General features: G+C 37.6%; 2 protein-coding genes and 2 long non-coding RNA genes across 55 annotated transcripts; 2 read left to right on the top strand and 2 right to left on the bottom strand.

Annotated features, from left to right (window-relative positions):
• Positions 1-11,989: 11,989 nt before the first annotated feature.
• LOC110930650 lies at positions 11,990-19,869 on the bottom strand. 50 transcript variants are annotated; one of them, XR_004888905.1, is made up of 10 exons: positions 17,806-19,866; positions 17,658-17,709; positions 17,460-17,555; positions 16,044-17,367; positions 15,892-15,950; positions 15,400-15,446; positions 15,244-15,294; positions 14,789-15,157; positions 14,269-14,703; positions 11,990-14,020 (listed from the first exon to the last, which is right to left on the bottom strand). It is a non-coding gene; the product is annotated as an uncharacterized LOC110930650 (long non-coding RNA). The 50 variants fall into 50 exon arrangements; XR_004888891.1 differs by adding an exon at positions 15,655-15,692 and having other exon boundaries at positions 14,789-15,567; positions 17,806-19,868; XR_004888901.1 differs by having other exon boundaries at positions 15,892-17,367.
• A 6,142-nt stretch (positions 19,870-26,011) lies between these two features.
• Positions 26,012-27,529, top strand: LOC110930649. Its single transcript, XR_002587953.2, has 2 exons — positions 26,012-27,111; positions 27,266-27,529. It is a non-coding gene; the product is annotated as an uncharacterized LOC110930649 (long non-coding RNA).
• Positions 27,530-31,300: 3,771 nt separating this feature from the next.
• LOC110930648 (probable aquaporin TIP-type) lies at positions 31,301-33,152 on the bottom strand. Its single transcript, XM_022173997.2, has 3 exons — positions 32,990-33,152; positions 32,055-32,305; positions 31,301-31,931 (listed from the first exon to the last, which is right to left on the bottom strand). Exons 1-3 carry the CDS (start codon positions 33,114-33,116, stop codon positions 31,557-31,559), a joined length of 753 nt encoding a protein of 250 aa, XP_022029689.1. The 5' UTR covers positions 33,117-33,152; the 3' UTR covers positions 31,301-31,556.
• Positions 33,153-53,086: 19,934 nt separating this feature from the next.
• On the top strand, positions 53,087-65,437 carry LOC110930646. 3 transcript variants are annotated; one of them, XM_022173996.2, is made up of 5 exons: positions 53,087-53,420; positions 63,426-63,503; positions 63,596-63,680; positions 64,512-64,600; positions 65,101-65,437. In XM_022173996.2, the coding sequence occupies exons 1-5, from the start codon at positions 53,166-53,168 to the stop codon at positions 65,242-65,244; spliced, it is 651 nt and encodes a 216-aa protein (XP_022029688.1). In that variant the 5' UTR covers positions 53,087-53,165; the 3' UTR covers positions 65,245-65,437. The 3 variants fall into 3 exon arrangements, with proteins under 3 accessions (XP_022029688.1, XP_022029687.1, XP_022029686.1); XM_022173995.2 differs by lacking the exon at positions 63,426-63,503 and adding an exon at positions 55,697-55,774 and having other exon boundaries at positions 53,096-53,420; XM_022173994.2 differs by lacking the exons at positions 63,426-63,503; positions 63,596-63,680; positions 64,512-64,600; positions 65,101-65,437 and adding exons at positions 55,697-55,774; positions 55,867-55,951; positions 56,477-56,565; positions 57,067-57,418 and having other exon boundaries at positions 53,109-53,420.
• The last annotated feature ends 284 nt before the right edge of the window (positions 65,438-65,721 follow it).

Here is a 65,721-nt window from a genome sequence, read left to right as displayed (position 1 = left end):
CTGGGCCGATTGTATGTTCTATTGGTGGTGGTGTTCCACGTTACTGGTGGTGGTGTTCCACGTTACTGTGTGGTGGTGTTCCACGTTACTGTGTGGTGGTGTTCCACGTTACTGTGTGGTGGTGTTCCACGTTACTGTGTGGTGGTGTTCCACGTTACTGTGTGGTGGTGTTCCACGTTACTGTGTGGTGGTGTTCCACGTTACTGTGTGGTGGTGTTCCACGTTACTGTGTGGTGGTGTTCCACGTTACATAACCACTAGACTACTCGTAACTATAGGTATCCTTCACAACCGAGGATAGTAAAGTGGTAGTCTAGGCATAGTGTCAATAAAGTATCTAATCAACCTTTCAATCCCATTCCCAACACCCCGGGAATCCCATGCCTTGGTAAGAGTGTGAACTCACCTTGGTTTGCTCGGTATGCTAGATTATGCACTCACAAGTAATTAGTCACGTCCTATTGTATGCACGTATAACAAATCAGTTCATGTTCGCAATGATACGCATGCAATTTAATGTTCACATAACAGTCAGTTTGCATAACGGCACAACACGTATTATTTCACGTATACAAATGTTAACGTTCATCAAGCATGGCATGCCAAATAAATCAAACATATAATTCCATCTTTCAAAGTACATTCATAACCAAGCATCTTTCGATCCACCCTTATCTTTCGACACATTAGTTATCTCAGTTATCTTTCGGACCGAAGGTTATGTTTCGAACCTATTGTCATCTTTCGATCACACACATATCTTTCGGTCAACAGGTATCTTTCGGTCAACAGATATCTTTCGGTCACAACTATGTTTCGACTACAAGCATCTTTCGACAATAACTATGTTTCGAGTAGACAAGTATCTTTCGACATAAGCAGTTACGTTTTCATAATCAGTTACGTTTATTCAAAGTTTCTAAGTTTTATCCGTGATTATCAATTAACACATTTTCCAGAAATCGGTTATCCAAAATCGATCAAACAGGGACTTTCATAATAAACCTCATGAACCCTAATTTAACCAAAAGAACAAGAATGACACTTTATCCTATACGATCCGATTTCAAGAACAACGAACAATAACAAATCCGAATTGCATAATATCACAACCAATCCATAAAACCTTATCATCATACAACATCACAACGGATCCGATTTGCTAGCCGATTAATCAACAGAATCTTAACAATCATGGCAGTTCACTTTAATTATCCTTGCTAAACCATTATAACATTCATACCGTACGTATCCGATCATATAAACACATATTGCAAGACAATTAGACAATTATAACATTCATACCGTACATTTAGTGACAAATCATATACACTAGACACTAACCGGGATAGAAAGCAACAAGAGTTGATCAGCAAGTAGTCTCCGCAAATTCGTGGTTGCCGTCACACACAATGGAGCTAGGGTTTGAACAATAACCGCCAACATACATGTTTTCACGTTTTTAAATCGTATCACAGGAATGGGCCAAGCCCATCTGGAAGACTGGGCCGAAGGATCTGGATTCCAGTCGAAGGATATGTTTCGTGGCCGAAGGATGTCGAAGGATATGTTTCGTGATCCTTCGAACCGGCAGTTGGTCCTTCGAATCGAAGGATATCTTTCGTGATCCTTCGATCTGCATGTCATGTTTCTAGACTAAGTGTTTTTAAATAATAAAAATTCTAATATTATATTCTACCACAGCAAGTAATCACATATAGGCAAAATGACAATACGTTTCATTAAAACACCACGTGTACAATTCAAGTTCACAATCCAAGCAACTAAGCAGTCAAAGTCAACGCGCATTTAATGCGAAAGTGAAAGTCAGAAACTCGAGTTGTCACATTATCCCCAACTAATTGGAAATTTCGTCCCGAAATTTGGCATGCACTCACTGAGGAAGCTAGGTAAGCTGTATCGTTTACTGGTTTCCCTGGGGTGTCACATCATCCCCCCGTTGATTTGGAATTTCGTCCCGAAATTCAGTAGTAGTAGCTTCAGCCTCAGTAGTGGTTGCATTGGTTCCGAATAACTGGGGGTACTTTTCTGTCATCCTATCTTCGCGTTCCCAGGTGTACTCTGGGCCACGTTTGGGGTTCCAACGAACTCGAACAAGAGGGATTCTCTTGTTTTTTTGAGGACCTTCACATCCCGGTCCGGGATTTCTACTGGTTCCTTGACGAACTGCAACCGCTCGTCGATAGTGGGTTCCTTACAAGGAATGATAAGGTTTTCATCTGATAGGCACTTCTTTAAGTTCGATACATGAAAGACATTGTGAACTGCCCCGAGTTCAGTTGGTAGATTCAATCTATAGGCTACCCTGCCTATTCGTTCTATGATCTAGAATGGTCCGACATACCGTGAATTTAGTTTGCCCCGTTTGCCAAAACGTACTACACCCTTCCAGGGTGAAACTTTTAGTAAAACCCGGTCCCCGACCCGAAATTCCAATGGCTTTCTACGCTTGTCCGCGTAGGCTTTCTGACGGTCGCGTGCTGCCGCCATGCGTTGTCGTATCTGTGCTATCTTTTCTGTGGCTTCCACAACAATATCTGGACCCGTAATCTGACTATCCCCCACCTCTGCCCAACAGAGAGGTGACCGGCATTTACGTCCGTACAATGCCTCGAATGGAGCGGCTTGAATGCTGGTATGGTAACTGTTATTGTATGAAAACTCCACTAAAGGGAGGTGCTTTTCCCAGACGTTGCCGAAATTGATAACACACGCTCGAAGCATGTCTTCTAGAGTTTGAATCGTGCGCTCAGACTGCCCATCCGTCTGAGGGTGATATGCTGTGCTCATTTCTAATCGTGAGCCGAAAGATTTGTGCATCGCTTGCCAAAGCTCTGACGTGAATCGTGCATCGCGATCCGAAATAATAGAGATGGGCACCCCGTGCCTCGAAACAACTTCTTTCAAGTAAATGTCTGCTAAAGTAGAAAACTTATCCGTTTCTTTGATAGCCAAGAAGTGAGCAGACTTTGTGAGTCGATCAACGATCACCCAAATAGTGTCATTCCCACGCTGGGATCTAGATAAGCCCGTAACGAAATCCATGGAAATTTCTTCCCATTTCCACTGCGGTATCTTGGGCTGCTGAAGTAGACCAGCTGGTTTCTGATATTCAACCTTGACTCTCGCACAGGTTAAGCATTTGCCAACATAGGTGGCGATGTGGGCCTTCATACTAGGCCACCAATAAGTAGTACTGATGTCGTGGTACATTTTATCCGACCCTGGATGTACCGAGTAGCGAGACTTGTGTGCTTCATCCATCACAAGTTCGCGTAGATCGCCATAGGGTAGGACCCAATACATCCTGTTACATAGTAGGCGCCGTCTTCCTTTGTTCCATGCGTTGCCTTGAGCCGCGTAAGGCTTCAGCTTTGACGTTTTCGGGTTTCAGTGCTTCTAACTGAGCAGCTCGTATCTGTGCAGGAAGGCTAGACTGAATCGTAAGCTGTAGCGCTCGCACGCGCTTAGGTAGAGTGTCTTTCCGACTGAGGGCATCAGCCACAACATTGGCCTTGCCTGGATGATACTTGATGGCGCATTCATAGTCGTTTAGAAGTTCAACCCATCTCCGTTGACGCATATTCAAATCCTTTTGCTTAAGAATATGCTCGAGACTCCTGTGATCGGTGTAAATCGTGCACCTGGTACCGTACAGGTAGTGTCGCCATACCTTAAGCGTGAAAACAACGGCTCCCAGCTCTAAATCGTGCGTCGTGCAGTTCCGTTCATGAACCTTGAGTTGCCGCGAAGCGTAGGCAATAACTTTATCCCGCTGCATCAATACACAACCAAGCCTCTGTATCGATGCGTCACAATAAACCACGAAGTCATCCGTGCCCTCTGGCAATGAGAGAATAGGTGCGTTGCAAAGCCTATCCTTTAAGTACTGAAAAGCGGTCTCTTGGGAATCTCCCCAACGGTGGGTGACACCTTTCTGTGTCAGTAGTGTAAGTGGTTGCGCGATCTTGGAGAAGTCTTTGGTGAATCGTCTGTAGTAACCTGCCAAACCCAAGAATTGGCGTATTTCCGTCGGTGTACGCGGTGCTGGCCAGTTTCTGATCGAATCAACCTTGGATGGATCGACATGAATCCCATCCTTGTTCACCACATGGCCTAAGAAGTGGACTTCACGAAGCCAGAAGTCGCATTTTGAAAACTTTGCGTACAGTTGCTCCTTTCGAAGAAGTTCCAAGATAAGGCGTAAGTGCTGCTCGTGCTCCTCCTGACTCTTGGAGTAAATCAGGATGTCGTCGATGAAGACAATGACGAACTTGTCTAGATAGGGTTTGCACACCCTGTTCATAAGATCCATGAAGACTGCTGGCGCGTTCGTAAGCCCGAATGGCATGACAAGAAACTCGTAATGACCGTAGCGAGTTCTGAAAGCGGTTTTGGAGACGTCCTCATCCCGGACTCTCAGCTGATGATAATCAACCTGTAGATCAACCTTGGAGTAGTAACTCGACCCTTACAACTGGGCGAATAAGTCGTCAATGCGTGGAAGAGGATAACGGTTCTTCACTGTGATCTTGTTCAGTTCACGGTAATCAATTTCACATCCTGAAGGTGCCATCCTTCTTTTTCACAGATAATTGGTATCCAAGAGTTCTTGTAGTTGCGTCAATAGTTCTTCCGATTCTGATGGAGCTAAGCGATACAGTGCTCGAGCTATGGGTGCTGCTTCTGGAGCGAGCTCGATTTGAAATTCGACCTGACGATGAGGCGGTAGACCAGGTAAATCTTTAGGAAACACCTGAGGAAAGTTGCGTACAGCTGGATGGTCTTCCAACTTCTTTGCTTTGCATGGGATTTCTGCTTGCTGTTGCTGCTGGCGATTCCGATTTGCAGGCCGTGGACTCCTGAATCCTTAGCTTCATGGCCCATCTTGAGACACCTCTGGAAACGTCCCTTGTTGCACTAACCACCGTGGTGTCTGTTGCATTAGTTACACATTGGGTGAATTCCCCGATATCCACCCTGCCCCTGACCACCAGAAGTTGGCTGACTCGGCTCTGGTGATCACTATTCTTGCGCTGCTGCTGTGCTTGAGACTGAACGGTAGCTGAACCCTTGCTGGAATACCCATCCCATTTCCGCTTGCTGTCACTAGGAGTAGCGGGAGTAGCAGGAGTGGTAGCGGTAGTAATAGCGCTGATACAACTAGGCAGCCTGTTCTGTTCCACTGCCTGATCCGTGAGGCGATAAGCAAGACACTGAATGTCTTGAATGTTGTCGAGGTTAGCCGATGTAACATAGCTCTGAATTTCTGAGGCTAGACCCTTGTGATACAATTCGATATGCTTGCTTGGAGGGTCCACCATGGTTGGACACAAGATGGCCAGTTCGTTCTATCGTTTCGTATGAGCTTCAATTTCTGACCCCGTCATTTTCAAATGGTAAGGCTCCACTTCCAACTTGTGGATGTCATCACGAGTGTAGTATTCCCTTTTAATGTGTTCTTTGAATTCGTTCCAGGGGGTGGCGTTAGCAGCTGCCAACCCTAGTATCCGTACTTGCGCGTTCCACCAGATTAACGTGATTTCTTCCAAAGTGCCTGTGGCGTACTTGAACCTGCGAGCCTCAGGGCATTCACACATCTCGAATACCGACTCGAGCTTCCCAAACCAATGGAGTAGTCCCACTGCTCCTTCTGTGCCACTGAATGTGCTTGGACGACTGTCCATGAAATTCTTGAATGTGCAGACAGGTTGCTATGCGTCCTGACCCGTTGCGCGAGAAAGATAGATCAAGGTTAAGCGCGAGAGTTGGGTCACGGGAGTAGGATCTAACATCCTAGGATAGGTCTGGAATAGCAGGTTATACCTCCTGCTTGTGCGACTGCAAGCGCCGCAGCAACTTGTTCGTTAATGAGAGCCGTCAACTGGGCTTGAGTCATGTTAACACGTCCAGACATGATCGGACAGTAAAGGTAGCATAAGTATGAATGGTTCGCGAGTAGTGCGATGACAGAAAAGCGTAGGCATATAGGTGTTCTTAGTCAATAACAGGTAGTGAGCAAAAGTAAGGTAAGCATACTACGAGCAAAGTTCTAAGCAGTTCTAGCAAGCAGGTAATAAACATAAACCTTATTACCTAGGATGTCGAGTCTTGCACGTGGAGCGAAGCGTCGTTGTGGATCGTTGAGAGCACTGTTCTGGTTATAGTCTGGTTTTAATAAAAACGTTTTTCCCATATTAAAACCAAGTTCTCTATAACCAATGGCTCTGATACCAATCTGTCACACCCCCAAAATCCACCTGCGGAGTATCACCGCTTGAGAGCGTGACTGACCAGGATCAAGCCACCAATCATATTGAACATGCATTTAATATTAATGAAAACCATCCATTCAATACAAAAGGTGATCAAACAAATCATCGTTTCAAAATGTAGCGGAAGCATAGTAAATAAACCAGTAGTAGTTAACAGTTTTAAGTGTCATAATAGTTTAACGGAAAAGTCACGATCCTTGTCCACAACGACCCGCTTCACCAGTGCAAGCTCCAAGTACCTAACGATCTGCAAGGCATGTAACAGAATGATCAACAAACTAGTTGAGCGAGTTCACAGAAAGTAAATGCGTAATAGTAAGTTCGTTTGTAACAGGTGGCTCTACTGGGCCGATTGTATGTTCTATTGGTGGTGGTGTTCCACGTTACTGGTGGTGGTGTTCCACGTTACTGTGTGGTGGTGTTCCACGTTACTGTGTGGTGGTGTTCCACGTTACTGTGTGGTGGTGTTCCACGTTACTGTGTGGTGGTGTTCCACGTTACTGTGTGGTGGTGTTCCACGTTACTGTGTGGTGGTGTTCCACGTTACTGTGTGGTGGTGTTCCACGTTACTGTGTGGTGGTGTTCCACGTTACATAACCACTAGACTACTCGTAACTATAGGTATCCTTCACAACCGAGGATAGTAAAGTGGTAGTCTAGGCATAGTGTCAATAAAGTATCTAATCAACCTTTCAATCCCATTCCCAACACCCCGGGAATCCCATGCCTTGGTAAGAGTGTGAACTCACCTTGGTTTGCTCGGTATGCTAGATTATGCACTCACAAGTAATTAGTCACGTCCTATTGTATGCACGTATAACAAATCAGTTCATGTTCGCAATGATACGCATGCAATTTAATGTTCACATAACAGTCAGTTTGCATAACGGCACAACACGTATTATTTCACGTATACAAATGTTAACGTTCATCAAGCATGGCATGCCAAATAAATCAAACATATAATTCCATCTTTCAAAGTACATTCATAACCAAGCATCTTTCGATCCACCCTTATCTTTCGACACATTAGTTATCTCAGTTATCTTTCGGACCGAAGGTTATGTTTCGAACCTATTGTCATCTTTCGATCACACACATATCTTTCGGTCAACAGGTATCTTTCGGTCAACAGATATCTTTCGGTCACAACTATGTTTCGACTACAAGCATCTTTCGACAATAACTATGTTTCGAGTAGACAAGTATCTTTCGACATAAGCAGTTACGTTTTCATAATCAGTTACGTTTATTCAAAGTTTCTAAGTTTTATCCGTGATTATCAATTAACACATTTTCCAGAAATCGGTTATCCAAAATCGATCAAACAGGGACTTTCATAATAAACCTCATGAACCCTAATTTAACCAAAAGAACAAGAATGACACTTTATCCTATACGATCCGATTTCAAGAACAACGAACAATAACAAATCCGAATTGCATAATATCACAACCAATCCATAAAACCTTATCATCATACAACATCACAACGGATCCGATTTGCTAGCCGATTAATCAACAGAATCTTAACAATCATGGCAGTTCACTTTAATTATCCTTGCTAAACCATTATAACATTCATACCGTACGTATCCGATCATATAAACACATATTGCAAGACAATTAGACAATTATAACATTCATACCGTACATTTAGTGACAAATCATATACACTAGACACTAACCGGGATAGAAAGCAACAAGAGTTGATCAGCAAGTAGTCTCCGCAAATTCGTGGTTGCCGTCACACACAATGGAGCTAGGGTTTGAACAATAACCGCCAACATACATGTTTTCACGTTTTTAAATCGTATCACAGGAATGGGCCAAGCCCATCTGGAAGACTGGGCCGAAGGATCTGGATTCCAGTCGAAGGATATGTTTCGTGGCCGAAGGATGTCGAAGGATATGTTTCGTGATCCTTCGAACCGGCAGTTGGTCCTTCGAATCGAAGGATATCTTTCGTGATCCTTCGATCTGCATGTCATGTTTCTAGACTAAGTGTTTTTAAATAATAAAAATTCTAATATTATATTCTACCACAGCAAGTAATCACATATAGGCAAAATGACAATACGTTTCATTAAAACACCACGTGTACAATTCAAGTTCACAATCCAAGCAACTAAGCAGTCAAAGTCAACGCGCATTTAATGCGAAAGTGAAAGTCAGAAACTCGAGTTGTCACAATAATGCATTCCCGTAATCAAGTTTTCAAGCTCAAGAATGTCTTCTTAAGAATTTACATCTTTTAAATCACTTGGTTGGATTAGTCGAACGAATTTAATTTTTATCAAATTGTTTCTTATAAAACTTTAAATGTTATGAAGAAGTTTTATAAATACATCTAGTTTGTAATAAAAAGATTTTCAAAACAAAAAAAAAATCATTAATAAAGTAAATCTAGTTGTGGCTAGCTCACTTGGTAGATGTTTTTGTCATATTGAGCTCAATCCCAAGCAAGAAGCAGATTAAGATTTATTTAGTGTAATTTAGTAGTATGTAAGATTTGCCACTTAAAAAATGTAACTCTAATATTTAATAAAAGAATTAATAAACAAGATAAAAAAAATAAGAAAAACATATAATGTTTAGGGTAAATCACATTTTTCGTCCTTTATGTTTGTAGCGGTTGCAACAGATAACCTTTAACTTTAATAATTACAGTCACAATCATTTATTTGCAAAACATGTTACACTCTATGTCCTTTAGTACTAATCAGGTTTAAATTTTCAGTTAAGTTTATTCAATTAAGGGTATTTTCGTCAATTCATATTTTTATTTAAATGTTTAATAAATAAAATCAAAAAACATTACATATACATTTCTTCTTCCTCAATTTCTTAACCCTAAAACCCTAACCAACATCTACCAAAACCCACCGCGTCTCCTCCCCACCATTTTCCCTCTATATCACTCCCAAACCCTATCGATTCTCCCTTTCTATCACTACCGAATCCTATCTGTCGCGGCAGCCGTCACCTTGTCTATATCAGCCACCACCATAGAATGCAACTCATTCTGAAGATACAGATCAAACCACCACCACCGCTTTCTGTTATGATGATTTTCTGGTTCAAGGATATGGATATGGGCCAGTTGGTATGCTTTCATCACTCATGATGGCTGCTATGTATGGATACTTTTTATAACTTTATCAAGTTTATAATTTGTAGTATGTGTTAAAGTAATAATTTTTTGTTATTTGAATTTAGTATTAAACTGTTTGGATCTTGATTTTTACCACATCTATTACACAGGTCGTATAAAGCATTTGCTGGTAATTGAATTGTTAATGTTTAAATTGAACAAGAACCTGTCCATTGAATTCTAAAGGCACTTTCTTTTATCAAAACAAAATACATTACTATTTGGTGATTTATTATATCAACGGCCAAATGGATAGAAAGGTAGAAATATAGGAGATAAAAGGTTTGGGACACCAGATTTTTGTTTGGTGGCGTATTAATAAGATTCACTGATTCAGTCACCAAATACAGTTGGTGGCGACAAGATGTGGTGGTGGTGGTGATGGCAGGATGAGGCGGTGGTGGCAAGATGTGGTGGTTAGGATTTTAGGGTTAAGAAATTGGGAAAGATGAGGTGTATATGCAATGTTTTTGGTTTTATTTATTAAACATTTAAACAAAAATATGAATTGACCAAAATATCCTTAATTGAGTAAATTTAACTGGAAATTTCAACCTGATTAATATTAAAGTACGTAGAGTGTAACGGGTTTTGCAAATAAAGAATTGTGACTGTAATTATTGAACTTAAAGGTTGTCCGTTGCAGTCCGGTACAAACATAAATGACGAAAAGTGTAATATACCCTAATGTTTAAATATAATAGATGACTAAATATTATTTAATGCAAATAGTTAAATTTTATTTTAAACGACAGTAAATGGTTGGTTAAAAGACTTGGGTTCTCCTTGGAGACCCAAGTTCAATCACCACTAGTGTCATATTTGGTGGATAAAGGCAATGAAGGCTAGTTATTCTAGACCCTAGGTCAAGCGTTCGAGCCAGAGCCACCCTGGGTTTTAGTCCACTGTGGGTTACGTCAAAGAGATTCTCTCCCGTGTCGGCGCAATCCTCTGCCACTGGCAGTGGATGGTATGGTTTCTCGAGGAATGCCGTTAACCAAACTCTGACGCCAGCGTGGAGTTGGTTAAGACAACATAGTTTAGCCAGAGTAGGGCTATGGCCCTCTGTTTAGGGGGTGTGAAATCTCTCTCATAACAAGTTAAAGATTCTCACCGTAAAAAAAAAATACTTCAGCAAATCAAATAAAGTTTGAATATTGACTCCCAATGTAACTTCTGACATTTCCAGACCAACTTTGCTTTCCATTGATGTTGACTATTATAATATATTATACTTCATCTTCTCCATACGATTTCTCTGCAACTTTCAATGACCAGAGATTTTCTTTTTTGTCAGCCGAAAATTTTTGTTTAATCTCATCTTCACTAACATTTAGGGGTATCCCAATATTTCCCCAGGGCCTGATACATAAAAAGGAGATTAAAAAAAATTGCACTTCGCCAAAATAGTTGAGGGGTATCCCGGGATAGCCCTGGCCTCGAAATAGCTCCACCTATGCACCCTAGGTGGGCATTTATATTATTTCTGTTTTTAGTGAATTAATACAGTCCGGATGACAAAACATAACATTATTTCTGATATTCTTTTAGTTTCTTCAAAGAAACGTCTGGAAAGACCGATAGCTGGTTCGCAAGTACATTTCTTCCCAGCACTAAAAAAGTGCTTGATTCTTGGTCACATGTCGAACCACAAATTTTTAGAGTACGAAGGAAAAATTATTTCAGGTAAATTAAATTACACTTGGATTATGTATGCACATTTTAGAGAGTGTTCAGGATTTTGTTGAAAACTGTTTTTTTGCTTGAATGCGCTAAAGTTGGTAAATAAGCAGTTTTTGATAAGGCTGTTTGCACTCGGAGAACCAGGTGGTGACCGAAATAAGATCTCTGGGAGAGAGATACCAATGCTCAATGTTGGCCCGCTGGTGGGTTTCCTACTTTTGAAAACTTATATAAAATTGATTTTTAGCGAAAATGAGTGTGTCGTAACACCTTTAATTGGCCCAATTTTTCTTGTGACTGCCCATCTACTACGTGAAGTATGCGTAACGTACCAGACGGTGACCTAAACGAGGCCCCATGAAGAAACACCAATACTTAAAGTAGGCCTACCAGTGGATTTCCAACTTTTGAGAACTTATATAAAATTGAGCAAAAATAAGTGTGTCCTAATACCTTTAATCGCCTCTCTTTTTTTGTGACTGCCAATCTACTACATGAGGCTTGTGTAGCGAACAAACAGTGACCGAAACAAGGCCCCTAGGAGAGAGATACCCAAGCTCAAAGTAGGGCCCGCTAATGGTTTTCCAACTTTTGAAAACTTGTATAAAAATATTTTTGAGCAAAAAAAAGTGACCTAACACCTTTAATCACCCCAGTTTTTTGTGACCACCAATGTACTACGTGAGGCCTGCATAACTGCGTTATAAACCAGGCCTGCATAACTGCATTATAAACCAGGCAGTGACCGAACGAGGCCCCTAAGAGAAAGATACCGATGCTCAAAGTAGGCCCACCGGTGATTTTTCAACTTTTGGAAACTTGTATATAATTGATTTTTAGCGAAAATAAGTGTGTTGTGAGACCTTCAATTGCCTGTGTTTTTATTACCAACAATAGGAGTACAACCATGTGATGTGAAGCTTAATACGGTTTGGTTTAACTAAATATAATACATTAAAACACACATAATAAAATACTACTAATAAAAAAATCTAAAAATAAACATAAACAGATGTTCAAAAGATAATAAACATAAAACAAACAATATCGTATGTAAAATCTTTAATCACTTATTTGCGTAGGGGCAATTTGTTCTCTATGACCATTTTCTTCACATAATCCACATTTATACTTTCTGGGTTCATCCGGATAATGGGCATCCATCTCATTTGCGTAGGGGCAATTCGTCCTCCTACGACCATCTTCTTCTAGAGCACCACCCACAACCGCAACCACCGACCAAAACCTAACACGTCTTCCACTTCCACCTTCAACCACAACTATCATCTCAACTGCTAACCACTGCCCACAACCACAGAATGTCTCTATTTGACAAGAACTCTCATCCAAAACTTTAGATATGAGAGAAAACACGGAAGATTGGTACTTACCGAGGCCCCAAAATCCAGCCGTTGATGTTGTGGTACACAGAGGTAGCCACAAACCGCCGCCTGGCAATGCTCAAGAAGAAGAAGACAGGTTTATCGGAGATTGGTACATACCGAGGCCCCAATATAATGAGCACGATACCTTTCCATCAAAGAGTTCATCTTTGTGATCAACATCAAAGGCTCCAGAAGCTATTACATTAACCGTACTTTTTCCAACAAGCAACCTCAGATTGGAAAAATGGCAGCCTCACCTGAACTACAGGCAAGGACAATCAATAGGACCACATAATGTTCAAAAAACAAAAGAAAAGAACCTCCCATATCATAATGGAACACACACACACAGGGAACTGTTCATGAGAAAATCAGTAAAGCATTAACAAGTTTGAATACAAGTTTTTAGCAAACTTAAACCCTCCTCGTTTTACCCGGGCTTGGGACCGGCTGAGTTTACATGAAACCCAGGCAGAGTTAAAACTTGTATACATATATAAAAAACAGCACACCAATCAAAGTATACGCAACAAAAAAAAACATGCTTCAAGTGTCGTGATAACAGCATCTATTTTCCAGCTTATAAACACAAAAAAAAAACATCTTTTTTATCAAGTAAAACACAACTGTCACAACCCTAAATCAGTCTTGAACTGAATCCGAAAAAAAAAATTTGAAAAATCCAAATCTCGAAAACAAATTTTTTGAACCGCAAAAATGAAAAATACGAAAAAATTGAACATTTACTAGGTAAACTTCAATAAAGATTCCAATCCTGCAAGATGGTGCATACCCTAACTGGAATTCTGGGATAACATTTTTTCTTACAGCAAAAGGCTCACACATTTGACCAAAGAACAAAACAAAAACTAACTTGAAAAATTAAAATCCATATACTAAAACAGGATCAGATTGGCATTTTGTTCAATATTTTAATCACAAGAGGCGTCAAACCACCCAGGTTATCAACTAAATAATATAGCAAAGAAGGAAAGACAGAAAAAAAAAAAAAAAAATCATCTGCAGATCCAGCAAAGGAGGAGCCAAAAAAAACCTCAAATCAGACAAAAAAGGCCACAAGTATGAGAGAACAAAATAACCATAAATTTAAGAAATAAGTTAAATAAAATATAAGAAAATAAAAAGAAAAACAAATTCAATTAGATTTCGTTTCCTATACTAGAAAATCTGGTGAGTTCGTTACCCTACCCAGCAAACTCCCTTGTGTTGCAAGTAGTTTCAAAATTCACCTACAAGTGTTTGGCGGGATTCTAAACCACATAGAAATACAAAAATCCTGGCAAAACTAATAAAACAACAACCAATCAGTAGTACTCATTGTTAAGAGAGGGGAACAAACTGATATGAAACTCCGATTGAGGGGTTTTAAAAACATGCCAACAAACCAGAAAGGACAAAGGCCCAAACAAATCACAAGTTTTCCGGATCTATCAGAAATTAAGCAAGATTATAGATAGTAACACGAGTCCAATCATCTTTACCCTGCAGAAACACATACATTGTAACATTAACCCCGAACTCCTCCAAGTCGGTCATTAAAAGACAGAAAACAATAATGGTAACAAATAAGAACATAAAAACTATAGAAAAATCAGTAGGCAATGATTTGATGAAGTTGTTTGATGCTACCCTAACCTACATACAATAATACATAATCTCATCATACAAAGCATACACGCAAGAGAAAACGGGAAAAAGAGAATTGAGGAAGTGGCAAAGAATTAACAAACATGCGCTGACGATCCACAAGCAAGAACAACGATCCAATCATCTTCAATTTTGCCTGAGCCTGTGGTGGGTCAATAATATATCCTCTTAGCCTTTTAGGCATCCCAGACAAGAGATGGAGAAAAAATGTCTGGTCACCAACCAAACCTACAAACGAAATACAATTCCCATCCTTCGTGAAAGCTAGCTAAAAAAATAGTCAATAAATAAAACCAAGAAAACAGAAAGTAAGTTTTAGAGCACGAAATGATACTGATCAATAACTAGAAGTCCAATCGAGTGTTGCTCTTTCCGCAAAACATATACATAGTATTGTTAACACCATCAAGTCCCCATCATGATGTAAAGAGATGGACAATCGTAGCATAAAATAAACATAAGAATTTAAGATAACCGGCAGGCTGTAACTGGAGAACAACGTTTGAAGCCACGCTAATCTACACGCAAAACATAATATCGTCATGCAAAAAAACACAGAAGACGAATAAGAAATCAGAGAAAGAACATAGTAGTTGGAAGTACTTGAACACGATGATCCACGAGCAGGCACGGCAATCCAACCATCTTCAATATACCGAGCCTAGATCAAAATTATATCGAAGTCAAAGGAAGACAAACGAGGATAGAAAACAGAACTTGTTCACTAAAAGGAATAACACAATCTAATATGATGCTCCTGTTCACTTTCCATCGGGACACCCCCCAAGGTCAGCAACAAACAAAGACAAAGGTCCAAGCAAAGAGAGAGTATTCCAGACCTATTAGCAATTAAGCAAGATTTAAGTGCTTTAACGATATTAAAAAGGGAGACAATAAATATACGAAAGTTTGCAATAAGATTCAAAAAGAGCCCGCATATATGATCATCATGGTCCAGGTCACGCAACAAACCTACAAACAAACAAAATTCTTTTGTTATAGGAACCTAAGAGGAAACTAGTCATTTATAGAGTGAAGAACAAAGAGGATTTTAGGACCCGGAATGATACTAATCAAAATGCGTAGGTCCAATCCCTTGGTGTTTTTTTCTGCAGAACACATGCACAACATCAACACTAAAGTTCCCACGAAGATATAAAGAGAGAAAAATAATAATGGTAAAAACAGAAACATCTCTACAAAACTAGAAGTACAGTAAGTAGGTGCCGACTGGACAACAATGTACGAAGCCGCTCTTAACCTACACGAAAAACACAACCTTGTTATGAAAACTTACAGCTAACACACAGAAAATCTTGAGAAATTAGAGATGAAGGAGAATAGTGAGGCATATGATCACATAATGCGGTCACCCAACAAATCTACAAACAAACACAACTCTGTTACATAAACTTATAAAGAAAACAAGAAGTACAAAAGAAAGATGGTTCTAGGACACGAAATGATACTAATCAAGATGCCCAGGTCCAATCATTTGTTTTTTTTTCTACAAAACACATGCAACAATATTAACACGAAGCTCCTTCTACAAGTTCCCCAAGAAGATAGAAAGATAGAAAAACAATAATGGTAAAATAAAAACATTTCTTCAAAAATAGATGTACAGTAAGTAGGCAGTGTCTGGACAACAATGTACGAGGGCGTCCAACCAACACACAAAACATGACCTTGTTATGCAAACTTACAGCTTACACCGAAGGTTTGCAATAAACTCCATCATAAGGATGCTGGTCACCCAACAAACCTACAAACAAACAACTCTCTTGTTGCAGAAACCTATTTAAAAAACTAGTTAATATGGAATAAAGAAAGAGGATATTAGGACACGAAATGATACTAATCAATATCTAGAAGTCCAATCCAGTGTCGCTCTTTCTGCAAAACATATACATAGTATCGTCAACACCATCAAGTCCCCGTCATGATGTAAAGAGATGAACAATCGTAACATAGAATAAACATAAGAACTTAAGAAAAACCGGCAGACTGTAATTGGAGAACAACGATTGAAGCCACACAAATCTACACACAAAACATAATATCATCATCCAAAGAAACACAGAAGACGGAATAAGAGATCAGAGAAAGAACATAGTAGTGGGAAGTAATTGAACACGATGATCCACGAGCAGGCACGGCAATCCAACCATCTTCAATATACCGAGCCTAGATCAAAATTATATCAAAGTCAAAGGAAGACAAATGTGGATAAAAAACAGAACTTGTTCACTAAAAGGAATAACACAATCTAATACGATGCTCCTGTTCACTTCCCATAGAGACACCCCCCAAAGTCGGCAACAAACAAAGACAAAGGTCCAGCAAAGACAAAGGTCCAAGCAAAGACAGAGTATTCCAGACCTATTAGCAAATAAACAAGATTTATGTAGTTTAACGATATTAAAAAAGGACACGATAAATATACAAAAGTTAGCAATAAGATTCAAAGAGAGCCCGCATATATGATCATCAGGGTCCTGGTCACGCAACAAACCTACACACACACACACAATTCTATTGTTATAGGAACCTATAAGGAAACTAGTCATTTATAAAGTGAAGAACAAAGAAAGAGGATTTTAGGACACGGAACGATACTAATAAAAAATGCATAGGTCCAATCATTTGTTGTTTTCTGCAGAACACATGCACAACATCAACACATTAAAGATAATAATGGTAAAAACAAAAACGTCTCTACAAAACTGGAAGTAGAGTAAGTAGGTGCCGACTGGACAACAATGTACGAAGCCGCTCTAACTTGCACGAAAAACACAACCTTGTTATGAAAACTTACAGCCAACACACAAAAAATCATGAGAAATTAGAGATGAAGGAGAATAGGGAGGCATATGATCACACAATGCGGTCACCCAACAAACCTACAAACAAACACAATTCTGTTGTTACATTAACCTATAAAGAAAACTAAAAGTACAAAAGAAAGATGGTTCTAGGACACGAAATGATACTAATCAAGATGCCCAGGTCCAATCATTTATTATGCCTAGGAAGAAAAGCATAATAAGAATTGATGTAGAAAAGAGCAACCGATTGCCAAGTAACTCTAGAGAAAGCATAATAAGAACCCCAACGCGATCTTTCTGAAATAATAGATGTATGATCCACCAAGTCACAGGTTCGGAAAACAACTTCTGCACCTACGCAATTAAAAATCCTACTATCAGGCCATTATGACTTATTTCCAACTGAAATCTATTATCGAGCTTCAAATATTTTATTTATCCAGCACCTTCTATTCGAGGATGGAAGGGGCTACACGTCTTAAATTAAGCCAAAGTAGTTAGATTTATGACCCCAGATGGTAGCATTGATTATACTCCACAGTCTACCACCAAAACAAAGAACAAACTATTCCTCATACACAATATTGGAAGTTATCGTAGTAAAATAACAGCAGAAAGGATCCACAAAATAGTAGAAAGATTACTCATTGGAGGGAATGTTGTGGTTACAATCCAGCTAGAAGCAAAACCATAAACCTAACAAGCGCCAGCATGCGTAGTGAGGAATAACAAACAAGAACACAGAAGTATAATACCCAGCAATGATAAATCACCCAGCAGAAAAGAAGTTACCATACGGCTGACAGAAAACAAGACATATCCTCTAAGTCTGCTATTAAACATACGTCTCTCAATAACCTACAGATTAAAAAATACATGTTTTTGTTGCACAGGTAACCTCAAGCAAGCAAACAAAGTAAGTGTGAGAAAGATGAACTGGTTATGAGCTGAGCATGATACAAGATCCATAACTCGCGAAAGAAACACGCAAGGGAAAATCATTCGCCAATCAACGGTAGCTGGTCATGCAGTTGTTTATAACGTGGGCCACCAAGCATGTTAGGATAAAAAAGAACGAACATTTGACCATGGTTTAGATAGTGATAAACCTGATGCACAGCATATGAGCCTCAGATAGAAGATCAATGATAGCCCACCCTATGCAAGCATTTTTAAACCTACACGAAGAAAAAAATTAATCGCATTGCCTGACCCATAACTGCTGACCACCGAAGCTCAAAATATAAATAATCAGAACAAATCTCAACCTCGCCACTGCAACAGCAAGAACACACCAAAAATACTACACCTTGGAGCAAGTGGCCACTTAATCATGAAGAGACCATAACCTTGATCAATCATCATCAACTTATCGAAGCATGCATGAGATCAAACTAAAAAACTGATACGACGATCAACCATCAACTTATAGAAAGGTCATTAGGGAGCAAGTCATGTACCAGATAACAATCCATGTCCCAACACAGTCTGATTTTCCGTTATTTTCTGTGGTTCTACAAACAAGAAATAAACATCAAGTATAACAAACGCCTGCTAAGTGAGAGTGTAAACAGAACACAGCAAAAAAACAAAGAAATTGTAAAGACCGGCAGTGATGTGAATGTTCATCCCATTGCCAGTGTAAAGTATAAAAAAAAGTCCTATCCACCCACGACTGGTATATCAATCAAAAGAAACTGCAAGATAAATAGAAGCAACAACAGAAGGTCATAGTTAAGATCACCAAATGAATCAGAACCCTAAAAACAATGTTTTAAAATCCGCCCTAAAAAGCAATGTTTTAAAATCCGCCTTAAAAAGCAATGTTTTAAAATCCGGTTTATACCGTACCGGATTAGGCTCAAGAACGGTTTAACCGGGTGTATCTGGCTGTTCAACCGGGTGTACCGGGCGGTTTAACCGGTTCTACCGGCCCGTTTGAACTGGTTTTTAAAGCATTGCTAAAAAGCATCAAAGACAATCAAAGCTTTCAATAATAAAGTGAAGAATCTGAAGTGAAAATAGAAAAATACCAGGCAGCCTACAGAAGCTTGGCAAAGACGTAAGCATGATCTGCCCAGCAGCCAACCGGCAGAACTTACACACACGGAACAACAAACTTAATAACAGGTCATCAAAGCACGAAGAAAACCGAACAACAAACCTAATAACAGGTCATGATCTGCCCAGCAGCCAACCTCAATCAAACTGAAGTAAGGTCTTGTTATGATCAACCGAACCAATACCGAAGATTATCAATAAAAAACAGACGATAAACGATTATCAAGAACTCACGGATAACAATACAAAAGTCAACCTGAACAAGTTATTTCAAAAAATCCTAGAACCGGTAATCATGAACTGCAGCAAACAATCAGATCGATCGAAACGGATGCTTGTAAAACGATGATCCCAAACCATTGAACCTAAAAACCGATAAAGGATATCATATAGATCTGGTCAAGCAACCAGATTTAAAACCAAAATTATCAATCAATAACACAGCAAACAGATTCAAAAATCAAACGCGGTAGATGACGTCACAAACAGCTTTCGATCCAGATCATCGAAAGCAGATAATACGTTAAAATCGGCCGAAACACCTTTAAAATCAAAACTACCGATCAAGCTTTAAAATCAAATATATTCCAAAATCAAACGCACGAACATCTTTCGAATCTAGATCACCAAACGGAGATGTAGGAGAGAAAGAACCTGGTGTATGAAGATCGGCCGTACCAGCTTTGAAATCAAAACTATCGATCAAATGTAGAGAAGAAGAAGATACCAGAAGGATTGATAAGCGATGTTGAAGATAATGATGATTTAACGATGGTGGGTTGTGTGTATATATACAGACATAGGTAAGTCGGTTTGGTTAACGCGTAGTACAAACGCGGAAAAATAGTCTAATTCATATGGCGGTTGTTTATTATTATTTGAGAAAAATGCCCGGATAGTCCCTGTGGTTTCGCCTTTTTTTACCTATAGTCCCCAACTTTCTAAAACTACCTGAATAGTCCCCAAGTTTTCATTTTTTGTTCCCGGATAGTCCCTGGGTCTAACTTCAGTTACTTTTCTTTGTTAAAATGGTGTGAAATGACAAAAATACCCTTTCCTTAAAAGGCCAAACCATAGGGACTATCCGGGCATCTTCTTCATTTTTATTTATAAAACCCCACCACCGCACTTCATCTTCAACCTCTCTTGTTCAATCCCCTGTTTTCAATTTGCGAAATTTTGATTTTTTTTCATATAAAACGGAAATTTAAACACTAAAACCCTGAATTATTTCGAAATCTGTTCATAAATCACTGCAATTTCATGACCCCGGTTCGATTAAACCCTCAATTTTCTGTTCCATCAAGAGATTGTTCAATTGTTCATTCCCCTGTTTTCAATTTGCGAAAACTTGAAAAAAAAAAATTCAAGTAAAACGGAAATTAAACCCTAAAACCCTAAATTCTTCCAATTTCTGTTCATAAAATCACCCCAATTTCATGAACCCAGTTCAACCAAACCCCCAATTTCTCGTTCGATCAAGATTCCGTTAATTTTGTTCAGCTGTTCAATCCTCTGTTTTCAATTTCAAAAATTTTGAAAATTGAGAATTAAATGACAAATTTGACACCTGGGGTGCTGTTAAAGCTGCTAGATGGAATGAATTCAGGTGTGAAACCCACAAGTGAATACAGGAATTCACTATTACAAGTTGTAGATATCATGCCGGTTGATCTTGATGAGAAAGATCTTTATCCAAAACAGGGGTTTTGCGTTAAAGTTTCGGATTCATCGCATTCGACATACGTAAGTTTACCGCCTGATTTAATCCTCGCTAATGAAATCCAGCTTGGCCAATTTGTTTTCGTCGAAAAACTAGAGGCGGGTTCGCCTGTTCCGATAGCGAAAGGGGTGAAACTGGTCCCTGGCTGCCACCCGTTTGTTGGAATGCCTGAACGAGTTCAGAATCTTGATCGGGCTCCGAATCGGGGTTTAAGGTTGTGTAGTACTAGAAGGGGTTCTTGGGTTACAGGACCGAAAAGAGAACATGGGATTTGCGCCCGGATAGTCCCTATGGTTTGGCCTTTTAAGGAAAGGGTATTTTTGTCATTTCACATCATTTTAACAGAAAAAAGTAACTGAAGTTAGACCCAGGGACTATCCGGGAACAAAAAATGAAAATTTAGGGACTATTCAGGTAGTTTTAGAAAGTTGGGGACTATAGGTGAAAAAAGGCGAAACCACAGGGACTATCCGGGCATTTTTCTCTTATTATTTTTTCTTTATTCTATTCTTATGGCGGTTGTTAGATTATTATTTTTTTCTTTTTTTTTTAATGTTTGTGTTTATGTGGTAGTTGGTTTGTCCAATGACTAGATGAATGGACAGGATTAAAGAAAGGGTGAAAGTAGGTGGGTTTGAGTAATTTTTTTACAGTGAAGTCATTCTATTAATTACAAATTTTGATAGGAAAGACTCCTATAATGATTTTTCTGGGAGCTTTTATTATAAGGGGACCCAGGTGGTCTATTATATCACCCCCATTACTCGTTATAGTAAGTGATACACCGTCGTCACTCAATTCTTATCACTCATTGATTTGATAACGTGTGGCCACCATCATGCGTGATTGTTTGAGTTGTTTGAGGGAAATTATTGGGTTGTGAGAGAAATTGTTGGGTGTGGTGAGTGATGAGCATTTCCACTAAAATCTATCACTAGTGATGGGATAAAGCTCGATGACATAGTGGAACTTGATTGGAAGTTGTGAGTTAGTGATGAGTGATGACCACCCCTACCCCCCTAAATGAGTCATATTTTTTTTTTACTATCAGCACTAGCAAGTATCCAGAAACCAACCAAACTAGTTTAATACATGTCCTGTGTACGGGTTACGCTAACAACGTGATAATGTATATTGATGGTGTTTGAGTTTGCTTCTCTTTTTCTTCTTTACCATCTCCTTTTTGAAAAAGTTACAATCATCTAACTTTGCTTTTTCTTCTTTTCAAACCACAAAAACTCATTCTCAACACATTATTCAAACACTACAAAAATGACCTATTAACTTTTAAGAAGTCAAAAACTTAAAAGGAGCTCAAAATAAGCAATCCCAAACACCCACGTTAAGTGGACACAAGTCTAGACAACATTATAAACAAAAGCACCATTTTAAATTTACAAAAGGAAAACGAACGTGAACAGTGTACAACCACAAAACAATACAAAATAAAAGTGATAGAGCGATAAAACATGAAATAGTGTCATGTTAATGCAAAAGTAAACGGTAGGCAACACTAGGGGAAAGTGTTATAACAATCAAACATGGTTTAATGCGTCAATTTCTTCGGCTTTTGGATCGTTCTCTTTAACCTCAGAGATGGCCTCTTTTCGGCTTGTTGACTTGATGCATGGTGCCCATTTGTCAAACTTGGTGTATTTTTTGCATTGTCTACTAAGGCAACCTCATTGTTCACATCAACAACCACCTGAAAGTTGTTATACAAGTATGAGAGTAAGGAATACAAAGTATAGATATAAAGTTTCTTTACATGTAAAAATAATTACCAATTCTTGCTGACTTGCTGCATTGTGGGCATCTGATGAATTTGGTGTACATCTAGCATCATCTATTGGGGGACATTTCAGTGTCGACCCCATGTTCCACATTATCAACCACCTAGTGTTATTATACAAGTGTGAGCATAAGGATTATAAAGTATACACACAAAGCTTGTCTACATGTAAAAACACCTATGACGTATTTTCTTCTTGCTGACTTGTTGTCTGGTCTGCAGCTAAAGTCATCTCCATCAAGTTTAATACCTGTACAGTGGGTGGGTATTTTAAAGTCATCATGACATAAATATTTTTTCAGTTGAATTGTAAACAAAAGCATTATTTTAATGCAGAGTCGTCCCCGAGAACTCACAAAAAAAATTTGGGCATCGGGCAACAAAAGGAATTGGGCCGAAAATTGTGGTTAAGGGGAAATGAATTAAAAAATAAAACCTTAGGGGGCGTTTGGTTTGTGGAATGATTTGAAATTGGAATTGGAATTTGTATAGGAATTAGAATTTGAAGGAATTGGATTTGGAATTTAAACATTCCAATTGGAATTGCAAATTGTTGGAATTAGAATCCCAATTCCATTTTTGTTGTGTTTGGTTGTCAAATGAATTGGAATCCATCAGCCCGGCACCCACAACCACCAATTCGGGTCAAAACGGTTCGCCTCGAAACGTTTCGCGTCGAAACAGTACGGGTCGAAACGGTTCAGGTCGAAACGGTACGGGTCGAAACGGTTCGGGTCGAAACGGTACGCGTCGAAAGGGTTCGGTTCGAAACGGTACGCGTCGAAACGGTTCGAGTCGAAACGATAAGCGTCGAAACGGTACGCGTCGAAATGTTACGGGTCAAAACCGTTCGCGTCAAAGCGTTACTGGTCGAAACCGTTCGCGTCGAAACGGTACGAGTCGAAACTGTTCGCGTCGAAACGGTACGGGTCGAAACGGTTCGGATCGATACCAGTATGGGTCAAAACGGTTCGGATCGAAACGGTACGCGCTGAGATGGTGCGGGTCGAAACGGATTCCAATAAATTTACTTTAATTCCTTCACATATAGGAAGGACTTTGAATTCTTTTAGTTAAGGGAATTTGAAGCAATTTATGTCTGATTCCAATTCCAATTCCATTGTCAACCAAACACATGAAGATTGGAATCTGGATTCCAATTCCATCAAATTCTATGAACCAAACATCTTAATAGATGGAATTCAAATTCCGATTCCCTTAAATTCCATTGAATTCCTGCGAACCAAACGCCCCCTTAGTGGTGGGGGCAAGATTTGAACTTGAGATCCCTATATTATCTTAGGATGGTTTTTCCACTCCACCACCAATATTTTTTTGTATAACAAATGGATACATATACTAAATATATAATTTAATAAATATATATATATATATATATATATATAGGAAGGTTAACGTACATTACGGCTTAACGTACATCACGTACGACAGGTAATTATGCACGTTCATTTTAAAATCACGCACGTTGTAACTCAAAAATCCAAAATCACGCATGTTGAAACACAATAATCACGCATATTGAAAACATTAATCATGCATGTTATAGAACAAATCACGCACGTTGTTGTACGTGAAGTACGTTAAGTCGTAATGTACGATATACTTTCTCTCTCTATATATATATATAAACTTATAAAACTTTTCGGGCCCTTTGAAAATTTAGGCCTCAGGCGATGGCACGGGTTAGCCGGCCCAAGAGCCGACCCTGTTTTAATGTTTAATACATGCAATATTGCAATGTTCGGGTGTATATGAATATTTGCATACTTTGAATTTGTTTTTGTGTCTTGCAATGCAAAATTAGCCCATTTAATGTTCAAAAATAAAAAAGAACATGTATATATATATATATATATATATTCAAGTTTATGTTCAAATCTCCACTACTCCACACCATAACAATTATGATGTAACCAATAAAAGTAGAAAATCTTGTCATTAACAAACTCAAATTTTATGAATTCAGTTGAGAGAAGATTTGCTTAAAACATAATGAGACATAAATGCAATGAACGATATAATAAGCGTTGTGCTGATGGAAATGATACTATAGTAAGAAAACAATATTCCAATTTTATGTAAGATGATCATAGGAGCACAAGTAAGAAGATAGAAAATGTCATCAATGCTGGTTTGTTATCCCACTTTACTGATGCTCTTTTTACTTTCATCGAATTAACACAACATCAGTCATTGTATGCTAAACTATTAATATCATACAAGGATTTGGGATTGTTTTATCAATATGAAACAATTCATCGTATATATATAGAATTCACCTAAACATCAAGTTTAGCCAAATACCTTAATCATTCATAACACATGATGATCTCAAACATCATTTCACATGAATATAACATTTATTCCTTCGTATCATTCAAAACCCCGGCAAGTATGAACGTATACCCGAATTCATAATTTATTCAAGTATCATCTTATTGCTATCATGTATGATAATTCTAAACATAATTATATCATCAATTTCATCATATTATTAAAACCCACTTATATATGTATAATTTGCACTTAGGGTTTTTGTTTCTAAGCAAGTATACATCTCTAATCCAGCCATAACCTCTACGATTCATGCATAAATCGCAACTTGTGATGTTCATCAAATTTCACAACTTCAACAAACATCAAAATTCTACATACCTTATGATCCCCTAGCTTGGGTGATCGTTAATATATGTTTATACACTAACTTCGGGATCGAATTGATCTTCAATTTGATGATTCTTGAGAAACTAGAGTTTTGGCTCCATTTGTTTCTCCTGATCGTTCCAGAACACACACACACACACACACTTAGTGTGTGTTGTGTTTTGTTTTAATTTTTATAATTAAACTTTCAATTTATCCTACTATGGCCCCTCATGTTTGGTTAGTTATTAAATAGGCCACAACCTACTTAGTTCCAACAATATTTCTTCTTATTAACTAGGTTAAACATTCCTCGTTAACTTAGTGGGTTCGGGGATGTTACAACCCGTTTTATTTTAAGTCCCGTTAACTCAGGCCTCTAGTAAATCTTATTTTCTCCGCAGCATTCGTTCTCATTTTATTTAATATTAGGTTTATTTATTTAAATCATCATATTCATCGGGTTAAATTTTACCACTAACGGTATTTTACCCGTTTGTTAATATTAACGTGATTTGATCACCAAACCCGTTTTTGGGGTGTTACAATTTAATGACTTATAAACTGATCAAACAAACTTAAAGAAACTAGCTTAATTGTATTATCACAATGCCACCACTTATTTCTTCATTCATTAGCATGATTATAAATGTATAAAGGGTGTTTAGAACTTTTTACTAATTAAGTTGGCACCATAAAACATTTCAATATAATGGGTGACCTAAAAAACCCTATTATTTCTAAAACTTACATGATCATTAGGAACGTGTCAAGGAGAGCTCAAGCATAGGAGGATAACGGGTCAAGATAAGGCAAGGTGACAAATACACTTATTGGAATACTCAAGGTAAGTGATTTCTATAATCACTTCTTTAGTTGTTTAAGTAATATAATGTTTTAATTATTAAGTTCATATAAAGTTGAGGTTAAATCAATGGATTATTTTGATAAATGCACGAATGGGTCGAATAATTCATAGATGAATAACAAGCCGAATACGTATAAGTTAAGAAATTCCTTAACTCGGATGTTGGACTTCAAGATCACGTGATAGAATATTATATTACAATCATATAGGAAGAAACGTGACGCAAAACGGACGAAAAATGAGAGAGTTATGTCCGTCTCAGTAAGGATTAATGGCTAGGAAAAGTGCAGAGTTGACACAGCCGGGTGGTGAACTGACACGGCCGGGTGAAGGTTCTGTCAAAAATATTATTTATGTGATTTATGTGCCGTAGGCTTCGGTATATTATCCGTGAACTACGACGGGCCTCCCAAACATGATTTCGAGTGTTTCCTTGACGATTATAAGTTGTAAACCCAAGTCTAAGCCTCATGTAATTTATATAAGAGTGTGATAGATGTATGTAATGAAGTTGGACATGTATTACATGTAAATGTATACAAAAATACGTACGGAACACGTAGGTATGAATACATGATTGTAGGTATGATTAAATGTATATTAGGTATGTAGATGTGTATGATTGTAAGTTTGTATGTGTGCAAGTATGTGCGAATGCATGATTTGGATGCATTTGAGAATTAGCGTTACTAATAATGCCCTTGGGTTTGGAATATAAGTTGATTGGATGCATTTAAATGGTTAACGTCCTTTTTATGAAGATGTAGTAAATGAATATGTTGAGATTACGGGTTTGGCTAACCAAGTTATTATTGAGTATGTTTGAAAGTGCAGGTTATGAATGTCGGACTTTCGAAGTGTTGATATAATAATGAAACAGTTGAATGTTGAAAGGATAATCGGATTGAAGTAACTTATGCGGTTAGAATATGCTATGGACGTTTTAGTTTATACAATATTATATGTTTGGTCGTCACCATCTACTAACAGGTTAGTTGTATGAGAGTATATGTCATACCCATTTAATTGGATAATCGAATGCCTAAGAGAAATGAAAGTACGCACACGAATGGAACTAAAATGACGGTTTTATAAGCAAACAAGTATAATGACTAACTTTTTAAAGCTTTGTTGTTGAATGTAGGTAATTCCTCAATTTTGGCGACTTGGAGAATCGGAGCGAGCGCGTGTTCGTGTTATGCGATATCAAACGCTTCCGCTAGCTTGTTCAAATGTTTTTGATCCAAAATTTGTTGTATTGGTATTTAGTAGTATCTTGTTGAACGAATTGTAGAATTGTATCTAGTTTGTTTATGTTTAAAACAGGGGTATGCTCGTTTTATGGACGGGTCATGCCCGATTTTTTGTTAAATTATAGTTTGATAATATCACATTTAGGAAGGTGAAATTTTGGGCGTAACAATATAAAGCCAACTAGTTGTTTACTTTAATCATGAATGAGGAAATGAATTAATCACTTCCAAAAGTCTTGTTTTCTCTCAAGTTCTTATTTATTTTCTTTGGATCATTTGATTACGATCCGGTTCGTATCATATTTTTGTTTGTCGCCCCTCCCCCTTGCAAGACTTTCTTTAGTTCTTTCATTGGGTTTAAAATTTTGGTTTAAATGGGCTAATGGGTATAGTTAGATACTTGGTAAATAGCCGAATGGTTTTAAATGTTTTGCGGGCCTAAACTAAAATGTTAGGGGCTGTTTGTTTAGCTCTTAATGGTTTAGCACTCTTACTGGTTCAAACTGTTTATTTTCGCGAGCAGATGTCTGAATGGTTCAGACATTTGACTCTTAATGGTTAAGCATTATACCGAGTCTGAATGGTTAAGACTTCTAATCTGAATTGGTCAGCCATTTGTCTCTAAACGGTTAAGCATTATATTGGCTCTTAAGGTTCAGACCTCTTACTGGTTCAACATTTAACCATCCTGTTGGGTGTCGAATCCATCAAATAAATAATAAAGAAAACTATTAGTATGAGTGGAAGTAGCGTTCGTGTCCTCAGGGATACAGATTAACTAGATATGCCAAAAGGTTTTAGGCACATGTACGGTTTTTTTGAAAGGGGGGTTTTTTAGTTAAAACTAGAATTTAAAGAAAACAATTTTTATTTTTAGATGTTGTAGGATTAAAAAGAAGCGCTAATTAAAGTGATTAGAAAATTCAGATGTTAAAAACTAATTTCAACATCAGGGAAATTTCTTGATTATGTTCCACTTACGATCATTAACAGTTACGGTGCAATGATCCTTTTTAAATAATAGTTTGTATCAATACTATATGTCACGCAGTTCGGACATCCACTCCATCTAATGTCTAACCAAACGCCGTTCGTTGATTAGAGTCAACCCGCTACTCTAAGCTCACGCCATTCGGATCTTAGTGTGCAGGTTGAGTAATAGAAGTGTCGATTATAATCAAACACTCACGCTGTTTGGAATGTTTAATTATATTATATGATTCTATAATAAATCCAAATTCATAGACAAACTTGAACCATTATTTGTTTCTTTTATCAAAAATTAAAATCTGGTTAGAGTTTTAAATCTTGATGAACTTTATTCGAAATATTAATAAGTTGATCAGGTTTATTAACAATCTTATATTTTCCGGATCGAATCCGTATAAAAACAAGAATCACACAAACAAACTACTAAAATAATCGAATTAAACGTGCTCGTTTCACATAAGTTACGAACAAAAAAATAAATAAATAAATCCCGATGTCGAAACTATAAAAGTCTAACCTGACATGATGGCTAGTTCAATCAATTCTAAAACAAAACAAAACATTAAAAGCTAACAAACCAAAAATATTTGTCTTCAAAAACTCCAATGCTTGTTGCTTCCAAAAAAGTGCAACCGTCCAAGATGATGCTCCCTTGGCGTCAGTCTGTTGATGATGATCCCTTGGTCCCCTTTTTTCGTTCAAGTTGATGATGATTGTTATATTATATCTCATATTTTTAGTAACCATTGAGGCTTGTGAGCCCAAATCACATTCAACACATTCTCTTTAGATTCAGCCCAATGTAATGGAGGTTAGGCCCAAACAAATAGTTATCCTTCAGATCGCTGGTCCACAATTGTTTTCATCAAACTTGTTGACAATATTGCTGAACTCAAGTCCCCACAAGGCCACAATTGAAGTTGTAAACTCCATACCACAAACTATGAATTAATAAATTCATCAGTTAGATAAAAAGCCTTTGATTATTGAATTCCTTATAGCCCATGTTCCTCTTGATCGATCAATCTCTTTAATGCTTATTACCGTTCGCGATCTCTCCTCACCTACGAAAATCATTAAAAACGTCCAGATTCCGTTCCTCAAAAATGGGTATTTTCTAAAATAATGCAATATCTATAGTATAAATGCCTAAAATGCAATTAAATGTGCACGCTAAAATGTGGTAAATTATGCCTAAAAATGCAACTAACACATTCAGAAGTTGTCAAACAACCCATTAATGAGTTGTTGAGTTTAACAAACAAATTTGGCATTTTAATTTAATTATAGTTTTATGTTATATATATAGTTCCCCAAGGACGTAAGAGAGTGAGCCTTGAGCGGTCCTCAACTGCCCCCCTCCTCAGGGTTGGACCTGCGTAAGATTAAGTTGTTTGACTTTTAGATAAACATTCCTGAATATGTTGAAAATCAAATCCTTTATTGGAAAAAGCTATATGAAAAGGTTGAATGGTGACTTAAGACATGACAACTATGTCATCCACCTTTGAAGAAAATGAAAGAAATTAAACTTAAGCACTTTTAAGGTGGTTTTACTTATGTGGCACTTTTTAGGTGGTTTTATGTACTCAAGAATGTGCATTCAATAGTTAAAAAAAAAAAGTTATAGATACCATTTGAATGTCATAAATATAGGAATGAGAAATTTACACCGTTTTTTGGAAGATGAAACAAGGGTGAGATATAACCTAAAGTATCTATGCGATCTCAAGTCATAAATTACAATCATAACGCTTAAATTGTTTGCAAATAAAAGTATGATTTATCCCTAAAACATGTGCATTCAACTATTCAAGTTACATATGTTAGATTCGATCAATGCATTTGTGGTCCAATGTTACTATCATTCTGAGATGACTTGAATGGATAGGCAATGTAATAAGATACCAATGACCATGATGATTAAGAACTTACTTCGCAAAATGTTTGCTAATATGTCAACCGTAAATCATTTTCTAAGAAACTAATTAACGAGATATATAAACTAGGATACTATAACAAAACATAGGATAAATTTGACAACATAATCTTACATATGGTTTGCTTGATTTACTTTTTATACTTAGGTCAATAAAGTTTGACTAAATTTTACATCATATTAGAGATTGAGAAACTACTATCAAATAGCATATAGAGATGGAAATCGAAGCAACTAGCGTTCATATATGCTATAGAAAAACTGACACCAAATAACATTCAAGTGTTCTTTCTTAGAATAGTATGCAGTTCTATGAGACATGAATTCTCACCCCTACCGGTTACCACACACGATACCGTCATTCATATATAGAATGTCATTTCGGTAATATATTCTAATTTTACTCTTCACTTAAGATCGCCTGACAATTTTACATATCATGTTGATTTTGGATTCTCTACACTCATTAAGTCGTTTCTATTTAAAAAAAAAAAACATGAAATTAAATAAAATTGAAGGTGAGGTATATTATTAACTTAAACGTGGTTGATTTCAAGGCCAAAAAAACATGAAATTAAATAAAATTGAAGGTGAGGTATATCATTAACTTAAAAGTGGTTGATTTCAAGGCCAGCCCTTGGAAAAACTACGGCTATGCGAAAAGAGTAATATATAAGAAAACTATATATGTGAAGTCAAGGTTCAATATTCTAAATGAAAAGTGTAATACGTTAATAACTCTTGATTATATATAAAAAAAATCAAGAGATTTTGGTCACCGAGAGAGGGGGGGGGGTAATATCGGACATTCTTAATCCCTTAGTTCCGCCACTGATGTTGTCTATATTATTCTTTTTTGTTTTGTTTTCTTTAAGATATGTAGCAAACTTTTTTTTTTTGTTTTGTTTGCTTTAAAATATGTAGCAAGTATATATCCAAAAACAATGAAAAGACATTACATTATTTGTAGACAATAAATAGTAATAAAAAGATAATAAATATACAAGTTGAGTACTTGATTATATGAACACTTCTTCTCATTCACATTTCAAATTTGCAAACTTGACATTTGTTTAAAGGAAGAAACAAGAAAAAAAAGTACGACTCCAACATTAAGGAGGGTTTAGTATACATAGGATTTGTGGTAAATCTTAACTTACCATACCCTTGATAATGAAGGATGTTATACCCTCGACCATTAATGAAAATCATGAAATACCAATTGATAACAAAGTAAAACAAGAAGGAAATTCTTAAGCATAGTCTTCGGCGGCTGGAAGTGCCTCGTATGATCCAATGAAAACGTCACCATAGATGAGTCCAGCCAACCCACCACCAATCAACGGACCGACCCAGTAAATCCAGTTTTGGGAGAAGTCACCACTAACAACAGCTGGCCCAAATGATCGAGCTGGGTTCATTGATCCACCGCTAAAAGGCCCAGCAGCCAAAATGTTGGCTCCAACAATGAATCCAATTGCGATTGGCGCAATGGTTCCGAGTGAGCCCTTTTTAGGGTCAGCTGCGGTAGCATAAACGGTGTAGACTAGAGCAAAGGTAATGATGATCTCAAAGACGACTCCTTGAAGACCAGTCATGCCATCAGCAACTCCGTGTGTTGGGACGGCCTGTCAAATGACAAACACACAACAAGATCTAAGACCAAACATGTTTTTATATGAAAAGTGGGTACAAACTATGTATATATTTTAACTAATTAATTTTATAAATAAAAGTATAACAAAGCTTACCAAGCCACCGGTAACAAACTGAAGAAGAAAGCATGCAACGATGGAACCAAGACATTGGGCGATCCAGTAAAATAGACCACTTATGATGGTGATGTGGCCGCCAATCGCCAATCCGAAGGTGACGGCTGGATTCAAATGACCACCTGAGACGTTGGCTGCCATTGAAACCCCAACAAACAATGCAAGAGCATGGGCTATTGCTATTGCGACTAGCCCAGCCGGGTTTAATGCTGCATCTGATGTGAGTTTACCTGAAAATTTTATAGAAACATAGTTTAGACTTTGCATTAAATTCATAATATAATTTGTCATTATGGACTGTATAATGCACTAAGCTCCAATTTAAAACCTCTCATATGAGAGGATATGCAACCATGCTCAACTTAGAAGTTAGAACCACTAAGACTAGTATCAAACCGACACTACAAGAAAACTGCTATTATTCCTACCAAAATTTTCTACGCATTTCCTACAACGAAAATACCGACACATTTCCTACGAAATTCCGACATATAAGAAAGGGTCTTAGTTTTGTGACAAAAAGAGCGACAAATTGGTTTGCGTAGGAGAAGCGTCGGAAAATTCCGACAGATCTCCAACGAAATCCTTTTTCATTTTAACCATTAGTCGGAAATTCGTAGGAATCGTTGTGCGTAAGAAAAGTGTCGGCAATTCCCGGCAATTCTCATTTTTCGTGGGAAATCCGTGAGTAACTGCAGTTACCCACGGATTTCCCACAGAAATTGACGTAGGAATAGTAGCAGTTTTCTAGTAGTGCGAGTAGGTATATAAATAAGTTGTATCAGATTTAGTTGAGACTTTTTTAATAAAAGATCTTTTTGAGATTTTTGTGCAACATAAGTAACAAGGTTTTGTATAATGAAAAAAGCAACTATAGAATTTGCATACAAACATGTTTAAGAAAACCAACATACCATAAGCAATGGCTGATCCGACACCGGCAAACACAAAAAGAAGTGTGGCAATAAACTCAGCCAAATAAGTCTTGATTGAACCAGCACTCAAAGAGTCACCAATGGAACCAAAGGCAATCTTCACCATTTTTAGACGTTGGTATATGATATGATTGACTTGCTGTATTTGTGATTTGCAAATGGTTTTCAGCAGGCTTAATATAGTGCATGATTTCAAATTTTTAAATAGTATAATTATTTACTTTTTTAAGTGGGGTGGATATAACATGTGGCTATGAAGGGCCCAGTGTATAGAGAATTCGTGCTGGCACCGACGTGGGGCCAAGATGGCTAGTTTCTGACCGTTGATTGGAGCCGACCCACCGGCCATCGTTTGATTATATTGGTTGAATATAACTAATTTATAATTTATATTTAAAAAAAGTTTCAATACCAATTTTTATATCTATTTTGATCGTTAGTCCTTATCGCAACATCATGGTACTAATGAATTAATGATTTTGGTCCACAATTTTTGTTTATTTGTTTTTATTGAGGGCTAATTTTGGGTTTGAAAGTTGGAGGGAAATGTAGTATTAGAAAAAAGAGATACTTAAGTGTTATTTATATTATATATATTATTTAAAGATGTGGTAATTAGTCTTTTTAGTATAATTCAAAAAGAATTGTATAACTTTATTTTAATATATATTTTATAATACAAGTAGAAAAAGTAAAATTTATTTCAGTATAAACTTAAAAAGTTATATTTTAATATAACTTAACATAAAATACAGTTATAAAAGGGTATAATTTAGTATTTGTTTTAACTCATTTTATTGAAAATGTGTAAATTTAAAACAAATTACTTCAAGAATAGTTTTAAGAAGATGTGTAGTTTAGCTATTTATATTTTATACTTTTTTAGTAACCATCTATATATATTCATAAGAACCATGAATACTGAGTTTATAGAATTTCACAAAAACAATTTAATATTTAAAAAATTTATATTTATAAGAGAAGCAAAACATTGTCAAAGAATAAAATACCAACCAAACAAAATATGAGTTTTAACTTTTACAAACTCCTGTCTTTCAAATTTAACTTTTTTTTTATGAATTCTAACTTTTAAAATATTTCAATAAATAAAACACCTCTTATAAGGGTGGGAGAGTCTATCTTTCAACTCCCCTAGACATAGACACAGGGCCGGTGTTCCCGAAGCCCCCCCACTCGGCCCTGAATTGCTCCGAGAGTACCCCTTTGTCCACCCTCATGTTTTGTGTTTTAGAGTTGATACCTAGTTATCAAATTATTAATCCACCAGCATAGAAATAGTATGTTTTTACTTATAAGGTTTTTTTTTTTTGTAGTTCAAGAGCATGTTGAATTTTCTTTTCAATATTTATGATTTTACGTATTAATGATTTCTTTTGAACAAAAAAGTTTATGTGTCACGATAGGAAAATATATTTTCTGGTGCGTTTTGCCCCTTATTTTTATTCCAAATTCAAGAAATAGTGTAATAATAAAGAAAGTTAGAAACATAATCATAGAATGGAGCTTCAAATAATTGAGTGGATAAATGACCCCCTTCTCTTTATTTAATTGTCCACTATTAGTATTTATTAATTTTCATTAAATAAGTTAATGTTGTGTAGCTTCAAATAATTGAGTGGATAAGTGACTTTCATTAAAAATTAACATAAAACCGTAGTTTAATAGGTTTATTTAATTTGCTAAATAACTTAACGCTCTGGGATGTGGAGGGGTTTGGGTGGGGGTATTGCTTGACATGTAGTGAGGGTGGGATCCACAAGCTTATGGTGAAAAATGAGGGGTGTGGTGTCGCGTGGCTTAGCTTGGCGTGGCCAACCATATGAATTTTTTTTAATTAAAGTAGCCAACCAAAGTCAGCTATATTAGAACAACCAACCAAAGCCAACCAACTCACATTGCCCCCGCCACACGCCAGACTGAATACCTACACTAAAGGAGCAACGCCATATTCAACGCTAACCCGGGATGGAGCAACTGACGTTGAAAGGCATCCCCACCCCAACTAACGCCCCACACCACACAACCTTGTTATGGTGCATTTGTATTTAAATAATGGAGTAAACAATCGGGGATTGGTTGTAATGTTTCAACTTTCAAGTAAAGTGCATGCCAACAAGATTGGAAAGTTCAATGATTCGATTGGATTGCCAACAAGATCCGTTGTCAAAGCTGACTTCTGCCTTGTTAGAGTTAAGACTCGGCAAACACAGTTTATATTAGTCTATTTTAAAAAAATAAATTGAAGAAGTACGTTAATATATTTTGGATGTTTTTATAAACGGACTGTTTATCGAATCGAACGTTATGCATGTCTACAAGTCGGACTGGTTTAGCAACCATGACAATGTCATCAATGTTTTAAAAATCGGTTTTTTAATCGCACCGGGTTAGACTCAGAATTGGTTCAACCAGTTAAACCGGGTTGTATTGGGCGGTTTAATTGGTTGACTAATTAACCCAACATCCATAAAATACAACTTCAACTCGAAATATAATCCAAAACTACATTATTCAATAATAAAAAATATGCCAAAAGTTAATCCATAATAAAAAACAATAATCCAAAAGCTCACTATCAACATCATCCTCATCAAGATAATTCATTAGAGTGTTGAATGCACCAAGTTCACAACCCTAGACTCACGAATGAACTTGTGAGGATAGGGTAACTCAGCAGAGACAAGTGAATGATGAGCAAGAGAAGATGAAAATACTCGAAAATGACCATGCTCCTCGAATCTTCTGCCCAATATATGGGTACTAAGCCCTAAACACCAGCTAATACACAGCTGTCATAAAACGGCTACAAGCCCAAGAGAAGAAGCCCAGTTGCAAGGCAAGGTCCGAGACATGAGATGGCAAGGAGAAGCCCAACACACCAAACCTCAAAGGATAAAATATAAAAAGGAATTAGGAAAGCACATTTATAAGAGAAATAATAAAAGCCATTTAAACTATAATTTTAACTCCCCCCCCCCCTCAGTTTAAATGAGTAAAGAGATTAGTGATCCCCAATGACTTACACATTTCAGAGTGATCTTTTGGCAGCAAGCCTTTAGTGAACATGTCGGCCAACTGATGCTCAGACTTGACTCCCATAGTTTTAATTAAACCTGAGGCTATTTTCTCGCGTAAGAAGAAGAGGTCAACTTCAAAATGCTTTGTCTTGTCGTGAAAAACTGGATTGGCAGCAATAGATAAGGTTGTTGTGTTGTCACATTTCAGCACAACAGGAATGTTCACATCAACTTTCAATTCCCTTAACACGTTTATTAACCACAGAATTTCACATGGAGCACTGCACATGGATCGATACTCAGCTTCATCGGATGATCTTGAAACAACACTTTGTTTCTTGCTCTTCCAAGAAATCAAAGAGTTGCCAAGAAAAATGCAAAAGCCCGTGACAGATCTGCGTGTATCAACACACTTAGCCCAGTCTGAATCTGCAAAGGCTGTTAGATGAAATGTACTTCCTTTCTTGAACAAAATACCAGTACCAGGGGCACCCTTTAAATACCTTAAAAGTTTGAAGCCAATTTGTGTGTGTGCCTCAGTCGGCTTATGCATGAATTGAGACAGATAGTGAACAGAGTATGCGATGTCTGGTCTAGTGTGAGATAGGTAAATTAATTTACCTATCAATTTTTGGTATTGAGTGACATCGACGGTTTTAGAATCTTTCGTAGTTAATTTTGTCAAAACGTGATTTTGTCCTATGGGACAACTAGTGGGCTTGCTCCCACTCATCCCATACTCATTTAATAAATCCATGCAATATTTTCTTTGTGTGAGACAAATATTATCATTAGCCCGAATTACTTCTATTCCAAGAAAAAACTTTAACAAGCCAAGGTCTTTGATTAAAAACTCAGTTTTTAAAAGATTCTTAATCTTATTTATCTCTTGTTCACAATTACCAGTTAGCACAATATCATCAACATACACCAAGAGAGCAATAAAAACAGTTTTTTCAGACTTAATAAACATGGAATGATCACATTTGGATTGAACAAAGCCAAATTTTAACAAGGCTTGAACAAGTCTTTCATTCCACATTCGTGGAGCTTGTTTTAAGCCATATAGAGACTTGTTTAGCTTACAGACTTTATTTTGATTTTCAACAGTTAACCCTTCGGGAAAAGTCATATAAACTTCTTCCCTAAGGTTTCCATAAAGGAAAGCGTTATTTACGTCAAGCTGATAGAGAGGCCAATTGTTTTGAACAGATAGACTAATGACACATCTTACGGTAACCATTTTGACAACAGAAGAGAAGGTCTACTCAAAGTCAATACCCTCCCGTTGATTGAACCCTTTAGCAACAAGTCTAGCTTTGAACCTATCAATTTCACCCGTAGCTTTGTATTTTACTTTAAAAACCCATTTGCACCTAATAGGTTTTTTATTACTTGGGAGGTTAACAATATCCCAAGTGTTATTTTTATATAAGGCAGACAACTCATCATTCATAGCATCAACCCATCTTTTATCCTTAAGGGCATCTTTATAATTGCAGGGTTCAGTTATTTTATTAATATTAGCAGCAAAACAAACATTTTCACAAGGTAGGTTAGAGTAATTAACGACCTTATCATAACTATATCTGGCATTGCCAACAACATAACCATCAAATTTTTTAGGGGCATAAGTAGATCTCGAGGATCTTCTAGTGGTTTGAGTACCCTCAGGAAGGTTTGAAACATCATTAACACTACTTGACTCAGCCCTCACAGGACCAGTTTCAACCCTCATAGACTCACTACTCTCAGGCAAGTCATTCGTCCCTGATGACTGCTGAGCATTGCTATCAATGGTAGATTCAACTTCATCACTGTGTTGTTGAGTCACAGTAGTTGAATCAATAGAACCCTTCTCTTCATCATCGGGATTTAAATCACTTGAAATTTCAAAGTTATCGAAAGAATTTAATAGATTTAAGTTGTTTGGATTGTGTAGATCATGGCAAGAGTCGTTTTTAAAGGGGAATACAGTTTCATGGAAACTGACATCCCTTGAAAAAATGAACTTCTTTTGATCTAGACTCCAAACTTTATATCCTTTTTTGAAATTTGAGTATCCCATAAAAACACATTTCTCAGCTCTTTCTTCAAATTTATCAGAATTATCTAAAACGGTAAAAAAACATAGGCAGCCAAAAACTTTCAAGTGATCAAGAGAAGGTTTAAATCCAAATAGCATTTCATAGGGGGAACAACCACGTAGCACAGAAGAAGGAAGCCTGTTAATCAGGTAAGAGGCAGTCAGCACACATTCAGACCAATACTTAAGAGGAACTTTAGACTGAAATAATAAAGCTCTTGCAATATTTAACAGGTGTCTATGTTTTCTCTCCACAACCCCATTTTGTTGTGGAGTATATGTGCACGAAGTTTGATGAATAATTCCCTTTTGTTTGACAAAAGTACTCATTTGAGAATTAATTCCGAACCATTATCACTTCTAAAGACCTTGATGTTTACCTCAAATTGAGTTTTAGCCAGATTGTAAAAACTTTGTATATTTTCGAAAACCTCAGATTTTGATTTCATTAGATATACCCAGACAGACCGGGTATAGTCATCAACTACGGTGAGAAAGTACTTGTACCCTTCTATACTAGTGACTTTGTATGGTCCCCATACATCAAGGTGAACAAGGTCCCCAACTTTAGTTGATTTGTGGTCACTAAGTGGAAAAGGGACTCTATGTTGTGTAGCTTTGTGACATATGTCACAAGGCTTAACCTCATTAGACTCAGACTTGATTTGTAAAACATTTAACACCTGTTCAGCAGGATGACCTAGCCTAGAATGCCAGAGCTTTATATTTTCGGTCTTACTTAAACATGAAAAACCAGAACTGACAGAGTTACCACTAAAATACAGAACCTTAGTCTGTTTACCAGTCACCAGGGTTTTCTTTGAGCATAAATCCTGAATATAACAAGTATTTTCATAAAAAATGACTCTAAGCTTATTGTCCTTAGCTAATTTATACACAGATATGAGATTCACACAATATTCAGGAACAACAAAGACATCTTTTAGAATCACAGAATCTGACAGTTTAAAACAACCAATTTGTGTTACTTTAGCATCAGTTCCATTAGGATGTTTCACAGTGATATTGTATTCAGACACATCAACAAGATTAAACATGTTGTTGCTGGTCATAACCATATGTTGGTTTGCACCAGAATCTATTATCCAGTTCAGATTTTGTGTTGAGGAATATTTTGAATTAAAACAGAAGGTGTTTTTGTGGCAAACAGAAGAAAAGGAGTTAAAACATTTACCTCCTATGTTGGATTTACTTGAGTCCTCAGTTTTATTTTCATTCAGCATCCCTAACAACTTAGAAAACTGATCAGAAGTCAAGGAGTTCAAGGAACTAGCATTTTTATCATTCACATAATCATTTATGGAGGAACTAGGACCGCTACAGGTAGAGTTGTTGGACTTAGTTCACTGATGATTATTTGATTTTTGCCTATAATTTGAGGGATACCCATGTAGTTCAAAGCATTTATCAACAGTGTGACCAATCTTGTTGCAGTGGGAGCACTTAAGATTTTGATTGGGTCCTTTGTTAAACTTTTTCTTATTATCATTGTAGTTATTTGATTTAGCAACAAACCCAACATTTGGACCTTTTGAAACATTATTAGACCCCCTATGGGATTCTTCTCTAGAGATAATAGAAAAAGCAGTTTTGATAGTGGGTAAATGGTCCCTTGTCAACAGATTGGTTCTAACAGGTTGATAAATGTCATCTAATCCCATCAAAAATTGCATAAGTTTTATTAATTGATTGAATTCATTAAACTTTGTAGAGGAATTGCAGGTGCAAGCAGGTAATTGAAGCATGGCATCAAATTGTTTCCACATTGTGTTAATCTTATGATAGTACTCAGAGACACTAGCACCATTTTGACTCACAGAGTTGATTTTTTGAAACAGACTAAACACAACAGAACCATCAACTTTGTCATAAGTGTCTTTTAAATCATCCCAAACTTCAGAGGCAAGTCTGGAGTAAACTTGCCCAACATACAGTTCTTCAGAAACAGAGTTTAAAATCCATGTTAACACAATAGAATTGCATCTGTCCCATTGACTAGCTAGAACATCATCTGTTTTAGATTTAACACAGGTTCCATCAATAAAGCCTAACTTGTTCTTAGCCATTAGTGCAAGTTTCATAGCATTTGACCATACCACGTAGTTTTTAGTTCCTTTCAATTTTATATTCACAACAGTAAGATGTAACACCTCGAAAATTCCTGTCCAATAGAATAAAGACACGTGTCATGAAGGACACGTGTCAGGAACCCGGATCAAATAAAGAGATGTATGGTAGGATTTTAAAGAGGGCGTCATGTTATTTAAAATACCTCTGAACGACCCAAGGGCGACATGTTATTAAAACACCTCTGAGCGACCCGAATTGTTATAAATCCCAAGATCCTTAAATCATTAGATAATCATCCTATATGATAACCAGTTGCTCTCAAATAAATAAAGTTGCATCTTTATTAAGGACTTTGGAATTATAGGTTGTTACTACTGAAATTGTTAAATAAAATCCTTGTAAATAGGAATCAATATAGTTATTTTCTTTGGCCAACTATTATGAGAATCCAAGACTCATTCTTGGTAATCTCCGTCACTTTGCAAGACCCTTGTGAGTTGAAATTGAATGGGAAACATGTAAGAGCATGCTAGGCATGCAATGGCTGATCAAGATGGTCCCACATCTGAAAAAGAGGGACTGATTTCGGAGTTGGTTTGAGTGCATGGTCAAGACTTAAAAGTTCACAAGTTTTTGTCCTCTGGCCATCGGTTACGGACCGCAAAGCCTTAGGCTTACGGTCCGTAAGGGGGGTATCTGGGCATGTTTCAGCAAGGTCGGTTACGGACCGTAACCATTTCAGCTTACGGTCCGCAAGAGGTCCTTACGGACCGTAAGGCTTCAAGCTTACGGTCCGTAAGACCGTCGCTGGCAGCAGATTTTGGACAGCTGCCTGTCCAGCCCGTTGCACCGACTTAGAAGGATGGTTTTCGAAATCAGGGGCTTGCTAGGCAGTATTTAGGCTCTTAGGGACACCTGGGGTGATCTTGTAACTATCCTAGACTTCCATGTCTTGATCCTAGAGCATCTTGGTCCCTATATAAGGAAGTGAAGTGGTGAACTTTGATCATTTCATTGTGTCACTCACTTGGAGCTTATTTCTGGAACTTCCTTGGACAACAACAAGTGCTCATTAAGTCCCTAATCCTTCTTAGGACTCTTGTAAGTGCTCTTAACCTCCTTTAATCCGTTCTAGCTTAACTAATTAAGTAAAAGTCAAACCATCGTAATTAAGGTTTGACTTCGTGATTAATCATAATGTGCTCTGTCAAATCACGAATTAAGAATACCTTTAGGAAGGTAATTAAGTGGGTAACAAACCCTTAAAAGGGTATTTCCAGATTCCCACTCTAAGCATGTCAATTGTCGAGTCAATGCTAACTATAAAAAGTCAACAGGATGCTTAATTTCAAATTAATACATAATTAGCAATGTAGGTTGCATGTAACCTGTTTGAACATTAATATAACTTGGTAATAAGTATAAGAACATGTTCCAACATGTTCAACTCGACAATTTTCTGTTTAGACCCGGTTCGGAACCGAAAGTCGCATAGTTTGACTTTCGCTTTGACTTTCACTTCTGACCCGTTTTAGTCAAGATTAAGATTGCCTTAGAGCTTCTTTTGGACCTCATAACATGTTAGTATATTCTCCAGTGATTATACAACTCGGTTCATTAGATATCTTGTTCATATGCATGATTCCGTTAAATGCACAAGTGACCATTGATGAACAGAAGCCCAAGATTGAGGACATTCCCGTTATCTCGGAGTACCCTGAAGTTTTTCCAGAAGAACTGCCTGGTTTGCCACCAGACAGGCAAGTGGAATTCAGGATCGATATCATTCCTGGAGCTGCACCTATCGCTAAAGCACCTTATAGACTAGCACCTACGGAGATGAAGGAATTAAGAACGCAGCTAGACGATTTGCTAGCCAAGGGTTTCATTAGACCTAGTTCGTCTCCTTGGGGAGCGCCGATCTTATTTGTCAAGAAGAAAGATGGTTCGATGTGTTTATGTATCGATTACCGATAGCTTAACAAGGTTACTATCAAGAATAGGTATCCTTTGCCCAGGATCGACGATTTGTTTGATCAACTTCAAGGGGCAAGCTATTTCTCCAAGATAGATCTGAGGTCGGGATATCATCAGTTGAAGGTTAAGGATGAAGATGTGCACAAGACTGCGTTTAGGACTCGTTATGGTCACTACGAGTTCCTAGTGATGCCTTTCGGGCTCACTAACGCACCTGCCGCATTCATGGATCTCATGAATCGCGTCTGTAAGCCATATTTGGACAAATTTGTCATCGTCTTCATCGACGACATTCTCATTTATTCCAAGAATCAAGCTGGCCACGAGAAGCACCTCCGTTGCATTTTGAAATTGCTTCATCAAGAAAAGCTATATGCAAAATTTTCAAAATGTGAATTTTGGTTGAGAGAAGTCCAATTTCTTGGACATGTGGTCAGTGAGCGCGGTATTCAGGTGGATCCCGCTAAAGTTGAAGCTATCATGAATTAGCAGGAGCCAAAGACACCTACGGAAATCCGCAGTTTCCTAGGTTTAGCAGGCTACTACAGGAGATTCATCGAGAATTTCTCAAGAATTGCAACACCCCTAACTTTGCTGACTCGCAAGAATAGCAAGTTCAATTGGGGACCTAAGCAGCAAGAGTCATTCAACACTTTGAAGCAGAAATTGAGTAACGCTCCCGTGTTGACCTTACCTGATGGGATTGATGAATTTGTAGTCTACTGTGACGCATCACACACCGGGATGGGTTGTGTGTTAATGCAGAAAGGCAAGGTCATTGCCTACGCTTCACGACAGTTGAAGGTGCATGAGAAGAATTACACCACCCATGATCTGGAATTGGGTGCCGTTGTATTTGCACTAAAGTTGTGGAGACACTATTTATATGGTACCAAATGTGTGATCTATTCCGATCACAAAAGCCTCCGACACCTGTTCAACCAGAAAGAATTGAACATGAGACAGCGACGTTGGATGGAAACTCTGAACGATTATGATTGTGAAATCAGATACCATCCAGGCAAGGCTAATGTAGTCGCAGATGCATTGAGCAGAAAGGAGAGGGTAAAACCAATCAGGATCAATACCAAAAGCATTGAGGTCTGGAACAGTCTAAATGAAAGGTTGTTAGCCGCACAGAAAGAGGCAGTATTAGAAGCTAACTACCCTAATGAAAAGCTAGGAGTAACTGAAGAGCAGTTATCCTATGGTAAAGACAGAATCCTGAGACTGAATAGAAGAATATGGGTTCCTGTTTATGGAGGACTTCGAGACGTCATCCTTAAGGAAGCCCACAGTTCCAGATATTCCGTCCATCCTGGAGCGGATAAGATGTACCAGGATGTAAAGGCAAATTATTGGTGGATAGGCTTGAAAAAGTCTATAGCCACCCATGTGGCTAAATGTCTGACGTGCGCTCAAGTTAAGGCCGAGCATCAGAAACCGTCAGGTTTGCTACAACAGCCTGAAATTCCCACTTGGAAATGGGAAATGGTAACAATGGACTTCATCACCAAGTTGCCTAAGACGCAGAAAGGAAATGACACTATTTGGGTGATAGTTGATCGACTGACCAAGTCAGCACATTTCCTACCCATTAGAGAAACTTTCAGTTCCGACATGCTAGCCCAACTGTACGTGGATAAGATTGTATCCCTGCATGGCGTACCAGTATCTATCATCTCCGATAGGGATGCCAGATACACATCTCATTTCTGGGAGAGTTTCCAAAAGTCCCTGGGTACGCAATTGAATTTTAGTACAGCTTATCATCCTCAGACGGATGGGCAAAGTGAGCGTACTATTCAAACCTTGGAGGACATGCTTCGGGCATGCGTGATTGACCTAGGAGGAAGTTGGGATAGGCACCTACCTCTGATCGAATTTTCCTACAATAATAGCTACCACACTAGCATTAAGGCTGCGCCTTTTGAGGCATTATATGGTAGAAAGTGCAGAACACCCATTTGTTGGGCAGAGGTAGGAGACGTTCAGTTATCAGGACCAGAATTAGTCCTGGAGACAACGGACAAGATTACCCAGATTAGTGAGCACCTAAAAGTTGCCCGTGATAGGCAAAAGAGCTATGCTGATGGTAAGCGAAAATCCCTCAAGTTCGAGGTTGGCGATAAAGTATTGCTCAAGGTATCACCATGGAAAGGGGTAATGAGATTTAGCAAGAAAGGTAAGTTAAGCCCGAGGTATATCGGACCATTCGAGATCATCGAATGTGTAGGATCGGTGGCTTACAAGTTGAACTTACCAGAGGAGCTTAGTGGTATTCATAACGTGTTCCACATCTGCAATCTGAAGAAATGTCTAGTTGATGAATCGCTAGTCATAACGCATACGGATGTGCATATAGACGAAAGCTTGAAGTTTATAGAAAAACCTGTGTTGATTGAGGACCGACAGGTAAAGAAGCGATGTATGGTAGGATTTTAAAGAGGGCGTCATGTTATTTAAAATACCTCGAAAATTCCTGTCCAATAGAATAAAGACACGTGTCATGAAGGACACGTGTCAGGAACCCGGATCAAATAAAGAGATGTATGGTAGGATTTTAAAGAGGGCGTTATGTTATTTAAAATACCTCTAAACGACCCAAGGGCGACATGTTATTAAAACACCTCTGTGCGACCCGAATTGTTATAAATCCCAAGATCCTTAAATCATTAGATAATCATCCTATATGATAACCGGTTGCTCTCAAATAAATAAAGTTGCATCTTTATTAAGGACTTTGGAATTATAGGTTGTTACTACTGAAATTGTTAAATAAAATCCTTGTAAATAGGAATCAATATAGTTATTTTCTTTGGCCAACTATTATGATAATCCAAGACTCATTCTTGGTAATCTCTGTCACTTTGCAAGACCCTTGTGAGTTGAAGTTGAATGGGAAACATGTAAGAGCATGCTAGGCATGCAATGGCTGATCAAGATGGTCCCACATCTGAAAAAGAGGGACTGATTTCGGAGTTGGTTTGAGTGCATGGTCAAGACTTAAAAGTTCACAAGTTTTTGTCCTCTGGCCATCGGTTACGGACCACAAAGCCTTAGGCTTACGGTCCGTAAGGGGGGTATCTGGGCATGTTTCAGCAAGGTCGGTTACGGACCGTAACCATTTCAGCTTACGGTCCGCAAGAGGTCCTTACGGACCGTAAGGCTTCAAGCTTACGGTCCGTAAGACCGTCGCTGGCAGCAGATTTTGGACAGCTGCCTGTCCAGCCCGTTGCACCGACTTAGAAGGATGGTTTTCGAAATCAGGGGCTTGCTAGGCAGTATTTAGGCTCTTAGGGACACCTGGGGTGATCTTGTAACTATCCTAGACTTCCATGTCTTGATCCTAGAGCATCTTGGTCCCTATATAAGGAAGTGAAGTGGTGAACTTTGATCATTTCATTGTGTCACTCACTTGGAGCTTATTTCTGGAACTTCCTTGGACAGCAACAAGTGCTCATTAAGTCCCTAATCCTTCTTAGGACTCTTGTAAGTGCTCTTAACCTCCTTTAATCCGTTCTAGCTTAACTAATTAAGTAAAAGTCAAACCATCGTAATTAAGGTTTGACTTCGTGATTAATCATAATGTGCTCTGTCAAATCACGAATTAAGAATACCTTTAGGAAGGTAATTAAGTGGGTAACAAACCCTTAAAAGGGTATTTCCAGATTCCCACTCTAAGCATGTCAATTATCGAGTCAATGCTAACTATAAAAAGTCAACAGGATGCTTAATTTCAAATTAATACATAATTAGCAATGTAGGTTGCATGTAACCTGTTTGAACATTAATATAACTTGGTAATAAGTATAAGAACATGTTCCAACATGTTCAACTCGACAATTTTCTGTTTAGACCCGGTTCGGAACCGAAAGTCGCATAGTTTGACTTTCGCTTTGACTTTCACTTCTGACCCGTTTTAGTCAAGATTAAGATTGCCTTAGAGCTTCTTTTGGACCTCATAACATGTTAGTATATCCTCCAGTGATTATACAACTCGGTTCATTAGATATCTTGTTCATATGCATGATTCCGTTAAATGCACATATGTTGACCATTATGCCCAAAGGTCTAAAAATCATGATTTTTGAAAATATAAAATGGTAGACATCTTAGTTACTGAATTATAAACTTGTTCCCAAAATTTGACATCAGTTTGAAGTCTAGATTAAGAGTTATGCTCATTAGCGTAATTAGAAGCCTTCTTAGTGAATAATTAGCGTAATTAACGCATAGCCTATTTAAACTTAGATTTATACAAAAACTTTATAACCACTGTTATATAATAATATTTTGGGAATTTTAAATATTTTTATTTATTTTTAGAATGAGCATAACTAGAGGTTTTAAGCTTAATTCGGCTTATGCCGGTTTTGCCCTTTTCGGCCATGGAATGAGTTTTACAAAACCTTTTGACCCCAAACTTTTTCCTACTGATTTATTATGCTAAATATAGTATTTTGAGCCTTCTGGAATTATAAAAATGTCAGCTTTTCTTTTAAAACCCGGAAATGGCCCCAAACCGCCTTTTTAGGCATTTTTACGACATAGTATATGTCAAAACTAGTTTTTATATAAAAGGTCTAATACCTACTGATATATTTTATAAAAATTTATATTATAACAGTAAACCCGAGTTAGAAACTTAGATTCCCAGTCTTGACCCTTTAAGCTTATGTGAAATTACCAAAATGCCCTTTTGGTACATAAGATGGTTGTAATCAATAAATTTCACATATATATGATACCCTACTGTTATAACATGATAAACTAAGTATAATTACTGATTTATTCAGATATAAGACTCAGAATCTTAGTTTAACTCTTTTATACCCTTTAAAATGACCAAAATGCCCTTATAAGGCGTAAATTGAATTTAAAACCATTTGGGGCATAATTGGACCTACCTTACTGATATTACAACACATTTGGTGCATATAATCTCAGGAAACTTGCATATGACTTATATGGTTACTCGTTACGCACTTTCGCGTTCGGATCGGCTTATGTGACTAGTTCACGCATATTAGCCGAAACGGGTCAAATCGTATCATCTTAGTCTCTAAAACCAGAATGTGTTTAGTTTACCCATATTATACAAGTATCCAAGCTTGTAGGGTCTAAGTCACATTCCTTCCAGGTTTTCGCATTCTTCGCGATTAAACCATATTTTATTCTTCAAAACTAACCGGTCTAAGCTTAGGCTATGTTAAAAGACCCGTTAGGATTCTAATAGGTTATATTAAACCTTCATTCCAGAATAGGAGCCCAGTAAAAGACACTTGCATTTGTGCTTTTGTGGTTTATACTTGCTCATGTAAATACTTTTAACTTATTTTCCCTATACGGGCTTGGGGGTACGGTATATAAAATACCGCTTGGTCGGGCAATTGACCCCAACTCATTAGTAGTTGGGTACTATCAATGTGACCCGTTTGAAAACTTGGTTTTGTTTGTTTTTACGCCTTTGGGAGCTTATTGACCATGTCCCGGATATCCTTGGCATCATTTTTGGCCACGACCTTGACACCCGGGTGTAGGCGTACACCCGGTATTATGTCCATTATTAAGGTATAAACGTTGGCTTCCCGCCGCGGACTTATACTAAGTGGTGTGTCATTTAACCTTAAACCCGACACGACTCGGGCGACTGAACGCACAACAAACATGTAAATCTTTTACAAGTTTAACTTTGATTAATTATTCCCAAGTTATAAAATGTTTTGTGCCTTGAGCATTTAAATCAATTTTAAAAACCTTTTCAAAATGAGTCAATTAAATTGTATTTACCAGTGTAAACTGACGTATTTTCCCCAAAAAGATTAAGTGCAGGTGCTATACGTAATAGGCTGGTCTCTCCTTAGCGTCACAGAGTCTCGCAAGCTTTGGGATGCATTTATCTGTTGAACAATTTTCTCCTTTTATTCCGATCCGCCTGTGGATCTATTTCGACTACTTGTGATACTTAAATATTACATTTGATGGTTGAAATAAATCTATTTCTTTTGCTTCCGCTGTGCATTATAAATTGTGTTGTTTGACAATGATGATATCAACTACGTCACGATACTCCCCCACCGGGCCCACCGGTGACACGTGGAAATTCGGGGTGTGACATAAGACCACTAGAATCACTAGCATGGAGGTATAAGGGATCACTGGCATCAAGCTTACTAACCAAGGTGACAGATGACTCAGACTTATCACCCATCTATGTAGATAAAACCAGACAGTAACACAATAGGCAATCAGAAGCAGTCAACACAGAAGTAGGCAACACAATAAGCAATCAGAAGCAGGCAACACAATAAGCAAAAAAACAGTCAGTAGATAAGAGCAGACACTATCAGTAATAGCAATAAAAGGACCGGCGAAGCCTGGACAGAGGTCCGATCAGAGGTTCAAGGTGCCTCCGCAGACGTAATCCAGGGAGCCACGACACGACTGACCAACAAAAAATGCAACAGAGAGTACCCTCTCTGTGTCCCAATATCAAACCGGTCTTGCCTAAAACCCGGTATCAAGATGCCTAGACACGAACAATAAAAATGATGCAAGAAAAGCTAAAAGGAAGAGATGGAACGAACTCACAACTAGTGCAATAACCTTCGGCGAATCAGGCTTGTAACCTTCACTTAGGGTTACAAGCTTCTGATCAGAAGACAAGAATAAGCACAGGATCTGTTGGTTTGCCCTAACGAGGGACCAACGAGAGCCTTCTCCGAGAGTAACACAAAACCCCCCAAAAGCTAGGGTTTCAACCTTCAAGACAAATCCGTCTCCAGGAAGTCAAAAAGCTTCGGAAACAGACAAAACCCCAAACCCTAGAAATTAGGGTTCAACTTTCACGAACAGCGGCGAGACCGGAAATAGAGCAGCGGAAGAGCACCAGAGCACCGTCTTAACCTCGGGGCTCTGATACCATGTCAGAACTTAATAATCAAACACTTTTATTATGATGAATCAAATACAAAGACAAGATGAATCTGTCATCACAGATTAATAATCAAAACAAAGAACAAAGATCTCCAGCCGGATGATCTGAAACAAGAGAAGATAAACAACCCTAGACTCACGAATGAACTTGTGAGGATAGGGTAACTCAGCAAAGACAAGTGAAAGATGAGCAAGAGAAGATGAAAATACTCGAAAATGACCATGCTCCTCGAATCTTCTGCCCAATATATGGGTACTAAGCCCTAAACACCAGCTAATACACAACTGTCATAAAACGGCTACAAAGAGAAGAAGCCCAGTTGCAAGGCAAGGTCCGAGACAGGAGATGGCAAGGAGAAGCCCAACACACCAAACCTCAAAGGAAAAAATATAAAAAGGAATTAGGAAAGCACATTTATAAGAGAAATAATAAAAGCCATTTAAAGTGTAATTTTAACAATATCTAATATATATCAGTAAGGAAATTGAAAAGAATATACACAATCACTTAATGTGCCCAATCCAATCGTTTTATGATATAAGACATGTAAGAAATATATACTTAATACAAAAACACAAATTAAAGAAAATATAATTGCATAGAAAACAAATATGTGAAATTTCCGTGCATTGACAACCACTTACAAATAATAAGTTTCATTTCCACATATATAATAAAAACTTCACATGTGAAACTGATAAAAAAAAAAGAACTCACACTTTTAAGTGCATATAAAATAGCAATATGAAGATGAGAAAAGTCCCAATATATTTTTTTTAATTATTTTAACTGTTATAATTATCATTATCTTTGTTGCACATGAGTTGTATTGAGGTAGTGCAAGGATGTTATGCCCCGAATTATTAAGTAGAGTTTTCTGGAAAACACATGTTCATCTGGTCATCGTTCGAGAGCCAAATTTAAACAGTAGCATAAAAGAATATGCTAGTAAGTTTCTTTACTTTGATAAATGGCCATTATGCTGCATTTTCTATTTGAAATTGTAGTAGGTAATATGCCATTGGTTGTCATGTTTTAAATATAGTACATGACAACATAAGGTCTAGTATTTTTTAAAGGGTTCTAGCTAGATTAATAAATGTGGTATAACGAGTATATGAATTATCCTGTATATCAATTTAAAATAACTTAAATCTGCACAGACGGATAATTTACTATTCTAATTCTAAATATAGTAAGTTAAATGAGTCATGTAAACGTGATAGGAATAGAGTTAACTGTCATTTTCGTCCCTGTGGTTTGGTGGAAAATGTCACTTCAGTCCAAAAAAAAAAAATTGCACCAGTTCCGTCCTCAACATTTTTGAAACGTGTCACTTCAGTCCAAAAAGATAACGTCTAGCGCCAGTTCCGTCCTCAACGTTTTTAACGGGAGTTATCTTTTTGGACTGAAGTGGCATGTTTCAAAAATGTTGAGGATGGAACTGGCGCAAATTTTTTTTTTTTTGCACTGAAGTGACATTTTCCACCAAACCACATGGACGAAAATAGCAGTTAACTCACAGGAATAAAAAAAAGTAACTTACAAAATATCTAAACCAGTTTGATATAGACACTGTTTTTGTTTAGGAATAGTATAGTGCCAAAGTGGAGTATAAACCAAAAACCCTCTTCATTGTATTAGTTTCCAATCGACATCGTATTGCGATCGTTGTACAAATCATAGAACCTCTCTAGGTATCAATCTTCAGTTCATCAAATAATCAAATAATCAATTGATTTCTTTAATGAGTGGGAGATCGCAACAACTAGAAATTGATGATCGAAGTTGTATGTTTTTAAATAAAGACTAGCGCTTGCCCGATGCGTACTCTATGCGAAATAATATGTGTCGGACTCTCAATTTCTTGAATCTTTCACCGATGCAGTTTGTACCTAGGGTTTATGTTAGATGAAACCGCCAAACTTATAGTATTGTAAACTACCATTTTTGTCCATGTGATTTGGTGAAAATTGTCACTATCATCCAATATTTGGTTTTCTCGCATATGGGTTTTCCAAATCTTGCCATTTTCATCTAATAAGACAACTCCATCCATATTTCTCAGTAAAATGACGGGTATATCGGTCATTTTACATATACCGGATGAATTAAAGTGACAATTTTCACCAAACTATAGGGACGAAATGAAAATTTCCTCTAACTATTATATATAACATAAAATATATTATTTAGGTATTTTCATAATAATTATATATATAGAAAAAGTGTAACGCACAATTAGGGCTTATCGTACGCTCGTACGATATTGTGAAATCACATGTTATAAAAAAACATGTTGGTATATAAAGCAATTTCGCATGTTGGGTTTTCAGCACAAATCGCATGTTCAAGAGTGAATTCGCACCAAATTGTATGGCTGAGATGATCGCGTACATATTGTACGATAAGAGCCATTGTACGTTAACATAACCCTATATATATATATATATATATATATATATATATAATAGTTATTATATAAATATTAAGTAATTATTACATTTTAATAGAGTCGTTTAGGTTCATATCTGGGTCATGCCTTTTCCTACAGCTCTACCTCGTGGTTTACAGCTATTTTTTAACAACAAATTTTTATACCAATCCGTCTTTGGCGAGGCTCAAACTTTTGACCTCAAGTGGAGCAACATCTTAACTCCAATGGCTTTCTTATATAATTTCAACTCGGTGCTTAATTTTGACCATCTTTTAAAAAAAATCAGGGATTCTTATTAGTTTGTTTTGTATTCGTTGTTCCTTTATCTGCACTCTACAACTGATTGATAGTATGCATTGTTCATGTTTCGATATGGGTTTTGTCACTTAACTACAAAAATCTTAGAATCCTCAAATCTTTGATCTTAGATAACACATTTGATTGTCTAGAATCAAGTTGTAGCATATCTTGATTGCTTCACTATCCTATAGCCATGCTTAATAATGATAGGCCATTCGGATTTATTAAAACTTGATGCTTTAGTTGCTTGTGTGACAACAATACAAATAAGACTGAAAGATGAACAAGAAGGAAATACAAGGGGAAAAACAAAGAACTGCATCAGGATAGCTAGAGAAAGGGTAGAAAAGGCACTTCAGTATCTCATAATCGCCTTTGAAAAAAAAAACACCCCAAAACCACCTTAAATAGAGTTGGCACTTTTGGTAGACCTCGTCTCATACCCAGTTATAAAAGCGTATCTCAAACCTGTTGGCGTTTGTACCAAGTTACTCATTACTCTTCACATATTGATAAACTACTACTTTTACTATAGAGCTGCACAAAATATCCGATTAATTAACCGTAACCAGTTATTAACCGAAACCCGTTATTAACTGTTTGAGAAATAACCGGTTAGTGGTTATTTTTAAATTTTAACAGTGAGTTAGTAACCAGTTAAGGATATTTAGTATAGTAACTGGTTTTTAACTAGACCGGTTAACCGGAAAAAAAGGACAAAAAACCAGTTATTAACAAAAAATAACCGGTTAAAGTAATTAACCGGACCCGTTAAAGTAATAACCGGATAAAGCATTAACGGTTAAAGTCAAAAAGTCAAATTAACTGGTATAACTGGTTAACCGAACCGGTTATTGAATTTTTTTTTGAACGTCCAACGTAAGAATCGCTGGGTACTCCGTATGCGGCACCCATTGGCCGAAAGGTAGCCCGCGGCAGCCCAACCTGCACACACAGAGCCCCTAACCCACCATGCCACCAGTTCCGGGGAAAACCCGACCCTGCACCCGGTCGAGAGCACGATAATGCAGAGCCGATAAAACCCGGGTGAATCGGGAATCAAACTTGAGACCTTTCGGTCATGAGTCTTCCTTCATTTCCATAACCACTGAGCCAAAGCCCAGGGGTTTCAATGGGCTTTGGACTTTTGGGCCGTCTCAATTCAAATCAATTTCAGCGTTTCACCAGACCAAAGAGTCTGATAACCCAGTAGTGAAACGTCGTCGTTGAATGTCGAAATTCAGAATTTCAACCACCTAGGCATCTGATTAACATTACAAACAGAGATGGAGGAATTGGAGAGCCGACAGACCCAAATTCTCAACAGAATCACTCAACTCGAGCTCTCACTCCTTCCTCCATCCACCGATGAACAACCCTCCGCCACCGTAGCACGCCTCTCCGCCGCCCTTGTTGCCGGCGGCGTCAAAGACTTCTCGTTCAAGCGGGTTTCCTCCGATTACTACGATTGGTCATTGGAAGCTCGACGAGATGTTCTTGGAGCTGCTTCCATTCATCATCTCTGCAAAAGCATTGTCTTGGTAATGTTACTTCTTTTTAGTACTGCTATATATATGTTTTCTTTTTTTTTTGTTTAGTTTTTTATTGGAATCTATGCAATGTATTAACTTGAATTATATACTCCCTTGGTTTTAAAAGAAAAAAAGTTGCAATTTGCATTTATGGTTTTGGATGCAAAACATGTGATTTTCTTGACAAAATTGGTGTGCATTTAGGGGTTATAGGGTAAACTGATAATTCAGATGATTGTACTAGTAACCTAAGTAGTTAATGCGGTAAAATATCGGATATTGGTCAAGGAGACTGATATTTGAGATATCTGTAATTTTAATATCATGCAAAATTTATATACATATAGCAATTTAACACTAACAATTCGGTATACTGTCCTACCATTAACAAATTAACCTTTCGCAACTTGCAAAACACTAACAATTGTAGCAAGTAGGAATCGATTAAGACTTAAAACAGTAACAACTGACAATTAAGACTTAAAACACTAACATCAGCAATATGAAGAAAGACGAATGGTAGAACTAAGAAAAAAGGTACTGATACCGGGAAAATCTGTGATGTATCGGTCAATATCGCCGATATTATCGGTACCGATATTCTGACCGATATTTTGCACCGATATCTCGGCAGGGTACCGATAACCGATATATCAATGATATATCGGTGATATATCGGGATAATAACTACATAGCTAGTAACTAAAATAGTATTTGGTGTTTGAACAAAATTCATCAATTTGTTATTGAGAACCACTAGATTGGCATTGAAAATCAAATTGCATTTCGTAGTGGATTAAAATGCCTGAAATTCTTTAAATTCATACTCTAAGAAGAATTAATTTTCGTAATCCGGGTGTTTGAATTTCTATATTTTATCCGTAGTAGCCAAAGTCGCAAGGCCCACTCAAGGTGCAAACTGCAAAGGGCTCACCGTCGCTTAAGCATTAAGCACGGGGCGAAAAAAGGTTCACGCCCAAGGCATAAATAAAAAGTTTAATTCCATTCCAAAAATAAAATAAGGAAACCTAAGATATATAGCAGTTAGAATTATCCACTTAATGCCAAAAGGTCGCAATTCACAAAAAAACAACAGTATCTAGAGGCGAGCAAATAACTGAGTTAACTGAACCGCAGCCATGCATGACCTGTACATAGAGATGAATGCAGAGAACCAGTGTTGTAAGAATCGCTAGGCGCTAGTCGGGCGGTGGGGTACCGACTAGCGATTAATCGGGATTAATCGGAATTAATCGGATTGAGACTTTTATATGTAATTTTTAGTTACATATATACACATACATTTTTATATGTAGTTCTTTATAGTAGACATGTTTTAACCCCTTACTAACCCATTTGTGTAAGTAATTGGAAGGAATTTATATGGTTCGGTCAAAATTTGGCCGGCATCTAGCCAAAATTTGGCCAGAATAGGACCACCATTGATTGCCTAGCTATTAATCGGCCATTAATCGGTGAACCTCCGATTAGTGATTAATCGACGACTAATCGGTGACTAGTCGGGATTTTTACAACCATGCAGAGAACTAACAGCCGCCTCTAGAATTCTGCCAAAAGTAGTAGCAATAGATACATGTTTGTACTTTATAGGTGCGGCTATCTGATATTAGTTGCTATTTTATGACATTAGCCACTTATAAAATGTAGAGCTTATCAATAGCAGCTATCCAATATTGCTGAACATGTAGTTAACATGACACTTCAACGACAAAATGAGACAATACAAATAGGAAATGTAGTAGCAAACGTAGTTGTCAATAGCGGCTATAGCGACCGCTATAGCGCGCTATGTAGCGAGGCGACCAAGTGTCGCTATCTGGGTCATAGCGGCCAATAGCGTGAATAGCGACAGATAGGTTTTTTTTATGTAAATAGCAATTAGATATAGCTATAAAATAGCTGGATTTATAGGTTTTTGTTAAATATACATGTAAAATAGCATATATATTTTGATATAATATACATATAAAAATTTTCAAAATTCTTTTTCTAGTGTAACCGTATCGCTATTTATAAAATAGCTGTCGCTATTTGTCGCTATTCGCTATGTAGCATATAGGTCCCTTGTCGCTATTCGCTATGTAGCATATAGGTCCCTTGTCGCTATTCGCTATTAACAACTATACTAGCAAATATTCGAACGTCTTTAATAATATAGACAAAGAACAATTTCTTCTCAAGCTCACTTGTAAATAATTACAACGATATAACTTGATAGCTTCCTTTGCATATTAATACTTTCTTTATCATGTTGCTGCTTGCAGGTAAATACTCAAGCTGCATCCGATATCACAGATTGCAGTGACCGCCAAAATTCAAAGTACTATGTTGTTGTTGTTCAGGTGCTTTTTTGTTCCAGTTTTTCATGCCTTTGTTAGCAATAATGCAACCCACACTGATCTTAATCTATCTTTTTAATCTCTGTTTACTGCAGTATACTGCTCGGTTTAGTGCGGATACTGTAAAAAACTTTCTTTATACGCTCAACAATGGCAAGATACCCAAAAAGAGATTCAACTGTAAGTAACATCTACTGTAATAATTGATGAACACTTCATAGTTTTGTTCTGGTAAATAGAACAGGGTTTCTATTTAGAGTAAACTTCCGTTTTGCTCCCTGTGGTTTGGTCACTTTAACGGTTTTGTCCCAAACCTTTCAAAATAGCCATTTTACTCCCTGATCTTTGAAGGCCTTCATGATTTTGCTCCCCGTCCCTTAACGTCATCCATTTAAGCAGTTAAAGCATGTCACGTGCAAAACACCTGAGGGGCAATTATGTCTTTTTCCAACCCTGATTAATGAGTCACATTTAAAACCCTAACAACCCATTATCTGCTTCCCCATTTCATCTTCTTTATAATAGTTGACTTTCATGTTATACTGCGTTATTTATTATGACCACTAATCACATTCTGTTGAGATCTCTCTTAATAAGAGTTGACTTTCATGTTATACTGCGTCTTTTAGATGTAAATATTTGGATATTTAGGTCAAGATTTGTGTGTGCCATGATCATTAATTGCATTTTAACTTGGCTTTTCAGTAAGACTTGCTCCCGAAGAGATATCACACGAATTGACTGGTTTTGAACACAATGGAGTAACATGTGTCGGCATGAAAACGGACATCCCGGTAAGCTACTAGTTGATCTGCAAAAAGTCTTCTAAAATTATTTATCGTAAAAAAAAAGTTGTTATGCGGATCTTGTGAGTAAGAAAAATGCAAAGTAATTTCTAGATATGCTAATTGATAATAGAGTAAATTACGATTTTGGCCCCTGTGGTTATATCACTTTTACCCTTTTAGCCCAAAAAAGAATTTTTTAACATCTGAGCCCCCAACGTCTTTTTTTCTAACCATTTTGGCCCCTAACACTAACCCCATCCATTAAATGTTAGGGGCCAAAAGGGTTATAAAAAAAGACGTTAGGGGCCAAAAGGGTTAGAAAAAAAGACGTTGGGGGCTCAGATGTTAAAAAATTCTTTTTTGGGCTAAAAGGGTAAAAGTGATATAACCACAGGGGCCAAAATCGTAATTTACTCTTGATAATAAGCCAGTAAGTATTTTTAGTTTGAAAAGTTATAAAACTACATAACTCATAACAATGTTTTTTTTTTTGGTGAATAATGGCAGGTTATTTTGGATGAAGCAATTGTGAAGCTTCAACCTGACTTCTTTTGGCTGGGTGGCGGCGAGATAGATCTAAAATTAGGAATTAGGACTTCCGAATTCATCAACTTCACAAAACCTTTCATTGTGAATTGTAGCGGTTCTTGATTATTTGTCTCGAACATTGTAGCAAGATAATATTATTGACAGATGAAAGATGGAACATGAACTGTAGAAGCTTTCAAAGTTTTGAGCCCATGTTCTCACTTTTGGATTTGGTTTTTGGGTCTCCATTTTTTATTTTTGATATCCACTTTTATATGTAATCAACTCATGTGAAAGAGTGCACAATTAATATTCCTTGTGGTTTGTTCAAGCATACCATAGTATTCCTATTAGATCATGACTAGTGGTTTGGCAAACCACATGGTCTTTTTCGACACGTGACGTCCACATCATCTTAACCAAACAACTTGGTTGAAACTTGAAAGGTCTAGTGGTGAGGTATGGAAACCACATGGTTTGGAATTGTAAAAAATACAAAAACCATGGGTTGACCCTTGCATACCATTGGCTCATTTTTTTTCGTTTTCCTTGAATTTGTCAACCACATCTCGTGGTTTAAACCACATGGCCCGGACGAAATTAGCAAACCACGAGAGGGAGGGATGGTGTTTAGCTCGTGGTTGGCCAAACCACGCGCATTTCACACGCCACTATGGGTGGCCTTATCTTTCCTCTCTAGGTGAAAAATGAGTTCATTGTCATGGACTTGTCCTGTAAGGGTTGTGCATGGTCCTTGAATCCCTAAGGATTGACCCGTTCATCTTGTGCATGATCATGGGTCATTGCCTCCAGTGGCGAAGCTTGAGATTTCTGACGGGGGGTCGAAAACGTATATACCCAACAATTTCTATAGAACCAGGGGATCGAAAATGTATATACCCAAATATCTCTATACGAAAACCACATACATTACACTACTGAGCGAAAAGTTCGGGGGTTCTCCCCGGCCCCTTAATAGCTGCGCCCTGATTGCCACGTTGGTTTCGTCATGTTATGGACTTATTATGGAAGTGATCTCAACCACTAACGAGTGATGTATCTATAAATGCAAGCACTTCTATGAGCCTGAACCCATGGTTTGTATATCAAAACTAAAGACTGCGGTGATATAAGGTGGGTTGGTCTTGATCTTTTTGAGCTGGGTTGGGCGGATTGGGCCATGACCAAGTATCGGTTGTTGGGTCTATAATTTCATATTTTAAGATGCTTTTGTTGGGCCAAAGTTTGAGATGATTTCGTATCGGTTATAATACGACAGAACCGGTTCCTACCCGTACCCGGTTCCCCTCAAAGCTGACAGTACCCGGTTCCTCTTATAACCGGTTCCGGGTCATACCCAGGTATTTGCCCAAAAAGCCAGAACCTGTTATACCCGGTTCCGGGTAGTGTGGAACCGGTTATCAACAGAACCGGGTTCGGGTCGGAACCGGTTCTATCGTATATGCGAAGGAAAAAGCCTGCAACTACTGCATGGAACCGGTTCTCAACAGTGCTGTCCAGTCAAATCACTCTTCAAATCAATATGTTGGAATTTGGAACTATAGGAACCGGTTCTGTCGTATTATAACCGGTTGTGTTATTTAAATCAATATTTCTAATTCATAGATTCATTTCATGCTTTCATTTTTTCAAACCTCTACCAAAAACCCACTATTAAACCTCTCTAATTCGTAGTTTCATACTTGCTAAGAGATATGGCATGCAATGATGAAGTCGTTACGGTGTTGGAAACAAAAAGAAACCCGGCTATTTGGAAAAACTTTGATCTATGCTTAATGTCCGATAGCCACGAGATGGCAAGATGCAAAGGTTGCGGCAAGTTTATGAAGGCGGCGGCTAACTCGACGCTAAAGAAGCACACCGAGAAACATTGTCCGTTGACAAAGGCGAAAAAAAGTGAAAAGGGAGAAACATTGTGTGATAATGTTCCAACGACAAATGGAGCGGATTGATCACCATTGTTGACGGATGTGGAGTTTGTAACTTTGGAATTTTTGGAAGCCATTATAGAAGAATAAGCTAGAAGAAGAAGATTAGGGAGAATTGTGTGATAATCTTGAAAAAATTGCAATGTTTTTATAGGCGGAACCGGTTCCAACGGTCAGGAATCGGTTCTAACGGTAAGATTTTTATTAATTGTTGAATATGACCGTTAGAATCGATTCCAACGGTCAGAAATCGATTCCAAGTAACAGTCTGTGGGCTTTTGTTTGATGGGCCATGTTTTGAGATTAGAGAAGCCCAGCTATAAAACTTTAATAATTAAAGTGGCACAGGTACATATGGAAACCGGGTACGGGTAGGAACCGGGTACGCATGGAAACCGGGTACAGGTAGGAACCGGGTACAAGTTGGAACCGGGTATGGAACTTATTTTTTTTAAATATGGAACCGGGTAGGAACCGTCGGGTTTTTTAAACCCGGAACCGGGTATGCTTTATACCGGGTTGGGATTGGAACCGGTTCCGGGTAGGTTCTAACGGGTCGGGTTTGGAACCGGTTATTATGCCCATCTCTAATCTAATTAATTAAGAAAACTTTATCAAGACTCAAGAGTAGACTTGAATCATGATTCCATAATTGTAAAAAAAAAGGATCATAATTGAGACACCTTAATTATAAAAACACAATAAAGAATAAGCTTTGAATGATAATTTCATAACAAAATTCATAACCAAAAAAAAAAAAAAAAAACCGAAGGGTGTGTTTCGGGTCGAAATCGGACCTGACTAAACCGAACTTAGATTTATACTTAAAATTAAGACCGACAACCAATAAACTTAACCAGTTTTGTTTCGTATCAAGTATCCGGACTAATATGTCATGCATATGCATTTGTTTCAATGGACTACATGATATATGGTGAAGTTTAATCGTGAAGGGTGGAACCAGGAGGGTCAAGAGGGTTCGCTGACTCCCCAATGATCAAAACACATGTTTGTTTTTTATATATAAAAGCGGAGTTTTGTTAAGATAAACATGAGTTAGACCCATTAGTTGTAATCCCTGGTGTATTAACCTTATGATGACCCAGACTAGAAAGTTTTGGTTCCGCCATTGTGTTGTCGTAGAAGCTGCATGCCTGCGATTTGGGCTGTAGTTAGAGATGGATGGCTTCATTTTCTATATATACTGGATTTAGGTATTTGAAAAACTCTTCTCTACCGACAATTAGGACCAGAGGCATTGTGCATGTTTTATAAATGAAAAATGATAATTGAGGATTGATTTTAGCTACCCTACGAATAATCTGTCCTGGCCCCCATCTAAGGTAGAGTCCACATTTGACTTTTGAATGTTAACATGTCATATTTTGTTTGGTTGTTGATGAAGGTCCAAGTGTAGAGGATTTTGGTTGAACTCATACGTGTGGACACGAATGCAGCTCCGAAAAGCCCGGGCCCGCGTGAGGCAGTTTCGTTTTTTTTTTTCTGCTGCGCTGCGCCTCAGGCCGTTTTTTTTTTCAAAAAAAAACCCATTTTTGCGCCTAGGCTGCCACCAGGCGCTATTGGTGCGCCCGGGCGCCTAGGCGCGCGCTTTTTGTGCTTTTGACAACATAGATAGCAGCAATATGAAGAAAGACAAATGGTAGAACTAAGAAAAAAGGTATATCGGGAAAATCGGTGATGTATCGGTCAATATCGCTGATCTTATCGGCACCGATATCTCGGCAGGGGACCGATAACCGATATATCACTGATATATCAGGATATTAACTACATAGCTAGTAACTAAAATAGTATTTGGTGTTTGAACAAAATTCATCAATTTGTTATAGAGAACCACTAGATTGGCATTGAAAATCAAACTGCATTTCGTAGTGGATTAAAATGCCTGAAATTCTTTAAATTCATACTCTAAAAAGAATTAATTTTCGAAATCCGGGTGTTTGAATTTCTATACTTTATCCGTAGTAGCGAAAGTCGCAAGGCCCACTCAAGGTGCAAACTGCAAAGGGCTCACCGTCGCTTAAGCATTAAGCACGGGGCGAAAAAAGGTTCACGCCCAAGGCATAAATAAAAAGTTTAATTCCATTCCAAAAATATAATAAGGAAACCTAAGATATATAGCAGTTAGAATTATCCACTTAATGCCAAAAGGTTGCAATTCACAAAAAAAAACAACAGTATCTAGGGGTGAGCAAATAACTGAATTAACCGAACCGTAATCGAATTAACTGAACCAGCCATGCATGACCTGTACATAGAGATGAATGCAGAGAACTAACAGCCGCCGCTAGAATTCTGCCAAAAGTAGTAGCAATAGATACATGCATGGTTGCAAAAGTCACTAGGCGCTCCCTAGTCGGTCGAGTGGGGAGTTGAGAGTACTCGGTCTAGGCGGAGAGTACTCGGGGAGTACTCGGACATGCTAAATTATAAAGAAATTAGTTTTCGAAAGTTAAATATATGTCAAATAACATAAATTTACTAATAATTATAACAAAATACGTGAAAATGATATTCATTCTTTAATATTTTTTTAATATGATAGATACAGAAATTATGTTTTATTTTTTTAGAGTAAAATACACGGATAGTCCCTGTGGTTTTGCAAAATAACACCTATAGTCCCTAACTTTTGGAAATTACACCGGTGCTCCCTATGGTTTGACAGTTTGTTACTCGGATAGTCCCTAGAGTGGATGACGGTTAGTTTTCCCCGTTTAGTGGATGTGAAATGTCAAATTTACCCTTCATCTTCTCCACCCTATAAAAACATAACAATCTCACCCCAACCCCAACCCCAACCCCAACCCCACCCACCCCCCACCTTTCTCTCTGCCCCCCCCCCCCCCCCCAATATACCAAACACCACCCACCGTAGCAATCTTCATGTGCTCTCGATTAGTATCTAAGCTGGAACCAACATAAAGCTCCATATTAGAAGATGCACCGTGTCCATGATGGTCTTTAAGATTATTTTCACCGACTATCGTGGCCTCATTTGCACATTTAGGGCAAGTGCAATTGCCACCAAGAAAAGGTGATAATTCTTCAAACTATTTGGAAAGAACCTCGGGTAATCTTCTCCCACAACCATTAACTTTTGTTGTAAACTATTTGGAAAGAACCTCTGGTAATCTTCTCCCACAACCATTAACTTTTGTTGTGTTCTGTTCTTCAAAACCTGAACAGATTTACAAAAGTACCATTTAGGTTTTGATAAAAGTGTCGTGTATAAACCCAACTCAAGCTCGCAATTATTTAGAATGATGACAATGAGCGAGTAAATATGTCTAGATAAAAGGATCAAAATTGCAACCTTTATTAGTGTCTAAATTTCTATCTTTATTCTCTTTCTGTGATGATGAATTATGAACAAGAAATGGTGAGGTGAAAAAAAAGTAGAAAATCAAAGATGCTTACTTGGAATAGAGTTTGAGTTGTGACTCGGGCAACAGAGGGGAGCCGTACAGCAAGTAAACACCCAAGCCGTTCTGGGTAATGATCTTGAAGAAGTACAGCGCACGATCTCAACGTTTTTACGGGAATTCCAAAAGATGAGAGTCCATCACAGTCCATCAAAACAGTAACCTGAGGATGTTCCGCATCAAGCAAGTTTATAACTCCATGTTCGAGAGAAAGGTAGGGGTGGGTGGGGTTGGGATGGGGTTGTTTTGTTTTGTTTTTATAGATTGGAGAAGATGAAGGGTAAATTTGTCATTTCACATCCATTTAACGGAGAAAACTAACCGTCATCCACTCCAGGGACTATCCGAGTAACAAACTGTCAAACCACAGGGAGCACCGGTGTAATTTCCAAAAGTTGAGGACTATAGGTGTTATTTTGCAAAACCACAGGGACTATCCGTGCATTTTACTCATTTTTTTAAGTCAAACTTGACCTGGATTGACCTACTAGATCCGATTTTGGCAGAGGTTGACCGCATTTGGTCAATTCCGAGTAATTAGGCGGAGTTGAAGAAAGTCGCCTCGGCAACCTACCTTGGAGCGATTACTCGGAGAATACCCGGACTTGGAAACCTTGTTTTACAACCATGGATACATGTTTATGTTTATACTTTATAGGTGCGGCTATCTGATATTAGTTGCTATTTTATGACATTAGCCACTTATAAAATGTAGAGCTTATCAATAGCAGCTATCCGATATTGCAGAACATGTAGTTAACATGACACTTCAACGACAAAATGAGACAATACAAATAGGAATGTAGTAGCACATAGTCGAACGTCTTAAATAATATAGACAAAGAACAATTTCTTCTCAAGCGCACAGTAAATAATTACAACGATATAACTTGATAGCTTCCTTTGCATATTAATACTTTCTTTATCATGTTGCTGCTTGCAGGTAAATACTCAAGCCGCATCCGATATTACAGATTGTAGTAACCGCCAAAATTCAAAGTACTATGTTGTTGTTGTTCAGGTGCTTTTTTGTTCCACTTTTTCATGTCTTTGTTAGCAATAATGCAACCCACACTGATCTGAATCTATCTTTTTAATCTCTGTTTACTGCAGTATACTGCTCGGTTTAGTGCTGAGTCTGTAAAAAACTTTCTTTATACGCTCAACAATGGCAAGATACCGAAAAAGAGATTCAACTGTAAGTAACATCTACTGTAATAATTGATGAACACTTCATAGTTTTGTTCTGGTAAATAGAATAGGGTTTCTATTTATTATGACCACTAATCACATTCTGATCATAGTTGTTAATGGCGAATAACGACAAATAGCAATAAGGTACCTATATGCTACATAGCGAATAGCGATAAATAGCGTGTGTCTATTTTATAAATAGCGATGCACTAGAAAAAAAAACTAAAAATTTTATATGTATATTATATCAAAATACCCTGGTATATATATAGGAAAAGTGTAAAATACAATACGGCTTAACGTACATCACGTACGATAACGTGCGTGATTAATGTTTTCATCATGCGTGATTAATGTCTTCCAACATGCGTGATTTGGGTTTTTTAGTTTATAACGTGCGTGATTTTCAAATGAACGTGCGTAATTATCTGTCGTACGTGATGTACGTTAAGCCGTATTGTACGTTAACTGACCTCTATATATATATATATATGCTATTTTACATAGTTACATGTATACTTAACAAAAACCTAAAATCCAGCTATTTTATAGCTATATTTAATTTCTATTTATATTAAAAAAAACAAAAAAAAAATTGTCGCTATTATAGCTATCTATCGCTACAACCCTAATAGCGAGCCTAGACCTATACGCTACGTAGCGCGAGATAGCGATCACTACGCTCGCTATTGACAATTATGATTCTGTTGAGATCTCTCTTAATAATAGTTGACTTTCATGTTATACTGCGTCTTTTAGATGTAAATATTTGGATATTTAGGTCAAGATTTGTGTGTGCCATGATCATTAATTGCATTTTAACTTGGGTTTTCAGTAAGACTTGCTCCCGAAGAGATATCACACGAATTGACTGGTTTTGAACACAATGGAGTAACATGTGTCGGCATGAAAACGGACATCCCGGTAAGCTACTAGTTGATCTGCAAAAAGTCTTCTAATATTATTTATCGTAAGAAAAAAAGATGTTATGCGGATCTTGTGAGTAAGAAAAATGCAAACGTAATTTCTAGATATGCTAATTGATAATAGAGTAAATTACGATTTTGGCCCCTGTGGTTATATCACTTTTACCCTTTTAGCCCAAAAAAGAATTTTTTAACATCTGAGCCCCCAACGTCTTTTTTTCTAACCATGTTGGCCCCTAACGCTAACCCCATCCATTAAATGTTAGGGGCCAAAAGGGTTATAAAAAAAGACGTTAGGGGCCAAAAGGGTTAGAAAAAAAGACGTTGGGGGCTCAGATGTTAAAAAATTCTTTTTTGGGCTAAAAGGGTAAAAGTGATATAACCACAAGGGCCAAAATCGTAATTTACTCTTGATAATAACCCAGTAAGTATTTTTAGTTTGAAAAGTTGTAAAACTACATAACTCATAACTATGTTTTTTTTTTTGAATAATGGCAGGTTATTTTGGATGAAGCAATTGTGAAGCTTCAACCTGACTTCTTTTGGCTGGGTGGCGGCGAGATAGATCTAAAACTAGGAATTGGGACTTCCGAATTCATCAACTTCACAAAACCGTTCATTGTGAATTGTAGCGGTTCTTGATTATTTGTCGCAAACATTGTAGCAAGATAATATTATTGACAGATGAAAGATGGAACATGAACTGTAGAAGCTTTCAAAGTTTTGAGCCCATGTTCTCACTTTTGGATTTGGTTTTATGGGTCTCTAATTTTTATTTTTGATATTCACTTTTATATGTAATCAACTCATGTGAAAGAGTGCACAATTAATATTTCTTGTGATTTGTTCAAACGTACCAGTATTCCTATTGGACCATGAGTAGTGGTTTGACAAACAACGTGGTCTTTTTCGACACGTGTCGTCCACATCATCTTAACCAAAGACTGTGGTGATATAAGGTGGGTTGGTCTTGATCTTTTTGAGCTGGGTTGGGCGGGTTGGGCCATGACCAAGTATCGGTTGTTGGGTCTATAAAATATGCTTTTGTTGGGCCAAAGTTTAAGATGATTTTATGGACCTAAGGCAAGGGTAGGGTTCCAGCGTGAACAACCTCCCAAG

Source organism: Helianthus annuus, chromosome 3 (assembly GCF_002127325.2).
Source record: "Helianthus annuus cultivar XRQ/B chromosome 3, HanXRQr2.0-SUNRISE, whole genome shotgun sequence".
NCBI classification, from domain to species: Eukaryota; Viridiplantae; Streptophyta; class Magnoliopsida; order Asterales; family Asteraceae; genus Helianthus; species Helianthus annuus.
This window is presented reverse-complemented; position numbering and strand designations above follow the sequence as displayed.

Excerpts from the sequence above, each read along its gene's own strand:
- LOC110930648 (XM_022173997.2), bottom strand. The coding sequence starts at position 33,116 with ATGGTGAAGATTGCCTTTGGTTCCATTGGTGACTCTTTGAGTGCTGGT. Across the intron at positions 32,306-32,989 it reads CGGATCAGCCATTGCTTATG|GTAAACTCACATCAGATGCA; the intron begins GTATGTTGGTTT and ends TAAAATTTTCAG. Across the intron at positions 31,932-32,054 it reads AGTTTGTTACCGGTGGCTTG|GCCGTCCCAACACACGGAGT; the intron begins GTAAGCTTTGTT and ends GTCATTTGACAG.
- LOC110930646 (XM_022173996.2), top strand. The coding sequence starts at position 53,166 with ATGGAGGAATTGGAGAGCCGACAGACCCAAATTCTCAACAGAATCACT. Across the intron at positions 63,681-64,511 it reads ACCGAAAAAGAGATTCAACT|TAAGACTTGCTCCCGAAGAG; the intron begins GTAAGTAACATC and ends TTGGGTTTTCAG. Across the intron at positions 64,601-65,100 it reads GCATGAAAACGGACATCCCG|GTTATTTTGGATGAAGCAAT; the intron begins GTAAGCTACTAG and ends GAATAATGGCAG.